Source organism: Canis lupus, chromosome 32, assembly GCF_003254725.2.
Source record: "Canis lupus dingo isolate Sandy chromosome 32, ASM325472v2, whole genome shotgun sequence".
Lineage (NCBI taxonomy): Eukaryota > Metazoa > Chordata > Mammalia > Carnivora > Canidae > Canis > Canis lupus.
In genome coordinates this window covers 4,421,734-4,493,822 of record NC_064274.1, presented here as the reverse complement: position 1 = coordinate 4,493,822, position 72,089 = coordinate 4,421,734, and the positions used below count along the sequence as shown (strand labels likewise).

Sequence of the window (72,089 nt, the reverse complement as noted above, 5' to 3'; positions counted from 1 at the left end):
CTGAACTTTCATTGCAGTGAAAGGAGGCAAATGATAAGTAAATAAACCACTAAAAATATTACATATGGTAAACAGGATGGAGATATTAGGTTGGAAGATAGAATGTTGCTATTTTATACAGAGTGGTCAAGAGCAGCAGCATTTTTTGACAAATTGCCTTTGGACAAGACAGAAAAACGAAGAAGCAAGCTGTACAGATACGGAGAGGAAAAAATATTCTGGAAAAGACAGGCTTGGTGTAATTCAGGAAGAACAAAGAGGTCAATGTGATGGAAGCAGTGGGAATGAGAGTGGTAGGAGGAAAGGTCCAAGGGGGATGCTTATCCTGTGTGGCCTTGTAGCTGATGGTAAGGATTGTGAATTTTATTCTGAGAGAAGGGAAACTGTCAAAGGATTCTAAGCAAAATAGTGTGATCTAAATTAATTTTCCAAAGGATCACTCTGGTTGTTGAGTACAGGATAGGTTGTAAGGGACACAAAGGTTGGAGCTAGAAGTTCCAGTAGGAGGCTACTGAAATAATCCAGTGCTGGAATATGTGTCTGATGATGTGTCTTTGACTGACGTATTTTCAGTGGAGGGAATCGAAGTGGTTGGATGCTGGATACATTTTGAAGATTAGACAACAAGAGAAACTGACGGATAGAATGTGTGGATTATATGGAAAACAGAGGGAGCCAGAAAGCATGCCAGGATATTTGAACTAAGCAACTTAACAAAATGGATTTGCTATTAACAGAGATAGGGAAGGCTGCTGGAAGAGTAGATTTGGAAGAGAAAATCAGGGGATCCATTTTGGTTACCTATTGGGTAACAATGTGTTGATAATAAAAACCTGGAATTAGGGAGAAATCAGCTCTAGCGATATAAATTCAAAAGCCATGTGTATATAGATGAAATTTAAAGCCTTGGAACCAAATGAGATCACTCAGGAAACTAATGTGGAGAGAAAAGAGGTGTAAATACTTCAAAATGAAACTGTGAATAAAAAGAAAAAAAAAAAAAAGAGATGCCAACCTCTGGCCAGTGAGCTGAAAGAAACACTGAGATAGGGCCGAGAAACCCAGGAAAGAAATGATTTCAAGAAGGTGAAAGTGATCAGTCGTTTTAAATGTCAATAGTTAAGTCAGATGAGAAGTGAGAATTGACCGTTAAATTTGATGACACGATACTCATCAGCGAAGGAAAAGAAAGCAAGCTTGATTGCAATGGGATCAGGAAAGAATGAGAAAAGGATTGAGGGAACTTGTACTCATTTATGAATTTTGTTTCTTAGGTGACCAGAGATATGGGGAGGTAGCTGGAGGGGAATGCAAGAATGAGAGAATTTTTTTTTAAGATGGAAGATATTGGAGCACCTGGGTGGCTCACTTGGTTAAGCATCTGCCTTCAGCTCAGGTCATGATCTCAGGTCCTAGGATCAAGCCCCACGTCAGGCTCCCTGCTCGGCTGGGACCCTGCTTCTCCCTCTCCCTCTGCCTGCTGCTCCCCCTGCTTGTGTGCTCTCTCTCTGTCAAATAAGTAAAATCTTTTTTTTCTTTTCATTTGTTTTTATTGAACTTCGATTTGCCAACATATAGTATAACACCCAGTGCTCATCCCATCGATGCCCCCCTCAGTGCCCGTCACCCACTCACCCCATCCTGCTGCCCACCTCCCCCTCCACTACCCCTTGTTTGTTTCCCAGAGTTAGGAGTCTTTCATGGTTTGTCTCCCTCTCTAATTTTTCCCACTCAGCTCCCTTCCTTTCCCCTATAATCCCTTTCACTATTTCTTATATTCCCTGTTATAAGTGAAACCAAAAATCTTAGGGTGGGAGATACTAATGGTATATGTGTATGAAGGTGGGAATGGTCAGATAAGAGGGGAAAACTCGTTGATATGAAAGAGGGAGGGGAGACATTAGTATTCATAGTAGGAAGATATGTGTTGGGGAGGCAGAAACAGTAGTGGGGAAGCAATAGCAGGAAAGAAGCCCAAAGTTATAGGATACGAACGTGCTCACTCTTTCTCCTTTTTGGGAACTGGCAACTCCCAGCCAAGCTATACCCACTGAAGGGAGTGACGAGGGGAAGGTATAGAAAGACCTTCGAGTAGGGAAATTGAACACCTAAGAAAGAAAAGGAAGGAAAGTGAACTACTGAGAGAGGAAGTGTGAATGTGGAAAGGTATTCCAAGCATTGGTGCATCTCCACTGAAGGAATGGAAAGTGAGCAGAAGGAAAAGAAAGATTTAAAATAGAAAATGGTCATCAGAATAAAATTTAAAGAAGGAAGCAAGCAGTGAGACCTTTGTTAAAACTTACCCAAGATAGCTAGCTTAGAGGCTCTATCAAAATCTTACAACTATAGAGATATATTTATATATTAGATATTAGATATCATATAACCATAAACATTACAGTACATATATAATCTCCCAGAGAGTTGAACAGGTAACATGGTCAAAACTGGAGTATGTTGAGCATTCTACTAACTGTGCTGCTATGTGAACAGGGAATGTTGATTCGTTTGGCCAGCAGTTAAACTTAAACGGTTTTCCAGATTCTTATATGTTGCCATGGCAAGAAAGAATATTTGGCAGCCATTCTGATTTCAAGAATGAATATGTATAATTTAAATTTTGAGGAAGAAAATTTATTCAGTATTTTCAAGGAAATTGGGGGCTTGGGTTTGGTTTGATGATATGTTTGTACCCATGTTTTGTAACAACAAAATGCTGAGTTTTGCTTGACAACAGAGGCCACTACAAAAGGGCCAGGCCTGATTACTTATCCTCCTTTTTTACTACACTCTACATTTGACCAAGAAAGCAAGCACCTGGCAAATTTAAAATGAATAGGAATAAAGAATCATTTATTTTAAAGTCATTTTTTTTTAAAAAAAGATTCTATTTATTTATTCATGAGAGACACAGTGAGAGAGGAGAGACACAGGCAGCGGGAGAAGCAGGCTCCCTGTGGGGAGCCTGACATGGGACTCCATCTGGGACTTTAGGATCACGCCCTGGGCCAAAGACAGGTGCCAAACCGCTGAGCCACCCAGGGATCCCTAAAGTCACTCTAACTGTGATTCAGACTAACCATAATAGACTACAAATGCAACTGACTATAATGACCCCCCAAATGGCTATTTTATTTGTTTGCAATGAAGGCCTGATATTCCCTCAATTAGAGACTTGGCAGTGGCAGGGAAGGGAGGGGCTAATGTATAATTTCCAAAGAAATTCTTTTAAAAGAGTCACTTGGGTGGCTCAGCAGTTCAGCATCTGCCTTCGGCTCAGGTCCTGATCCCAGGGTCCAGGATCAAGTCTCGCATCAGGCTCCCCACAGGGAGCCTGCTTCTCCCTCTACCTATGTTTCTGCCCTTCTCTGTGTGTCTCTCATGAATAAATAAATTAAACTAAAAAAAAAAAAAGAAATTCTTATAAAAGTTTAAACCTAACAATAGGGGAATAGTATGCTAATATGCTATCTAATGTATTATATTGTTAACTTTTAAGAATAAAAATACATTTGTAGATCATTCTCAGGGTTGCCATGAGGATCAAATGAAAAGATATTTGTATGAAAAGTATGCAAAATGCTTTGGTAAATATAAACACTACAGAGGTTTTAACACTTATTATTCATAGTGCTCCTGAAATAAGTCATTATAAATGTGCCTGACTGATGGCTCAACTAAATGAAAACACTAAACGATAAAATACATCTGAAGAAAGATAATTCAGTTCCTACACATGTAGAGAGAAATGAAATTTAGAAGACATTGCAAATATTTAAAAGAAAAAAAAAAGAACAAGGAATGTTGACCAATGATACTCTTCTAAGGAGATAATGACCAACCCAACATGGAAATTTATTATATTTACTCATGGGGAAAAATTTGCATAGAAATGCCTTGTATTTGTAGGACATATTTCAGTACAATTAAGAAAACTTGGGCAGTCCGGGTGGCTCAGTGGTTTAGTGCCACCTTCAGCCCATGGCGTGATCCTGGAGACCCAGGACCAAGTCCCACATCGGGTTCCATGCGTGGAGCCTGCTTATCCCTCTGCCTGTCTGTGCCTTTCTCTCTCTCTCTCCCTCTCTGTGTGTGTCTCTCATGAATAAATAAATAAAATCTTAAAAAAAGAGTAAGAAAAATTGACACAGTATTGTTGTTATAATGAGCAATGTTAATAATGAATGGTTTTGTAAAGATGGGATAGGATGGTAAGCAGACATAGTGCCTCAAATAATTTATATGACTGGCCTGCAATGATGCTAAATAAAAATTAAATTAAAACAAAGAATATAAAATAAAGTAGAAGGTCAATTGGCAATGGAAACTCTGTAGAAGATGACTGTAAGCAGTAAAAGAAGAGTTTCTGAGAAAAAACTCCTTGAAAGAATGAGGGAAAGGGGAAAGAACAGAACCTATTGGTCCCACTGCATACATAAGCTGTTGTAAATAAGGTCAGTTTCATGGGTATGACCTGTATGGTTGCACAGGGCTCGAGACTCAGAAATGACCTACATGGTTTAAAGCTATGCTATTGCCATCATGAAATTATTTTTTGTTTAAGATTTTATGTATTTACATGAGAGACAGAGAGAGTGAGAGGCAGAGACACAGGCAGAGGGAGAAGCAGGTCAATGTGGGACTCAATCCCAGGACTCCAGGACCATGACCTGAGCCAAAGGCAGATACTCAACCACTGAGCCACCCAGGTGCCCCATTTTTGGATATTCTTTAGTAATCATTTTATGTATATATTCATATTACTTTAGAAATGGTCTTAAAATTTAGAGGTAATTAGAGTGATGAACATGGTCATTTTGAACTCATTAAACAGTATTAAAATAACATGATTTTGTTAATACTCTTTTCTAATATAAAAGAAATTCTGTAATCCTACAATTCTTTCATTAATATCTCTAAAATAGGGATCCCTGGGTGGCGCAGCGGTTTGGCGCCTGCCTTTGGCCCAGGGCGTGATCCTGGAGACCCGGGATCGAATCCCACGTCGGGCTCCCGGTGCATGGAGCCTGCTTCTTCCTCTGCCTGTGTCTCTGCCTCTCTCTCTCTCTCTCTCTCTGTGACTATCATAAATAAATAAAAATTAAAAAAAAATCTCTAAAATATATTCTTTGTAAACCAGCTTGAATTAATTCTGCTTATTTCCTAAGTTAATTTCTTTAGAACATTAGTTGATGGATTTTTTTTCTAGCCTATCAATCCTATAACCAATGCAAATATAACTGGAAAAGTTAAACTTCCATTTTATTTATTTTATTTTATTTTTTTAAGATTTTATTTATTTATTCATGAAGGACACACAGAGAGAGGCAGAGACACAGGCAGAGGGAGAAGCAGGCTCCCTAAAGGGAGTCCGATGTGGGACTCAATTCCCAGACCCCGGGATCACGCCCTGAGCCAAAGGCAGCCTCTCAACCCCTGAGCCACCACGGTGTCCCTAAACTTCCATTTTAAAAACACCCATCATTTCTTCATTTGGTCAAGTGGGGAACTGAAGACAGACAGCTCTGCATGCCTAATTTCTCAAAGCAAGTCAGGAACACACTTCCAAGTTTTATACTTACTGCATTTATTACACTCTAATACTTAATTCTGCTTGCTCATTTCCACCCCAACTAGTTATATAACCTGTGACCCAATCCTGGCAAGTTGATACTCAAAATATCCAGGTAAGCCGAATTAGCCAAGATTATGTGATGTTGCACATACATATCCTTTGACTCATTCATTCCTTGACCACTGCAACACAACCATGAACACTGGCAATGCAATAGTTATTTAAGTCTAAGTCAAACAGCTCTACTTATGAGCAATAATTTTTTAAGACTGTGAAAGAAAAATATTTTTGGTTCCCTCATTTGTAAGATAAAGTGATGCTACTTAACTAGACTAACTCATTGTGTTGTTCTGACGTTTGAATGAGATAATATGTGAGAAAGAGCTTTGCAATCTCCAAAGGAAGCATTTACAAGCAAAATAATATTATGGAAAATAAAATCACAAAATTTATAGTTACATATGAGAATGCTGAAAATGATAAAAATTTTGTATTTCATTGGTTTATAGGAGTAAAATAAGATTTGGTATTGTCAGATATTTTCAGAAAAATAAACTTGAATAAACATGTCATTGTATTATTTCCTGTGGTCACTGAATGATCTCTATTACTCTTCAATGTGCTTTCTCTCTGTCTTACAGCTAGAAACCTCTTAGTCAAGAGATAAATTATTTTATTTTTTTAAGATTTTATTTATTTATTCATGAGACACAGAGAGAGCGAGAGGCAGAGACACAGGCAGAGGAAGAAGCAGGCTTCTTGTGGGGACCCCTATGTGAGAGACACTCAACCACTGAGCCACCCAGGCATCCCAATTATTTTATTTTTAAATCTTCAGTTAACTTTTTTATCTCTTCAAGCTAGCCTCTCTGCTACCTTTCTTTCATCTTCTGAATCCACTATCTCCAGGATAAGACAGAAAAATTTCAGCTAAGAGTTGAGGAAGGAGTGTTAGGATTAGAAGTTTCATTAAATTTTCAACATTTAATGAAATAATGGATCAAGACAATGATCATCAATAGTCATTATCATTTCTAAACAAAACAACCTGACAAGTGACTCCTGAAGCAAGTCCATAATGCCACCTATAAAGAATTCTGGTCAAGTCTCTAGATCTAATTGCCAGCTTACAGGAAGTAAAAATGACAGAGAAATATAATTTTATGACACCACAATAAGCAATCAGAAAAATATGCAGTCCATGAAATTTTATGACAAATGGCCCAGTTTTTTTTTCCACAAAAAAAAATTGCTAGGAAAAAAATAAATAAAGGTTTTGTATATTTTAAAGGTTTAAGAGACATATAAATCGGGTGCAGTTTAGATATTAATTCAAACAGATTGGTGGCTCAGTTGGTTAGGCATCTGCCTTTTGCTCAGGTCATGATTCCAGGAGCCCTGTGTAGGACTCTGCTCAGGAGGGAGCCTGCTTTTCCCTCTCCCGTCTGCTCCAGCTTTCTCTCTCTCCCCCTCTCTCTCTCAAATAAATAAAAAAAAAATCTAAAAAAATCTTCAAACAGATTGTAAAATCAGTTTGACAATTAGAGAGACTTGAACACCAATTTTGGTACTTGATGATGTTAAGAAATTATTCCTAATTTTTAAAAATGTAATTATTATTTTTGTTTGTTTTTAAAAGATCCCTTATCTCTTAGGAGTACATACTGAAATATTTATGGATGAAATGGTTTTCCATCTGGAACTTGCTTCAAAATAATCTATTAAAGGAGAGAGTGGAAAGTTGTAGATGAAAAAGAATTGGTCATCATTGGTAATCATTGTTGAAGTTAGGAGATAGTTACATATGAGTTCATTATTTTGTTCTTCCTACAAATGTGTATGTCTGAAATCTCCCATATGAAAAATGCCCAGAATTTAATCATCTTCTACCACCACTAGCCCAGGTGGAGCTGCAATCACCTCTCATCTGAATGATTGCAATGTCTCCTAATTGATCGCACTGATCCCATTTTTGCCTCCCTTTACAGTCTATACTCAACCCAGCTGCTAGAGTGATTATTTTGAAATTTAAATCAGATCAAGTCACTGAAGATGGCAAAGGGTTTCCGCAAGGAGAAGCCTTGGAAGGTTATTATAAATAACCCAGGTTTAAAATCATCGTGGCTTGGACCAGGCAAGTTGGTCGCAGCAAAGATGATGAGGTGTGCATTGTATTCTGATACACGTTGATGTAGAGCCAATGGGATTTGTTGATAGATTGCATGTGGAATCAAAATTAACTCCACGGGTTTTAGCATGAGAAATAGTTGTAATTTAATAGCAAATATTTTATGAAGAATAACTACACTTTCCACCACCAAAAATAATTTAGTTGGAAGAAAAGCATTGTTTCACATTTTTAAGGATCTCCTTACTCTCTGGGTTAAAAGAGAGCTGGATTCTCATATCCATATTCAGTCTGTTGAGATAGAGCCTGTCTTGTAGCCTCGGGAACACTCCACTCCAGTGTGAGAGACTGACATTATCAGGGATAGTATTGACATTGCAGACTCCTGAATAGCATCTCAGGGATCTCTGAACATCTAGAACTGCCATTGTATACCACTGTTAAATATTTAGTTCACATGTCCATTTCTACTTCTAGAACATGAGAATGACAATTGAATCAATTCCTCAGGTTTTCAGACGCATGATTTTCCTCCAAATTTCAATATTCATTTTCTATGCCTGGTACAAAATAAGCATCCTTTAAATGTTCATTGATTAAATTTCAGAATCCTTGTATTCTCATTAGCCATAAGCATTCATTATAACAATGTCAAGAACCAATATTGGAGTCCCTATTGGTAAATCTTAAGCACCAGTGTTCCTAGGAAAGAACTGGATGAAGTAATTATTATATAATTTAATATTGTTTTGTACTTGATATTTTAATCAACACCAGTGATATATTCTTTATATCTTTGGCAACAGATTTCACCAACAAGCAACCTTAGGAAAAAAGGGTTTCAATTAAAAGAAATTCTGAAGGTTAACTGTTTTGACTGCCTCTGAATATTTTTCTGGGATTAGCCCCAGCCTCACTCACATTGGGTGTTTAATGGACTAATTCATACTGTACGTAATTTATTTGGAGTACTGGGCAACAAAATAACCCATTATAGCTCAACACTTTGAAAACAGTAATTATTCCATATAACAAGAATAATATTTTACTATGTTATATTCAAATTTAAAATTAATGCTGTGTTCCCTAACTTAATAAAGGGTGACTATTTAAGCTTTAGCAAAATCATAATGACATATTAAAATTTTTCCTGTTAAAGCCAGTAAAAGACATAGATGCCCAATATTCCTTCTAATTTTGAACATTTTCAAAATCCTAATTAATGCAATAAACCAGAAAAATAAATAAGAGGTATATATCTCAAGAAGAAAAAAAAAGTCATTATTTGATGATGATATGATCATTGCAGTAAAAACCACTCAAGATGATCACCTGACAAACTCTTAGAACTAATAATTAGAATTAATCCACTGAGGTAGACAGACACAAAATCAAGCTTTAAAGTAGCTTTCAGGATACTTAAACAATAATTTTAACAATAAAACCATAAAAGAATGAGAAGAAAATACAAGATATTAGATAAATCCTTAAGGTATACATTTGAGGGTAAGAGCAATCTTCTTGAGCAAGATACCAAATTTTAGTCATATGAGAAAGAATTGATAAATTGACAGCATAAAAATAAAAAGTCTGGAGTGCCTGGGTGGCTCAGATGGTTAAGCATCTGCCTTTGGCTCAGGTCATGATCCCTGGGTCCTGGGATAGAGCCCTCCATTGAGCTCCCTGCTCTGTGAGGAACCCGTTTCTCTGCTCCCTCTGCCTGCCACTCCCCCTGTTTGTGCTCTCTCTCTCTCTCTCTGTCAAATCAATAAAATCTTTTTTAAAAAAAAATCCTTCATGACAGATAAATCATAAAGTTAAAAACCAAGAGATGGACTTGAAAAATATTTGCATGAATGTAACCAACAAGCACTTGATATTCAATATATAGAAAACCTCCTAGAGATTGGTAAGACGAAGCAAATGATGCAATTGTAAGGGGAGGGGGTGGAGTATAAATAAGAAATTCACAGAATACGAAACCTCAACAAATGTACAGAAAGATGATGAACCTAAATTGTGCTCATACCTAGGCAAATACAACTGCAAACACAAGAGGTCATAGAAATGACAGAAATGTAAAGTTTGATCCTGAATGCTAACCAGGGTACAGGGAGCCTACTACTCTCTAATTGTTGCTGGACGAGAGGACATTTTTGAAGACACTGGGAGAACTGGTTGATGGTGTCTATTAAAATGTTCAATTCCTCCTTTTCATGATTTCTCAATGCTCTTCACAATACCCAGTCTAGTGAAACGCTTGATCGTGTGCATGACAAACACAGACAAATTGCTTCTAAGAGGGTAAAGACAGAAAGAAACTAATAGTACTTCCCAAGGAAAATGGGTAAATTATGGGTATGTCCATTCTCAAAGACACTGTGCCCTAGATCAGAAGAATGAGACAGATTCATAGAAAGTGACATATAAATAACTTCAACATCTATTATTGAATAAAAATCCAACAGAAGGGAGAAGAAATGTGTGGGAAATATCAGAAAGGGAGACAGAACGTAAAGACTCCTAACTCTGGGAAACGAACTAGCGGTGGTAGAAGGGGAGGAGGGCGGGGGGTGGGAGTGAATGGGTGACGGGCACTGGGGGTTATTCTGTATGTTAGTAAATTGAGCACCAATAAAAAATAAAAAAATAAAAAAAATAAAAAAAAGAAGTGACAGAACAAATTGTCCAATATCACATATATCTATTTTAAAAACACACATGTGCTTCAAACTGAATAGTATGGTAGATATTCTAGAAGTACACACATTTGAATGTAAATGCTTACCACAAGGTATGGGAAAATACACAAAAGGAGTTACCTTTGGAAGCTTGGAGGTTAGGGCTGGTAAGCAGAAACCTGCAGCTGATCTGCAGTATTTCAGTATTTTCCATGGGGAAATGATTCACATATTACATCTGTGCATGAAAATAACTTTAATAAGTAATACTATTAAAATTAGGTATCATGCTTATAATTTAAAGCACACCTGGTGTTTAAATTTTTATTTTGTTTTCAGATATTAAATATTTTCTATGAGAAAATCTTTTCATAAGTGGTAGAAATTATACTAAAGCATCCCTGTTATAGTGTATTTAGACAAGTTAGTGGTACATGAATGGTATAAAGAGATAGACATTCTTTTGGAAAGCAAGAATAAATTCCTACGTGACTTCTTTTTAAAGATCTCCATTTCATAGAGAAATGAGGTATTGCACTATCTCTGAGTTTTAAAACTGCCTATTTGGGGTAAATTTTAAGAATAGCTAAAAAATATTTTAAGATCAATACAGTCACAGATACAGGAGAGATGTAGCGGGCATTTTTTTCAATGGGAAGCCAGAAATCATGGTCTTATTCCAGGTGGTTTAATAGGAAATACACAGGACTATGAATACACACACACACACACACACACACACACATATAAAATGCCTATGTTTGTCATTTTACTTCTTGTCTAGGAGTAGTGATACTAACAATATAAGAGCAGCATGTGAACATTTTTATGCTACTCAAACCCTCAAGCATAAGGAGAAAAAGATAAGCCAAAGTATATTAGGCATCCAGTTAGATGAAGTATATCAGGCATCACATTTCAGAGCCATTGCTTTTCAGAAAGTAGTTCAAAACATAGCTAAAATGGATTACAAGAGAAATTAAATCAAGAAAGATAAAACTCAGAGATTTATCAACAAATATTGATGTTGGATATTTTTCATCAGTACTAGTGTTTATGGCAAGGAGAAGAAATTGAACGGTTGCTTAGTCCTGAGAAGGTGTACATCTCTGGTTCTTTCACATTAATACATCTTATAAAGTCCATTAAAACTTTAGGAAATAGGTGTGCCTGGGTGGCTCAGTGGGTTAAGTGTCTGCCTTCGGCTGGAGTGATGATCCTGGAGTCCTGGAATGAGCCCCATGTCAGGCTCCCTGCTCAGTGGGGAGTCTGCTTCTCCCTCTGCCTCTGCTCCTGTCCCTCTGTTTCTTCCCACCACACACACATGTTCACGCTGGCTCTCTTTGTCTCTCTCTCTCAAATAAATAAATAAAATATTTTTAAAAACCTAGGAAATAGACATATGTTGCTAGTGTTCAAATAGTGACATTAAAACAGAAGAAAAATATAGACCTAATTAGGTATCCAAGAAAGTCATTAAAAATATCACAATAGAAACTATATTTGATATATAAGAATGTATGAGCCCAGAATCAGAAAGATTTCAGAAAAAAAAAAAAAACTTGAGGAATAACAGAAATTTTCCTGGGAGAAAGCAAAATTTCCAACAGTGGAAACAAAGACATGACAAAAGATTCAATGACAGGAATCAAAGTGAATTTTTCCATTTTTAAGGGAAATAAGTTGAAAAGTGACCTCTAGTGGACTCTTAGCTTCATGTATAAAGCTGGCTTTTTCATTGTGAAAAAGAATACAGGTTTCTATAATGAATGTAAGTTGCTGAGGACATGGAATATGGACAGTGTATTTAAAAACACAGTAACATTATGTATTTATTTTGATAGCATTCAAAATTTTTAAACATGATTTCAAAAGAAGTTCACAAATTCCCCTGATATAACATTATATATCTAAAAATAACATAAACTTTAGAAAGTACTTTTCACATATGGAACAGAATTTACTGGCCAAAAAAGCATTTCTAGTCAGCTAGGATGGACAGTTTAGATTCAGGAGATGTGAATGGTGAGAGCTCATCAGCACATGTATTTGTGGGCCTTTTAGTTCATTTCTTTTACCTCCCACATTGCTGGTCAATGGCATCCCCTGCAAGACCAACCGGACAGCACATTGCTGGTTTCTCACATTCTAGAATCAGGCTAGGGGATGTGTCGGTGGCTCAAGTGGTTGAGCGTCTTCCTTCGGCCCAGGGCGTGATTCCGGGGTCCTGGGATTGAGTCTCACATCGGGCTCCCTGCAGGGAGCCTGCTTGTCCCTCTATCTATGTCTCTGCCTCTCTCTGTGTGTCTCTCAGTAATAAATAAATAAAATATTTTTTAATGTAAAAATTAAAAAAAAAATAAAGGAAAATCAGGCTAATCCTTTGTAGGAGCCCAGATCCTCAGCTGAACAAAGTGCCTAAGCCAGTACCAGTTGTTTTCCAAGGTCAAGATCTGGAAGGAAATTTGTTAAAAAGTATATTTTGGAAACAAAACACTATTTATAGTAGTGTAATGTAGTAAGTGTAGAAGTCCTCACCAAGTTAAAGATGAGATTTTGTTTGAAAAGCACCATAAAATATAATTTTCTTAAAAAGATATAACCATTTTTTAGAGAGTGAAAAAAATGAAAATGCAATTCATTAATAAAAAGAAAATGTATTCAGAAACCATATATCCAAGTAAACAGAAATTCTGTGCAAGTTCCAAAGAGCATAGAAAATTCCATGAATAATCCTTTTACTCTTTCTAACCCAAGAAAATTGTCAAATCAGTAATTATCTTGAAATTAGAAGCAGAACTTTATAGGTCTTTCTTAATAATATAAATTATAATAACTATTATAATTATAATTTTTAAACAAAATTATATTATTTTACAGGACTAATGAGATTTCAGTAACTGTTGAAAATCTGCTTATTCAACCCCACACCCATTCAGAGAAATATTAAATGGAATGAGGTGTCTAAGCTTAGTATTACTTTCACTTACTTTTCATATCCTCTTCGAACTTAATTTGGGCTGAAACTGAATTACACAAGGATTGGATTTTACCCTCTGATATGTGTTCTGTTTTTGTTTGTTTGTTTGTTTGTTTTGTTTTGTTTTTTCTTTTTACTCAGCTGTCTTAAAAGGGAAACCACAGAACCTTGAGTTTTCCATCCATACTGGCTAGAATTCTTCTAGCACCTAGGTAATTTAGAAACAAAGAGAGCTGAGAGGCTCTTTAAAGAGATAGGGTAATTCTTTTCCAAATTCAAACTTAGATATATTTTTTAAAGACTTTATTTATTTACTCATGAGAGACACACACAGAGAGAGGGGGAGACACAGGCAGAGGGAGAAGCAGGCTCCATTCAGGGAGCCTGATGTGGGACTTGATTCCGGGTCTCCAGGATCACACCCTGGGCTGAAGGCGGCGCTAAACCGCTGGGCCACTGGGGCTGCCCCAAACTCAAACTTAGATATTTGAAAATGTTGTATATAGAATCATTTTTAGGGCTCTGATAGGATAATGTTAATAAAAATCCATGCTTTTGTTCCTTTTTTGAATACAGACTTTGTAGTGACCACTCAGCAATTTGTCTCACCAGTGTGTAGGAGTGCTCAGAAAGCATCTTGGGTCCTTAAGTAGCCAGCTTATCAGGACCTCCCACGCTGCTCACGCCAAGCAAGAGTGAGCACACAGGTCTGGTGCTATGCCCTACAGGTCAGCATTCCTGGGCTCCATCAGACCACCAGGGAAGGGAGCTCTCTCAAGTGGTAGTTTCTGAAAGAGTCTGGAGGAGTGGATTTTCCCCTGAGATGTTTAGGGGAGATAGGCCATCTATGCCGATGAGGGAGGAGTCTATGGTTGAGATTCCCCTTCATTTGTCTTATCTTCTCACCTGCAATTCTCAGGAAGAGAAACAGTCTGTATCCTAGGATATCTCCTTTCCTAGTTTTCCAGCAACATCCTCTTCTTATAGAAAGAGGGGAGGAGATGTCTCCCTTTATTCACGGAAGGGAGAAAAGAGTTGGTAGCCCTAAAGTTGAGAAAGCACAAGATTATGGAAAATTCAGAAAAGCCTATAAATGGGAATTATGAAAATGATCATTTGTATGTGTCTAGTGCCTACTATGTGACTTGGGCCCCCAGACTTTCATCTGCAATCTTTATAACAACTCCATATGGCCTTCAATATTCCACTTTACAGGTTCAGAAAAGCAAGGGGACTTGCCAACAGTACACATCACAACAGTATACTACTGAGTGGTAATGTCAAGGCTTTTCTGAGCCCAATACTCCTTTTTCATGCCCCACCTCCCAATACAGCCTAGAAAAGCAAGGAAATGCAGTGGTCATTCCTTAAGTCCTCAGTAATCTCAATATCTGAACGATCATTCTTATTAAATGCCTAGCCAATAATTCTGAATCCTGACTTCAGTTTTATTCCACCAATGAACTAAAAACAAAACAAAACAAAACAACAACAACAACAACAACAAAACCCAACCAATAACAGAACAAACTAAAACAGACTTTTCTCAGGCCACTTCAAAACCAAATACATCCACTTGAGTACACAGAGGTATTAAAATATCAGATATAAACCCCAAATGAAGGCTCTGTCTCTAAGCTACATATGGAAAGCATTCAGGTACCTGGTTTAGCCTGTCACTGAATACACTGTTTAGAGTACAGCAATATACAGGACAAAAAAATTGTCATGATTTGAGATATTGAAAAAGAAACGAAGACTTTGAAACTCTGAGGCATTTGTTTGACTCTTAGAACACTAGAATATTCTAGGCTGCTTGCCAAATGAATGTTTGGTTAAATATAAATAAGTTTATTATCATGCATATGTATAAATGTATACACTAGAATTGAGGGTTAATATGACATTTTAAACCTATACAGACCAATGTTTTATCTGAAAGAATCATTGCTGCTTTTCCTTACATTTCTGAGATAGTTTTCCATCTTAACATTCTCTGAATTCTAAGTACCAGCCATACTTCCAAATTATTTCATTATATTTCAGCTTCTTTCATTACGAGCCATAGAAAAGTATGGAATTTAACATGTATGACGTTAGAAATCCCTTCTTGTTTATTGTACAAAAACCTTTAACTTTCTTAACTCAGCTTCCCTGGAATGTGTATCCGATGAACATGGATTTGGATAATAAAAAGAAAAAAATCAATGCAGTCAAAACCAAGTTACCCTATAAAGTTTCCTTTCATAGGCCTGTACTCAGGATTCCTCCTTTCACTGAAATGGAATGTTTTAATTTTATTACTAGAGAGAGAGAGAGCTTATCTAACCATTACATATGCTATTTAGTACTGTTCCACTACAATACCGGGAAAATGCTATCTTAAAGAGAATAATAGTAGTCATCAGTTGACAGATGCATGTGATCAAAAAGCAGATATATTAAATTATGCTGAAATGTAAGTGGTACATCAATCTTAAGAGTTTTTTTTCAAACCTACAGAAATTGCTTCCCTAGTGACAGGTGTCATGACCCTTAATTTGTCCTTGTCACATCCAACTATTGTTTCAGCACGCAGTACCCTCTTTCATATTTTATTGCTCAAGCTACCTACCTACCTGAAGAATAAGAAGATACATAATAGGTTGGCAACACTGATAATGAAAGTGATGTGAGGCAGCCATATAATCTGATAGAGTAAAGAACGTCTCACATTATTAACTGAATTTTTTTTATCTATGCAACTAGGTAGATCTGGTTATTAGGCTATTTGTATAAAAAAAGCAGTAGGGGAGAAATAGTTGTTCATTCTAAGAAAGCAGGTAGTTTCCAGCTTTGTATTCGATACCTAGGACATTGTTTTTCTGCTGTTTTGCTTATTTAAAAAAGAAAGTAAGTAGTAAAATGGGCAACAAACACCATAAAATGTATCTGAGAATAAATATTACTAAACAGAACATACAAAGAATTTCTAGGAAGAAAAAAAAATGGGACTCTAGAAGTCTCTGTTCCTCTCAACTGTCAAAAGCAATTCTCCCAGACTTTATTCAGAATAAATATACTCTGGAGACTAACCATTTCTCTGTCTTTTGTTCCCTTTTCTTCCTTCTTTCCTTCCTTCCTTCCTTCCTTCCTTCCTTCCTTCCTTCCTTCCTTCCCTCCTTCCCTCCTTCCCTCCTTCCCTCTTTCTTTCTTTTTCTCCTCCTCCTCCTTCTCATTTTCTTCCTCCTCTTCCTTCTCCTTTCTCTTCCTCTTCTTCTTCTGTGGGGATGGGACAGAAGAAGAGAAAAGAAAAGGAATTTACTAGAAATAATAAAATAAGCCTTCCTGAGTACCTTAGCCCTGGACAAAGTCTCAAACAGAAGTTTGATATCAATCTTTTCTATGTCCTCTAACCCTTTTATTAGTGCTTAGATGAACGCCATGCCTTACAACTAATTATTTAAAAGTTGAGTGAGTATAGTGGACTACCTACCTGTAGTATTTCATGACACCTACCAATGTAGCACACTTGTATCCTATGTCCCATAGACACAATGACATTCTCACATGAAACACATCCTATTTGAAAGGGAAAGACTTCTGTCTTAATGCTGTAGAGAAAGAAATTGTATCCAAGAATGTGATATTCAGTGTGTATCTAAGTCAAACAATGTGATAACTTAAGCTCCTCCAAACTACATCCTTGGAAATAGTATCTTTCCAGGGGGCAGACACATAGTAGTGTTAGCTCCTAAGGCTCATTGCGTTCTTGGGACTTACCAAGGGCTACAGAAAGGGAAGTGTCCTTAAACTCTCCTTTCCTTTTCCTGGCCTATGGTAAGAAAGACTTAAAGAATTACCAAGTGGTTAATACTGTCCTTCATGCTTACTTACTAAAGGTCAGCAACAGCCACTCAGTTAATAGCAACCTTCTAAAAAGTTTAGGACAGGAAACAATAAAGGATGCTATCACCACATAGAAGTGGCCAGGATAACTTAACTGGATAGAATGTAATTGCTGAAGTTAAAATTAGCCATGTCACCTTCCTCTTGGGGGGAATAAAACCCTGGGAGCCTGGCAACCAAGTAAATAGATAGGAACTTCCTTTCCATTAATAAGCTTCTTTTAGTTCTATGCTGAAATGCTACTCCAAAGACATACGCCTGTTAACTCACCAATGCAATGCTACTCTCTAAACTAAGTTGGGCACTCACCTAATTATTAAAAAGACCCTGGGCTTGATAGAACTATAAGTGTGTGTTATAGATATATAATCTGATCACATTAGAATTGAAAATAGCGGGACGCCTCAGTGGTTCAGTGGTTGAGCATCTGCCTTCGGATCAGGTCATGATCCTAGAGTCTTGGGGTTGGGGTCCTGGGATGGAGCCCCACATCAGGCTCCCTGCAGGGAGCCTGTTTCTCCCTCTGCCTGTATCTCTGCCTCTCTCTTGAATAAATAAATAAAATATTTTAAAAAATAATCGAAAATATCTAATCAGTTATGTAGTTCAACACCACTTTTTCAGATGAGGACACAGGTCCAGAGCTGTAATTTGCCCAAGCTCCATTGGCTATAGTTATATCAGTTGTTTGCTATACTTCTGGTTTTCTGTGGATAGTAAGCAGTCTTTATATTTGCCTGTAAATACTTTTGTCATTTTAGCTAGATGTCCTTGAGAACAATTATGTTCAACTTTATCACTCAGCATATAGCAGTAGCATATGCATATGAGTATATACTAAGAAAGAATAAAGAACACATAACTTAAAAGTAAAAAATGACATGTCAGCTAAACGTGGAAGACATCATTTGATTAAAGCATGGTTATTCATGACTGAAGAACATTTTTAAGCATTTCTTGTACTAACCATTTTGTGATTTAAAAACTGAATGACAACCAAATGATTCTGCCTATTTTCCACTAGGTGGCAATATATCTTTTTCTTTATAGTCCATGTTTTTCCAGGGTATGATGAAAATCCTTGGATAGTTTCTCTGAGTAGTTCCAACTGAAAATTAAGATTAAAGAAATCTTAAGAAAGAGGCATGAGAAATTAGGCATGTATTGGATAGGTAACAGGGTTGTCTTATAAAACCCAGAATTAAAATTAAAATAATAAATTCCATTTCATGTATGCTTTTAATTAAAATTGACATTAAATTTACATGACCACATCAAAAATTTGGTAGTAATTTATTGCTTAATTAAAATCAAGCTTGCTACTTCTGATTGGTAGCAAAAAAACCCTGGAAACTTTCTTAGTCCTATCAACTTAAAACATTGTCCTCAAAATTAGATTATAGTATTTTAAACTGCATTATTTCCGTAGTTTATCTTTAGTCAGGACTTTGAAAAAAATACTCATTAAATCATTTTCTTCTGGGGGGCACCGAGTGGCTCAGTGGTTGAATGTCTGCTTTGGCTCAGGTGGTGATCCCAGGGTCCTGGGATCAAGTCCTGCATCATTTCTCCCTCTGCCTGTGTCTCTGCCTCTCTCTCTGTGCCTCTCATGAATAAGTAAATAAAAATCTTTTTAAAAACTCATTTTCTTTTTTAAAGTTTGTGTCCATGCAAGATATAAATTGATTCTGAACAATAATAATAGATACCATTTTCTTTAAAGTCAGTCAGGTTTCAGAAAACTATTCAACCAATGTCTTAGTTTTCCTAGGGCTGTCATGACAAAATATTACAAACTGGAGACAGCAAAGATTAATTTTCTCACAATTTCAGAGGTGAAAAAGTCCAAGATCAAGATGCTGACAGGGTCAGTTTCTTTTGAAACTTCCATTTTGGGACTACAGATTGCCACCTTCTCCTTGTATCCTCACATTGTAGTCCCTCTGTGTTGTCTATGTCAAATGCAAATTCTTACACACAGGCCACTGCCCTTTCATCCCGAATCTCCAGAAATGGAGCCAAATCGATTTGTCAAGTGCCCTAGTAATTATTATAAACCCTAAAATCTGAGAAGCTCTGACCTAGTCTAACCATCTCATTTTACAGGTGAGAAGACTGGAGCTTGAAGAAATTAGTTCATCCAAGGTCACACAGCTGGGAAATGGCAGAGTCAGAAGGAGATTATGTGTTAGGTCTCCTGAAATCTGATCTCTCTCTCTCTCCCTCTCTCTATCTCTCTTTTTAAGTAAGATTCTCTGTGCTAATGAAGAACTGTTTGGACCTAAAATGATCTTATAGTTCTGGCCCTGGTATTAAGCTGCACCTACCTTTGGATTCAGGCATGACCTGACAAATCTAGAAGCCTACTAGGACAAGATTGTTATAGTTACCTTTACATTTTTAAAAGATTCCAGGAACCCCTATCCTGTTCAGGGATAATGGGCAACATCAGAACTGATGGGTTACAGTGAATGCTGCACTACATCTGGTGCTGCCAGGCTTTTCTGGCCCTACCCCTCAGACTTAGCTCTGAGTCCCTAATGGAGATGGCAGTACCAAGTTAGCAAATTCAGTGAGATGAAGCCAGTGGAGGAGTGGTTGTTTCCATGGCACCAGTAGCTTCTGCAATCTGAGTTGGTGGCTTAGACTCACTCACCATCAGAAAGTGGCAGTCTCTGTGCAGACACTGCCATCAGAGAAACAGCAGTGGTTGATTGGTGAACCCAAACAGGGAGCAAACTGATAGCTTAAGAGATTTTCAGTTCTGTTGCTATTCTCCTTTGAAAACCGGTGGGTAAAGCGAGCTCATGGGAGGTTGTTATGTCACAGCCTGATTGGTGAAGGCTGTGAACACAGAAAAGCAAATAAGTTGTGACACAATTTTAGAAAACCCAAAGTATCAAAACACACACACACAAAAAAATAAAAAGCAAATCTCTCATGGGGTGAGGATCCACAAACATTTAAAATTTTTCCATACAGATTTAACTTAAAGATTTCTTAAACAGAGGCTCTCTTATGCATTTATGTATTTTGTGGTTGTTGTTGTTTATACTAATGACCTGGGCCTGAATGGGAATGAAAGAGCAAAATGTTGACATGTTATGAATCACCAGAAATTGAAAATTGATCTGAAACAAAGATTGAGCACCAATAGAAGATTTTTTTTAAAAACTTTTACTGCATATTTGTAACACTATAATTTCAGAAATATAGCAATTTTCTAGACTGAGGTACTCATATATTTTAATTTGTTTCCATAGGGCTAATTTCTGCTCTAAGCAGAAATTAACATTTCACAATGTTTCTCAGAGTGTGGATCAAGAACTATTTGCTCTACAATCACCTAGGATGATTACTTAATTCACAAGATCCTGGGCCCATAATGAGATCCACCCAATTTCTGGAAATGCATCTCAGAATCTGCATTTTTAACAATTAGCTAGGTGATTTAGAGAGATCTCTTCCTCAAGGACCCCTATAGCATCCAATGGATATTAATGCTTTATTGGGAAATATTACTTTTCTATTATTACTATTAGCTCTTAATATCTATCATTTTTTAAGGTTTTATTTATTTATGTGAAAGAGAGACAGCACAAGCAGGCAGAGAGACGGAGGGAGCGGGAGAAGCAGGCTCCCCACTGAGCAGGGAGCCCAACATGGGGCTCGATCACAGGACCTTGGGATCATGACCTGATGAAGGCAGACGCTTAACCAACTGGGCCACCCAGGCACCCCAATATCTATCATTTCTAATGAATATTTCTGAGAATGAGATTTGGGGAAAATTATCTCCTTTTGGAGTTGTTTCCTTAGAATCAATGAAATGGTGACGTCATTATCAGAGGTCCTCACTTTTCATTATCTTTATCTGTTTTTTCAGCTGGCCATGTTCCTGGATCCCTGAGCAGGCTATTGTGAAGAGCTGATATGACAGAGACAGAGACTATACATATGAAGCTTCAAATTTCTCCTCCTGCAATGTATTCAAAGGAAAGCCACCAACCCAGAGAAGAGAGAAATGTGTGCTATCTGAAACCCCAAGTCCCTCTTTCTGAGCTATAATAAAAGTAACTTTTTAAAAAATATATTTTATTTATTTATTCATGAGAGACACAGAGAGAGGCAGAGACACAGGCAGAGGGAGAAGCAGGCTCAGGCTCTCTGCAGGGACTGGATCCCTGGACCCCGGGGGTCACGCCCTGAGCTGAAGGCAGAGACCCAACCGCTGAGCTGCCCAGGCATCCCTAAAATTAACTTAATACTGGGGTGCCTGGCTGGTTCAGTCAGTAGAGCATAGGACTTTTATCTTGCTTGGGGTTGTGAGTTTGAGCCCCATGTTGGGCATGGAGCTTACTTTTAAAAAAATTGGCTTAATACCAAAATAAGTGTATTTTGAATATTTAAAGGATTTAAGAAATTCAGATGTGAGCTGCTAGCAGTCATGTAACTTGATGAAACTTGTCTTACCATGCTATTATCTTTACTATGCATGGAATTCAATTTTTGAGAGGTAAGTTTTCTAAATATCTCCCTGGTTTTATGTTTAGGCATGTTTGGAAGCTTAATAAATACTTTCAAGTGCAGCCTCAAAATCAAAGACTTCAGATTTGGAAGTAGTTTTAAGCATTATCACCCCAGGAGTAGAAGAACATCTGCATACCAATGCCTCATCCTTCTTTAGACTATTCCAAAATTAGAAATGAAGCTCAAGAAAACAAATGGAGGGGGAAATGTCTCCAAGTAAATTCAAATGTTTTTTCCTTGCTATTTATTTATACCAGTGGGAATTTTGTATACCACCCCTTTGCTGGAGGGGAAAGGACTAAGGGAGACTTAGGAACTAAAGGCAGAGGCAAATGAAGATGGAAGTTCTGAGATGGTATTCAGAGAGCAGATTAAATGTCCATGAGAATGAGCTTCATGGTATTTACTGTTTACCTCTAGCAGCCCAGCTAAAGCAAGTAGTTTTACCTGGACTCTCTCCAAAAGCATTCTATCATTTGGCTCCTCCACTGAACTCCGGAGCCTAGAGACGTGTATGGATACTACTCCATCCCAGGACTCCAGGATCATGCCCTGGACGGAAGGCAGGCACTAAACCCCTGAGCCACCCCGGGATCCTCCTGGATACTAGTTTTTTAACTGCATGATTTGCATTGATTTTTGGGCTGGGTGTCGCTGTTTGGCTGTGTTTGTCTTTCTCAAAGACCCAGTGAAATCTTGCCAGAGGGGGAAACAGATCTTAATTCATTTGTTTGTCTGTGAGAAAAGAAGCCATCAAAAGCTTTTCTAAAAAAGTTTCACACTTCAAAGAAAAGTAACTAAACACAGAAAAAAACTACTTGGAGTTCAGTAAGCGATAGTGTCACACTGGCACACCCATGCAGAGATGAATCCTCATGAAGGACTATAATCGTGTTACATTTTTTCAGATTTCAACCTCCAAAGCAGGTGTGCTCTGGGATCCTGTTCAAGGGTGGAACTATTTTCTGGATTTCTCCCCTGGAAAAACCCTCATACTCACACTCCTGCTTTTCTTCAGAGAAGATTAAAAAAAAAAACAAAAAAAAAAAAAAAAACAAAAAAAACAACGAGAAGAATTGGAATTGGTAGCTAGCTGAACATCTGAAGAGAAGTAAAGAGATAAAGAACTGTTAATTAAGTTTGTCCCATGATTTTTCTTTCAAATCTCATTCCTTTCTTTGGTTTACAAAAAAATCTTAATATTTCTCTGAAGAATTTCCCTCAAGAATTTGGGGAAAAGAAGAAGATACTGTATATCTTCTTCAAATCTCCTTAAAAGTCAGGAAATGTATAATAAACTAATGTATTGTAGCTTGAGGTCCATTTAAAAGCACTAAAAATCTTGAGCTGGAGTCAGGGGTCCCTGGCAGATCAAAAATCAAAATCAAACCAGCTATTACTCCCACCTCTGCTTATAAATAAGTGAAAATCACTAATGGAAGTTAAGATCACATAAGATATCTTATAGAGGTAATAGAGCATCCCAACCACCTGAGAAAGGTAAGTTGAAGCTAAAAGCGTATCTCTTTCACCAGCAGGGAAGACAATCATGTATAGAAGTGAAAAGCTGGGATCCCTGGGTGGCTCAGCAGTTTAGTGCCTGCCTTTGGGCCAGGGGGTGATCCTGGAGTCCCGGGATCTAGTCCCAGGATCTAGTCCCAGGATCTAGTCCCAGGATCGAGTCCCACATCAGGCTCCCTGCATGGGGCCTGCTTCTCCCTGTGTCTCTGCCTCTCTCTCTGTGTGTCTCTCATGAATAAATAAATAAAATCTTTAAAAAAAAAAAAGTGAAAACCTCCTACGTGAATGGTTTGGTTTGCTTTTCAAGACACAGCTGTGTAGTAAGACCAGAGGTGGTATTATTCACAAGTTCCAGTAAAATAAGCTGAGACCCATGCTTGAAAAGGCCACAAATTTTGGAGCAGGCCTTCTGACTTAGAAGCCACTATTCTTTACATTACCCCGTATGATATCCATCTTTCTGTTCCAAGATGACAGCTGTGCTAACCACACAATCCTAAAACACAGAGGAGTGGGGCTCTCTGTAGGCTTCTTCTTGGGTAAGTTGTGAGAATTAAGCCAAATCAACAAATAAAAAGTACTGAGAATAGTGCCTGCCAGTTGTGTGCCTGTGTGTGTGTGTGTGTGTACTAAAATGGATATGTACACTTGTATATGTAAATATATATCTGTGTATATAATATACACTGTATATATCTGTATATATGCCATGTGTGCAAACATGCATACATATATATTTCAATACACACACACACATAACTTGAAAAGGGATAAGTAAATAATAATTAGTATAACCAGGTTAGCTATTTAAGTAGGATGCTTTACCAGACTTCTAACTCTATAGATTAAAAAAGAAAGAAAGAAAGAAAGAAAGAAAGAAAGAAAGAAAGAAAAGGATATTTTATTTTATTTTTTAAAGATTTTATTTATTCATGAGAATACACACAGAGAGAGAGAGAGAGAGAGAGGCAGAGACACAGGCCGAGGGAGAAGCAGGCTCCATGCAGGGAGCCGGATGAGGGACTCGATCCCCAGTCTCCAGGATCACGCCCTGGGCCAAAAGTGACGCCACCGGGGCTGCCTGAAAAGGATTTTTTATTTTTTTTTGTTTTTTGTTTTAATTTATAAATTTATTTTTTTATTGGTGTTCAATTTGCCAACATATAGAATAACACCCAGTGCTCATCCTGTCAAGTGCCCCCCTCAGTGCCCGTCACCCAGTCACCCCCACTCCCCGCCCCCCCCGCCCACCTCCCCTTCCACCACCCCTAGTTCGTTTCCCAGTTAGGAGTCTCTCATGTTCTGTCTCCACCAAAAGGATTTTTTAAATAGAACTTTTTCTTCATCTATTACTACGGAAGAAGAGATGCGTTTCTGAAAAGTTCTAAGTTCCAATTTAAAGTAAGAAAAGCAAAAGCTACCTTAGGAATGGGGTCTGTGAAGCAGAGAGGCAGAGCATCCTTTCTCCCTGCCCAGCCAGATTATAAAGCCAGGAGGCATTTGGGCCCACTAGTCTAAGACATACCTTTCAGGGCAACCTGGGTGGCTCAGCGGTTTAGCGCCACCTTCAGCCCGGGGCGTGATCCTGGAGACCCGGGATCAAGTCCCACGTGGGGCTCCCTGCATGGAGCCTGCTTCTCCCTCGGCCTGTGTCTTTTCTTTCTTTTCTTTCTTTCTTTCTTCTTTCTTTCTTTCTCCTTCCTTCCTTCCTTCCTTCCTTCCTTCCTTCCTTCCTTCCTTCCTTCCTTCCTTCCTTCCTTCCTTCCTTCCTTCTTTCTTTCTCTTTCTTTCTCTTTCTTTTTCTTCTCTCTCTCTCTCCTCTGTATGTGTGTCTCTCATGAATGAATAAATAAAATCTTAAAAAAAAAAAAAAGCCATACCTTTCCACCTCAACATTGTAGGCCTCATGGCCTGCCTGCCTGCCTGTCAACCAAAACGCATGTGGAAGAGAAAAAGAGGTGGCCCAGCGTCTCACTCCATTCCCAGTTCTGCTTCTGGCGCTAAATTTTTTTCACCCGGTCGAGGTGCTTTTGCACCTTCCGAAGACGACATTTCCAAGCAAGACCAAAAGCAACATCAGTTCAAACACCAGGCCAGCTGCTTCCTTTCCGAGGAGGAACTACCTTAGAGGCGACTGTGCGTAAGTCTGGAGGGAACTGGCGCTGCCTCATTTCCAAATCCCTGGGCCAGGTGGGGGAAGACCTCAGTGCTCGGTTCCGACGGTGCAGTCCTGCGCGCGGCTGCGGCCACCACCACCGGGAGTCGGTGGCCCGGGGGGCAGGCTTCCTCCTTAAACCCAGCAACATCTCAGATCTTCAGAAGCGCTTAAGAGGCGTGTTGGTGAGGAGGGACTGAGGGAGGGGAAACGGGAGAGAGCACGGAGTGAGCCAACAATGATTTCCAGGGGGATTGGACAAGGAGAGAAAAAGAAAGAAAATCTCAATCTGCCCCCCCCCCGCCTCGCCCCCCCCCCACGCGGGACACCTGCAAGCCCCCCCCCCCCCCCCCCGGCTCAGTCTGTCCCCGCGGTCTGCTCGGGGGACCCCTCGCCGGCTCTGCGCACCGTCCCGCTGGCTGAGGGGGCTCCGCGCCGAGAGCGGGTGGAGACAGAGCCCCTGGGAGCCCCTGGGAGCCCCTGGGAGCCCCGGACGCCCCCCCACACACACACCTAGCCCGGCTCGGCCGCTCTGGGGCTCGGGCCTTCCGGAATCCGGAGAGGCGGGGGCGCACCTCCAGGCGGGGGCTCGGGTTTGTCTGGTCCTGGGTGTCCAGGGTTTCCCCGCTCGCGGTCGCGCTCCTGGCGCTGGGCGCCTAAGGGAGAAGCTGCGGGGGGCGGGGGGGCTTCACGGAGGACGGGAGGCAGGCGCACCGCCGCTCGGAGGTCGATGCTGGAAGCTTCGGCCCAAAGCACCGGTCTCCCGTCCTCGCACCCCGCCCAGTGCGGCGCGGAACGGCTGCCGCAGATGCGCGCCTGCAACTGTCCGAGGGGGCTGCGACTGCAAATCGGGGGACCTTGGGCCTCCCAGGGCAGCAGAGCCTACGGGCGGGCACGCAACCTTGGGAACTTTGTCCGAGCAGGTCAGGCGTCGACCTGCTCTCGACAGCTCCCGCGAACAGGTGCGGGGGTGTGAGTGTCTTCTGGGGCCCTACAGTTGCGCAGCCTACGAGGGTAAACTATACCCTGAAAGCAGATCCTGGGAAATGCAGCATCCCTCCCCCGCCCCCACCCCGCTCCTACACACACACACACACACACACACACACACACACACACACACCCCGCCCTTAGCCTACCCCGCACTGACAAAAGCCAAAAGAGGAGAGGGATTCGGGATCTGCTAGGAGAGCCCGCTTGGAGAGCGGAGGCGCTAGGCACCCGGTAAGTCGAGGCATTCCGCCCCGACTGAGACACAGCAAATGCTAGAGCGGCAACCCGTTGCTTTTCCATTTCCCCAGTCTTTACCACCGGCGGCTACCGGGCTGTGAGCTCAGGCCACCAGTCTAGACTTCACCAGACCAAGACAGCTGCAAATCTGCATAACCCTGTGACCTTGCTACCTCCGCAGGTGTGTGCAGACATCTATGGCCGCGGCCTCAGCCAGCGACCTCGGTTAGCTGGGTAGGTGGGTGGGGTTACGGAATCTTAGAGAGTCTCATCTGAGAACAATCAGACATGGAGAGGGTTAAGATACATCCGAAAGCTTGAAAAGGCAGCATTACAACAAAACATTTCAGTTTGCCTTGGCTGAAGGCAAAACTAGCTCTGGGCACCCTTCCCCTACTAATTTCCACCAAAAAGGTCTTGTGGGCTGATTAATCAGCACAGGGGCCTAGCCCTAAAGTGTCTGCCACAACACACCTACCTATGGGGATTGTCTGGGCAGTAGCTGAGCCAAGATTAGTCTTTCTTCCTGATTGTGTGGTTAAGTTAATGACCACACAAAAGAAAACACAAGCGAAATCGCCTAGTATCCTTCAAATTATATGATTCCAAGCTTTACAAAAAGGAGCATCTGCTTACCTTTTTCTAGATCTAAGTTCATCTCTGAAACCCCAACAGGTAATGAAGCCACCTAGTGAAGAGGAGATTCTGGACAATTGGAACGGAAACATAGGGACATTTAAGTTTTGGCGATTTTGTTTGTTTGTTTGTTTGTTTTGGAAAGTTAGGCCCAAGTGACCTGTGTTGTTGGTTGGTTGACTGGTTTTAAAGACACTTTTGCTCCAGAGATTCACTAGTATCCCAGGTATGGACAATTTAGTTGGCCTCTCAAGCATTGTGATTTAAGGCTCTCTCAAGTCCATCTTTCATTTGCCCCCAAATATCTTTCTTACTTCTTGCCATCAAATTTACTTCATGACCAATCTCGGTATTTTCTCTATACATCTCCTTTTAGATTTAATTGGGGCCTGAGTAGCCCATTGCAAAAAACAATTCCCCAGTGCTGGGGAGTTTCAAGATAGCAGAATCTGTCTCACTTATTGTATAGATTGGGAAACCAAAATGCAGCTAAATCAAATGATGCCAGTAATGACACAGAGTGATGTCAGTCATGAAGATCAGTTAAAACTGAAATTTTGGACCATTCTCATTCCACTTTGCTGGGGATTAGTGTTTCAGATCATTGAACTAGGAAAACTGAGAGTAGGCCTCAGAGAAATGTAACAGAGAAAGCCCTTAGATGATTAAGTCAACCTACTTTTTCACCAAGCGGGGGTCACACCATGGAGACATCTCTTTGCCCTACCCTTGGTCTTTACTTGCTCCATGCCCTAATTATAACTTGTTTGGTAGTCGCCTTAAGATAATGAAGGTTTTACAATCCTTTTAGAAGGGAAACCATTGAATGCCATCATTGAGACAGTGTGCAACTTCCCCATTTCAGACTTTCTCACAAGTGTCCTCCTTCCAGTAGAGCACTGGCAAGATGTGGAGGGGAAAAAATGGGAAAGAATAACCTCCTGTGATAGATAAATCAGGGTAGTGTCTATTAGTAAAGCAATTATAGAATGACTCTGAAGAGAATGGACTAAGTGCATGCTACTGTAAGACCCAAAGGATCACATGTTTATGGTTTTGCACCTAATGGTTGCTGAACAACTTAACTAAGAATTGTTGTCAGTGTATGAAGAGTACAGAAAGACTTTCCATAAGAGGAGGAACAGGAAGAGGAGGAAAATTATCAGGTTCCTCTGTATCGTATCATAATGCTCTAGGACAGGGTTTTTTTCCAGAGCCCGTGCGGCTGCTCAAGCCTTTAGAAGGAAGGCTGGGCCCAACATTACATAGACTATCATGGTCATTTCACCTTGTTTCTAAAGAAACTCCCCATTGGATCTCTTAATGGATAACAACAGAATGCTGAAGTGTTCCAGAGCATAGAATACTCCTCCATGTAGGTATCACCGTAGAATTAAAGTGGGCTTCTCATTTAGCTTTTCTGATCAAGGCCCGAGAATGGTGTCTGGCTACTTGTGAAGCTGCTAACTATCCTGCTGCTGAAAAGAATGCTGACATCCCACGGACAGGTTGGCTTCACCGCAGGCATCTTTGTCTAAATGATCTGCCCTATGATGAAGAAGCCCAATACTTTCCCGCTAAAGATTTTATAAACAATAATCAAACTTTGTCGTCTCACTTTTAGGTTCCATATTGGCTTAGAGAAAATAAATGTATGTGGGACAAGGTTTATTACCCCTCTCTTCTTTCCAGAGATTCAGTGAAAATGGATGGTATCTACTCAAAGTGTAGCCCTTAGCTACAATATATATGTATCTACACTTAAAAACACTTTCCACATAATTGCTTTGAAGAAAATAGTCATTTATTGTCAAAGCATCCAACATACCTGGATAATCTATAAAGTTTAATAAATCTTTCCAGGGATAAAAGAAACACATAACTATTCAGACTCCATTTCACTGGCACAAAATTACACTTTGTATTAAAAGGAAATACATATTTACATAATGATGACATTCTTCATTGAAGTCCATAATCATTTCATGATACATGCACTTCCCCCTGGAAACTTAAATTGAATGGTGACCCCTTTTTCTTCTTTTTATTTGTTTTTGTAAGAACACAAACTGTCATCAAGAAATGCAGAGAGCATCTCACCCTCCTCCTTTACTTTATATCTAAAATAAATTTTGCCCTTACATAGAATTATTACATCTAAACCGTAAGTGCTTAATAATTTAAGTAGAAACGTATGACAAATGCATCAATATGTTGCAATATATGACATTTCAAAAAATGTACCTTTATTTTTGGAAAGTGAAAATGCGTGCATTCAAAGAAAACCCCTCGAACAACCCACCCAATCAAAAATCCACCATCCTGTCTTGTGTGTGTGTGTGTGTGTGTGTGTGTGTGTGTGTGTGCGTGATGCAGGTCTCCGGTAAACGTGTAGTGCCAAGGTCGGGGTGGCGCGTGTGTGTTCCTGTCCGTCTCCGGGTGCAGTGTTTCAGGTCCCAAGCAGGTGGTGGATGTCCTCGCGTGCTTTCCCCGTAGGTGGCTTGGTTGTGAGTGTACGCGCGTGGAAAACCAGGGTCCTTTCCGGTCAATTGTGCGAGGTCATGTGCCTGGAGAGGTGGTGGCGCTCCCTGAAGGACTCGTTGCAGATGGGGCACTTGAGCTTCTCCTCCCGCCGCCGCTTCACTAGGGGCTCCATGGCGTACTCCTTTTTGTGGTGCGACCGCATGTGGTACACCAGGTCGGAGGTCATGCGGAAGGAGGCATTGCACTTGGCGCACCAGTTCTGCGCGGGCAGACACAGCGAGGTGAAGGAGGGCGGCAGCAGCGTGAGCGCCGAGGGCAGCTGCAGTTGCAGGGGCCCCGCGGCCGCCGCCGCCGCCGCCGCCGCCGCCGAGCTCTTGGGCCAGAAGGCGGTGGCGTAGAGGAAGGGGTTCTGCTTGGGCAGCGCGCCGCACCCGCCGTTCAGGTCCGCGGCCCCCTGGAGCTTCACGGCCAGAGGGTCGGCGGCGGCGGGGTAGAGTCTGGCGGGGCCCACGCCGTCGCCGGGGTGGCACGGCTCGAGCGCGCTCAGCTTCTGGCCCAGCACCAGCGGGGGCAGCTGCGGGAAGGAGCGCGCCGGCTGCGAGAAGGCGCTCTTGCGCTCGTCCGACGGGGCGCCCTGGCCGCCGCCCGCGCCGCTGCCGCCCGACGCCCCCGCGCCGCCCGCGCCCGCGCCCGCGCCCGCCCCGCCCGCGCCGGTGACGCCCGCGCCCGCCGCGCCCAGCTGCGGCACCGAGGTGAAGGCGCTCCCGCGCGCCGGGCTGCCGCCCTCCAGCCGGCCGGGCAGCGGGGCCCCGGGCCGCGGCGCCAGCAGCGCGTCTGCGCCCCCCGGCGAAGCGGCCACCGGCGTGCAGGAGCCGCCGCCGCCCGCGTCCTGGTCGTCGCCGGCCGCGCCCCCGCCGTCGGCGGCCGCGTCCTCCTGCAGACCCGCCGCCCGGGCCGCCTTCTTCACCTCCACGAAGGCGCTGCGCTTCGCCTCGCCCGTCTCGGGGCTGGGCGGCGCGAAGAGGCGGCCGTTCTCTTCCAGGCTGAAGTAGCTGCCCGAGGCGCGGAACTGCTGCGGCGTGCACACCAGGTCCTCCTTGGAGGCGGGCACCGGCCGCTCGGCGAAGCGACCCCGGCCCCCCGCCAGCCCCCCGCCGCCGCCGCCCCCGCCGCCGCCGCCGCCGCCGCCGCCCTCCGCCGCCTCCTCCGCGAACTTCCTCTTCCCCTTGCCGCCGCCGCTGGCGTTGCCGTCGGGACTCAGCTCCGCCTCCTGGTGGCCGCCGCCGCTGCCGAGGCTCCGGACCGGGGAGCAGCTGTTGCCTCCCCCCGAGTTTTCGAGCTCCCGGGCCAGGTTGTGAAAGTCCGTGGAGGGCTTGGCGCCGCCGCCGCCGGCCGCAGGCGGGTTACTGCCCTCGGGGGAGGGGGCCGGGTAGTGGGGGATGGGGCCGGCTTTGCCGAACTTGGGGCCGGGGCCCAAGGCCGTCTCTTGCTGCTGCTGCTGCTGCTGCTGCTGCTGCTGCTGGTCCTTGCCCCCGCCCCCGCCCCCGTGATCCTTGGCGCCCACGCCGCCGCCTTGCTCTTCCTGGGGGCTGGCATCAGCGCTGTGAAGTCTCTTGGGGCAGCGGAAGCGCAGATGCGCCACATAGGGGAACTCAAACTGGAAACGTTGGCTGCATTCCAGGCATGTGTAAGGGGATGACCCTGCTTAGTGAGAAAACACCAAACACACGCGCACGCGCGCACACACACACGCACACACACACGCGTGCGCGCGCGCACACACACACGCACACCACATGATTATTAAGCATCGTCTCCATACCAGTTTGCCATCACCCTCTGTAAAAATCCACCTTCCATCTTTCAGGACCTGAGCGCCTACAAAAGAGTATCCTGTCCGACCTGAGCTAACTTTCCCCCCTCATTTGAGGGGAGTGCAGTAATCACACCAAGTGTCCCCCCCGATTTATTCTCATCTATCTGTCCTGGCTTCATCCCAGACTATACCTCCGAAGGTTCCCAGCAGATGCCCTAAGGGAGGACAGGCGCCAGTGCGCCAGAGTGAGCCCCCCCCCCCCATCCCTATGTCTCCCCCGCTAGTCAAGGGCCCGGTCGCAGGTCTCGAGCCAACCTACCATTCATTTTGCTGTGGGATCTAGAGGGGCAGAGCAAGAGTAACTCAGTCAGTTCTTTCCCATACCAAACTAGTAACTCCTCGTCTTTGGCAATCCTGCGGAGAGAGCGGTAAAACAGCTGTCCGTTTTTTATATAGGCTTCAAGGTTCTGCTCCTCTTTATCTCTGGCTGATTGGACGAGTCGCAGCCACATTAGACCTTCTGAAGAACCATTTGCCGCTGAGGTGTCTACCTACAGTTTAGGGGAAAAAAAGGATACAAGAGGGTAGGGGCGTGGGAGGAGGGAGACTCTCGTGAGGGTATGAAGCCAGGGGAACCAGGACTATTTCCTTTTTGATATTCTTCTCCAAAGAATTATCTGAGATCAAGCTTAACCATGACTTAACGTGGCATCCATCTTTGTGTTTGTAACCAGCAGACGAGATAGCTGTCCTTTGAAACACTGTATCAATCATATAGATTAAGCTTGGGTTTCATTTATTGGTTGAATATCAAATAAGGAAATTTCTCCTTACAATCTAATTCGTATTAACCTCTTGAGAATTCACTTCTAAGTTATCCCACATTACAAAAGTGTGAGGAATTTTGTTTGCCTCGGAAGTTAAAAAGCAAGCTTAGATCTTAGAAATTATTCTGTGGCATCCATTCATCTTCCTAATTTTGCATTAAACAATTAATAGTTTTTCTTTGTGAAAAAAGAAGAAGAGAGGGTGCCTGGGTGGGCTCAGCGGCTGAGCACCTGCCTTCGGCTCAAGGGGTGATCCCAGAGTCCCAGGATCCAGTCCCTCATCCAGCTCCGTGCATGAAACCTGCTTCTCCCTCTGCGGGTGTCTCTGCCTCTCTCTGTGTGTCTCTCGTGAATAAATAGACTTAAAAAAAATAAAAAGAATAGAAAGCGGGAAGGCTTATATCTTGAAACTCAAACATATGAATTTAATGATATTTTATTGTCAAATCATTAACATTTTCATTAAATACAAATTCTGGACACTAGCTAGCTTCCTAGAAAGAGTAACATTTAGGGGAAAGGAAAGCCTTTGGAACACAAATGCACTCAATTCTTATAATAAAAGTACTTACAGAAAGTATTTAGCATGCAAATGGCTTCTACCCTAGTTGAAATCTCTCAAAGAGTTAAGGAAGTTGTGTTCATCACCAGGAAAGCCCAGAACTGAGGCAGCAATTTAGATCTACCTGGCATTCAAAATCAAATTTTGTCATTTATTCCAGAAATCAGTTGACAATAATTTGAATTTAATTTTCCTTTTCTATTTTTTATGTGTGATATAGGATGTCTCTCATTTTTTCACTTTCTACATTCAGAACAGTTCTCAGCTTGTCAATAGAACGATCCTTGGTCAGTTTTCAACATGGGATTACCCTCATACCCTATGCAGCACTGGCCAAGACTTACCCGGAAGATATAGGGGACTGTTCTCTTGTCCGTGGACTTGAGAGCTATGAAAGCTATGCTGTCATACAGGGAAGTATGGCTCAGGATGCAGGGACCGAATATAGCATTCTCAGGGATGTCGCAGGTGGTGTAAACACTGGTAAAAATATCTGTCAGGCATTGCTGGACAGCCTTGGCATCTCCATCCCAGATGCCTCGCTGGATGCCTGAATCCTCCATCACTGGTGACAGATACACAGGACAAGGAAACAACTTATATTACTACTTGTTTATACTCCTTTTGCCTCTATGAATCCAAGCAGAACATTTCAACTATTAGACATTATTTTTCTTGAATTTGCCTACTTTTTGCAAAAATAAAGCCAGTGGCAGATTAAATCTGGCATATTTTGAAAATGCCAACTGAGGAATACTCCCCCCGCCGCCCCCCGCCGCCTTTTAAAAATAAATGGAATCGTGGGAGCTCAGAGCTGACCGCTTTTGAGAAGGAAAATGGGGCTAGGAAAGACAGACCACTTTTCTGCATTACCTTAAGGGAGGATGGGCCAGAATTTGGGGAATAAGGGTAGGGGAGAACAATAGGATTTTTTTTTTTTTTTCTTACTAGCCTATAGACTTTCCTGACTGAAAGAAACTTCCAACCCTTGGGAGAAAGCTCCTCTCCTCTCTTCTTCTGTATTGAACTGGGTGCCCAGGAGTTGATTTTTTCTTTCTTCCAAAGAGGGGAGCAGCCTTAATAAGCAGGCAGAGACAGCGGAGCATGGAGAATGGATTTCAAGTAGAGTGTCAGGGCCACTGATTCTGTGTCGGCTAACCTTTCTCTGCAGCCTACGGACCTACGTCTGTTCATTACCATAATCCAAGACTGTCCCTCCGAGGCTTTAATTAAAAGCAGCAAGCAGAGGTAATTATTTTTTTCTCGACATGCTTATTTATGGATGAGGGTGAATCCCAGTTACCTTGTTATACAAGGGGGTGGATTGAGTTGCATGTGCCTCATGAAGTGAGCAGGTACAGGGCAGGCCTGAAGTGTCCCCTGATTGAAATACTGCATGTGTAGTGACTGGTGTGTTCTCACTCCCCCACATATGACTCTGTGTGGGCAAGAGAGGGCAGCCCCACTTGGGTAGACCTCTGTGGGCTCCCTATTTAATCCACAGCAATTTAGAATGTTTAATACCTTGATGGAGGGCTCTATTAAGCTGTCACAGACATTTTTTTTTCCTATACCACTGGACACCATTACAAACTTGTTATTTATAAAAAACAAAGCAGGTATTTAAATTTTAAACTGGCTTTGAACAAACTGCATTGTTAACTCTGGCTGATTAAAAGACTCCCCCAAATTGGGTTTTCCCTAGTAATGGTGCGATAGGCAGTAATTTATGTATGCTTTGTATAAATTAAGTAGCAGGAAAGAGTAGACCTAATTCTTTCCTTGAGAAGCTGTTCATTATGGAATAATATTAGTAATGTCCATTTTTATCTTAATGTCTATTAACCAATTAATCTTGCAAATGTGATTACAAGGTAGAGCTTTTTCCCCCCCCTCTTTTCTAGCTAACAGAGCATAAAACTTTGGTCAGTCTCTTTTTCCATTCACTCTGCTACATCCTCCAAATGTCAAGTATTGAGCTGTTTCTTTCTGCCAGACAGAAATAAGAGAAAATATCCATAAAGTAGAAACTTACTTTATTATATTACAGCCTCTATCTCTGGGTATTTTTACCCCCACACAAAGTAGCCTTTCTGATCTCTAATTGCAAATTTAAATACGTCAAAAGAAAAAATAACACAACCCTTCAGAACCTCTCATCTCCTTTTCAATGGATTCCTATTCTCTCCTTTTCAGTTTCCTCAATTCAGCATTTTATGCCTCAATTTCTCTCTTCCCTTTAAAAGTCTCTTTCACACAAGCGTTTCATTGTGCCGGGAGGTCGCCCCGTCACTTCGGGCGACAGCAGGGACGCAATCATTAACATGCGGTTCTACCTAACAATACGGTGAAAAGATCCTCGCTGCGCCGCGCGGAGAGGGGTTCGCGTCGCCGCGGCGGCCGCCCCGAGCCTGGAGCTGGCCACGGTAACCGCGGGCCGGGCCGAGAGCCCGAGCTCGCCCACCGGCGCGGACGCCCCCGCCGCCCAGCCCTTCGGAGCTCCGCAGCCTGCCGCAGGCCCCGGCCCCCGCCGCGCGAGGGACCCTCCCCAGAGCCCCTGGGCTCGCCCACTGCCCGTCGCTGCCGCCGGCCGCTCGCCCTCCCCGTAGGCAGGCATTGTCTGGCGGCCGCGCGCTCCCCCGTCGCTTGCTCCTCTCGCAAAGTGATCCCCACCCGCTCCTCCCTTTGTATGATCCTATTGCCAGTAGCGAGAGATCCCCTCAACAATTATGCTCCCCTCTCTCCTGGTTGATGACGAGACGGACGACAAAATCGTCCACTCTCCCTACCAAGCCTGCCTTCCTCCCCATCCCCCTCCCACGGCAAAGCACAGACTTACCGGGAATAAGGTCAGGAACGAGTCGCGCAAATAAGGCCACTGGAACCGAGAGATGCGAGCGAGCGTTTCTTTTGCCTATTGTATCAGTGCATTTCCATGTCAAGAGGTGTTGGTGTAGCGGTCTCGTAGGCTGTGCCTAAAGAGAGGAGAGGGAGACGGAGAGGGAGAAGGAGAGAGAGAGAGAGAGAGAGAGAGAGAGAGAGAGAGAGAGAGAGAGATGGAGAGATGGGGTTGGAGAGATGAGGAGAGAGTAAGAGAGAGCGAGACAGCGAGAGCGCGCGGAGAGAGTTGTACAGATGGACCCGATGCAGTGACTGACTGGCACGCAGACACACACTTTTTGTTTGCTGCACATAATCTGCCCAATGACGCGTGACAGCCCACGTCCCCTCCCTTTAACTCTTTGCTGGGCTGGGCGCTCCCTCCGGCGCCGCCTGCCTCGCAGCGGTCTCTCTGGCCTGCCCGCGCCCCGCAGGTCCTGAGCACCTTCCCCAAGTGGCAAAGCCTCCCTGAGCGCGGCCCGGCCCGTCTCCTCCTAAAGCTTCCGCCCTCTGGGACTGCGAGGAGGGGGAAATCCGTTTCGGGGTCGGAAAGGGAAGTACCAAAAGAACTGGAGCGGGCCTTTCTCCGTGTCTCTTGGCACTTGGAGAACCTCTGGCAGAGAGCTGGCCATCCAGCGCGCCCTCGGAGCCGGTGCGCAGTTCTCGAGTCTGAGTTCAGTAAAGGGGTGGGGGGTGGGGGGTTGCAGATTAGCCTAGAGGGATTCCCTGGCCTGTGAGCCACCGCTGATTTGCGCAGCCAGTAGCCTGAGGGTGATAAGCCGGCGCCAGCTCTCTCTCTTAGAGCGTTCACCCTACCCAGCCCTTCCGAGCGAGATTCAGAAAGGATGCGCTTTGGTGAGAACTTGGCTCAGTCTTCCCTGGGACCCAGAGATGGGGTGAGGAGGATGGAGCAAGGATGCCGCCTGACCTCGGCAGGGGATTTACTGGGGTCATCTGGTCCCAGAACTCGAGTACCTGGGCGAGGGAAGGGTGGAGAGGAGGTGGGTGGTAAGAACCCAGGTTACTAGACTCGAGATGTTGCTGCCTTTCCGCTCTCTGCCAGGTGCGTTGCTCGTAGTCCCCGAGGAGGTCCCATGTTGGGGGCAGCCCGTATTCTAAGACCTCAGAGGGGGGCAAAGTAAAAATTATTACCAAGATGGGCTCCAGAGAGCAATTTACATCCAGGCGGTGGTGGGAGAGCGGAAGGGGTTGCGCGGGAGTCTCGGGAGCCTCGTTTGTGCGCTAAGCCACTTAGAGGCGCTGGCTTGCCCCTCTAGTGCAGCAGCTGATGCTAATGACTTGAAGACTTTTAACAGCCTGGAAGTTGACTCCTTCAACAGGGGCCGCAACACATTTTCGCTGGGGAATCTCTGGGTTCTTTTTCGCCTTTCAACTCCTAAGGAAAGAAAGACCTTTAAGTGTGTAGAAGGCTCCACTCTCTTAGCCCCACCCACACCACCACTTCTTTGAAGAGGACAATCTTAGCTTCAGGATAAATCGGATTGTGTAGCCCGCTGAAATGGACCGAGCAGAACCATGCCTTAAGGAGGAGACAGTCTCGTTTTTATCCAGTGTTGAAATAAGGTGAGTGGTTTGGGGGTTGGCAAGGAGCGGCTTAGAAGGAAAAGTTGTGCACAGTGTTGCTTTGATCCCCTCGCAACTGTGAGACGCCCCGCCCTCCGGAACCCAGTGGGGCAGCGAGGGGCGCTCTTCCTCGCCGCGCCCGCAGTCCAAGGAGGCCAAGGAAGGATTTTGCTGAGCAGAAATAAAAATGTGGGAATAATTTCCCGCTACGTGAGTTCTCCTCTTGATTTCTCTCTCTCTCTTCCTCTGTTTCTCTCCCTTTATTTTCAGCCAGTCTTGGTTAGCTCCCACGTCCCCACTAAGTTTCAAGTTTTTCTGATCAGACGGACCTGCTGCCTCGGTGTAAACCGGGATTCCGCAAAAGAAGGGTTGCAAAATCCCCATTTATTAGGGAAGAAGAGGGCAATTTTCTCTCCATTTCCAGGTTAGCTACTAACTTTTCAAAGCTTCTTAAACTGCAATTGTCTTTCATCTTAACCTATCATTTCTCTTTATGCACATATGAACACTTTTATTTGCCAAAGGGCGATTCCAACCAAAGGTCAATGCTGAGGACTCTCACATGTCTGTATATAAGAATCTTGGAGTGTTTTAGCCACTAATTGTTTGATGATTGGATGCTTCATTCATAAATCCGTGCGCTCTCTCTCTCACAAGAAAGTATTCCCACCCCCATCACTTGTTTCAAGAAAGGGTGGGAGAATTAGAAACGTCAAAAGAATTGCCTCAAACATCTGAAAAATAACCCGCAGGGATGAAGAATAGTGGTCACTTAAGTGAATTCAGAGAAGGAAAGGAAAAAGAAGGGGCAGAAGAGGCACAGGTGTAAACAACAGCAGGTGAAGATAAAGAATTAGCCACAAGAGCGTTGAGGTCCCCTAGAAACTACAGCCCGATAGAGCAACAGTGTGTGTGCAGTGCCTATAACCTTAGTTCCATTAAACTGTTGAACAGAGCGAATTGCTCTGTTCAACAATTTAATGGAATTAGAGATTGTGATTTAGAGAATAGAAAGTTTGCCTTTCCCAAGAAAAGTCATCTATTTAAGCCACTTAAAAAAAATACTTCTACATATTGTAAATATAAAAGCATCCACTCCAGAGTGTGGGCATTTAGATAACCTTAAACTTTAAATGGGACACATTTTTCTTTACCCTGGCCTTTCTTTTCTTAAATACACAGGACACTTACATTGTCTCCTTTGAGGTTCTGAAATGTAGACTCCAGATTGTATAAAATTAAAAATGCTTCTGATACCTAAATTGGGGGTGGAGGAGTTTGACCCTTCCAAATCCCAAGCAAGAAAATAGGTAAGATCCTATACATCAGTGAGGGGAGAGACATATTGAGAGTCTGGCCATCAGATATTTACTGTTTCTCTTTTCTGCCCCCTGATTAAGATTTCCCCTACTGATTTCAGGTAAAAACACTAAATAAAAGAATTTCTAACATTCTATGAATCCAAACCAACTCTTTGTCTAATGTATTGAATGACTGCTATAACAAAAAACAAATATGGGTAAGATTAAGCTTGACATTCCTACTTTGAGGGTTTTCCAGTATTTTAGGTGATGCACATTTCCCTGGTAATATAAATGATCTTAATGACTATTATTAATAGGATGTAAAGAAAATATACAAATTACTTTTATTTCTCTAGAAATTTATGGGCTAAAATGGTGCATAAACTACTTTGAAATCACTCTGCATTATTCCTTACTGGAATTCACTGATACTAAATGAAGAATTGAGGCATTTTTATTCAGTTTCAAACAGTACTATAAAAATGCATCTCAGTCAATAGTTTTATCTGGTTCACATGGAACAATGGGTTTATATTTGGAGCTCTTTTCCCTGGGATTTTATTTCCAATTAAATGATTAGGGAGATAACAATGAAGAGTGGAGGTATGTTCACCTTGCTCCACTTTAGCAAGGCTTCGCGCAGTTATGGTAAAAAAAAAAAAAAATCCACATGTAGACAACTGCGGTATTGTTTGGGAAGAGAAGGCTGGAGAGAGATTGATGAATGATTCCCAAGGTGGTGCCTTTTATGAACTAAGTGAGAGGGTGGAGAAAGGGTAAGAAAAGAAATCTGATTCTTAGTGAGTATTAGAATGGGAATGCCCTTTCTCCTCCCAGGGTAGGGAAGTGGGGCCTAAATACCTCAATTTCTGTGATAGGATGCTGGTGAAATCTTGAAGAATAACTTATTTAGAAGAATCATTACCCTTTAAGAATGAAAATACATTGTTTTTCTTTCTCTCTTCCTTTCCAGGTCATGGTTCATCCCCCTCTCATCCTACTTCAAAAGCTCTACACCAGCAAAGCCTCAGCTGTCCAACTGAAAAATAGAAAGAAAGAAAGAAAGAAAGAAAGAAAGAAAGAAAGAAAGAAAGAAAGAAAGAAGAAAAAGAAAGAGCAACTCATGGTGAAAGAGAGAATGCACTGGAAGACAAGAGGATGGCCAATGAAACAGTGTGTGGAGGCTTTTTCCTAAGCTTATTAATGTCACATAGGGAGTCTCTGGATGGTGCCCTGAAGGTTGGGGGAGGTAAAGAATGGAACTTCACAGAGGGTTGTTGCATTGCACCTTGGAGAAGTGAAACTTTCTTAGAGAATAAGAAACTTTCTAAAGGATAATTTGGAGACAACAAGGGACAGCCTTGCTGAGCTGGATAAAAGTTTACAGGGAGGGGAGCATGGCAATCTCAGTTTGGGTCTATTCCTTGCCTAAGTATTACAGTTGGTTCATCCAGTGATACATAAGTGAATGTTTCCTTGGGTTGGTCCTGGGATAGCCAGACTCTCAAAGGATGGATAATTTTGGAGTCTGGGAAAAGGGACCCCAGTCTCCCAAGTTCAGGGACCATTACTCCTGATTCATATTGTTCTTGCTTCAGCTTTTCCTGTTTCTCAATAAATGCTAGCAGTTTTTAATGCTGCTGCTGTACTACAATGATTGCCATTATGATTATAACCTACCTTTCTCAAGTTTATAACTTTCTCAATGAGGAATCTCAAGTTCCACTCACCCTTCTTTTGGGAGTTCAGCTGTGAGCTGGATCATCTTTGAAGACTGTGTAGTTCATTTCCTCTCCTGGATGGGAGCTGTAGTTAACTGACTTAATGGCTTTTGAGTATGACTTCCGGCAGGCCTAGCAAACTGAGGTGATATTGAAGACAACTACCACAAATCTGATCAATGTCTCATTGTCACCTGTGTAAGTGTGACCTGTGAACCACAGATCCAATATCCAGCATCCTGACCCCTTAGATTCTCCCAGCTTTTATGCTACTCTCTATACAATATCTAGAGAGCTGGCAGGGAATATCCTGGTTTTGTCAGATCTGTAGGTTAGAATGTTCTTCCCAGACTCAGACACCACAGCTCCTGAATAAGTCTCAGCCAGAGGAGTAGGGTGGACAGAAGGAAATGTAAGGGCCACAGTCAGCCACTCAGAGCTTCCTCACCCTCTGAGTCAGGCTTTCAGGGCAACTAGGGACCAAGGGCTATCCCCAGTTTCAAATAAGAGAGAGCATTAGATTTTAAGAAGACTGTCTCTAGGCCTTAGGAATGTCACCAAGTTGAGAGGTTCTACATCAAATTTCTTTACACAGCCAGGAGAAGGGACATTATCCAAACAGTACTTGAGTTCTACCTCTTTTTCTCTCCATTTTAGGCTGTGTATAATTCCTGTGTTAAAAAGACAGGTGCTGATTGACATACACTGGATTCATAATAGGAAGACTACCTAGCATCTGATCCCAGCTAGTTCATTCTGAGGTATGGACTTTGCTTTTAAATTGGGCTGCTGGGGGATGAGCAGCATAGAGCATTCCTCTCCTGGGGAGGGAGTCTAGGGACAGTGCACACATGCCCAGGACTTTCTAGCTTGGAATTTGTCCATGGCATACTTTCCTGAAGGCTGAAGAGAGAGACAGATATCTGATTTTCTCTGAGGAAAAGAGAGGCAGAAAAGAAAAAAAAAAATGAAAAGGATTTGAGGAAATAGATATCAATCAGTAACCAACCACAGCACCAGTGATTCATATTGCTTTGTTAGAGCCTTGAAAATATAGTTTGATTTCTTCACAAACTATGCTCTCATACCTAACCTACTCCCCTGATCATATCACATATTGGACTTTTTGATTGCAAACCATCTTTCATGATTTCAATTCAAGTGAACTGCAAGTGTTTCATGATTTAATCCAGGCATATTAATCTAGCATTCATGAGGGAATGTCTCCCCAAGCATCATATGGAAAGCCTATAACTTTTAGTGGATTTTCATAAGCACTTATAAGCTACCCATGTAAGTCTTTCTTCAATTCTAACTGAAAAAGCGGTCTCTCAGAGAATTCAAAGATCAACTTGTTACAAACAATAGTAACTGCATGACTACTATAAACAATACTACTGTATATACATTATAAAATGTCAGAAATGCCCTTTCACGAAGATGGTGCAGAAGGTGAAGAAGGAAACCCCTGCCCCTCCCAAAGCTGGAGCCAAAGCAAAGGTAAGAAAGCTAAGAAAGCGGTGCTGAAAGGCGTGCACAGTCACAAAAAAAAAGAAGATCCACACGTCACCTACATTCCAATGATCCAAGACTCTGCGTCTCCAGAAGGCAGCCCAAATATCCTTGAAAGAGATCCCAATCCCCCCCCCGCCACCCCCCCCCAGAAACAAGCTGGATCACTATGCCATCATCAAGTTCCCCTAACTACTGAGTCAGCCATGAAGAAAATACACACTTGTGACAACAACACACTTGTGTTCATTGTGGATGTCAAGGGCAATAAGCACCCGATCAAACAGGCTGTGAAGGTCAACACCTTGATCAGGCCTGATGGAGAGAAGAAAGCATATGTTCGACTGGCTCCTGACTATGATGCTTTGGATGTTGCCAACAAAATTGGGATCAACTGAGTCCAGCCGGCTATAAATCTAAATATAAATTTTTTCACCGTAAAAAAAAGTCAGAATAACAGGCAAGAGGATTGAAAGTTACATTTGTTCTCTTGAACTTGCTGACTGGAAAGCCAGTTCCCAGATTGATTCAATAGTCTTCTGGTAATTTAATATAAAGGTAACCAAGATATAATTTATAATCTCTTCTAAAGTTCTGAGGAAAATTCAAATTTTAAAAAATAAATAATATCCAGAAATATAAATAAATTATTCACAAAATTCCAAGAAAAATAAACATATTGAATATAAAGACCCGGATGTTGAGATTTCCTGAAGACCTAGAATTCAGTTTAGGTCTGAACAATTTTTAAACCTAACCAGGTATGGTCTTTTAATGTGTGTGTGTGTGTGTGTGTGCATGTGCATGTGCGTGTGCGTGTTTAAGCAGGTTGGGAGTGAATAATGTTCAGGTAGCACTTTAAAAAAAACTTTCAAGACTGTCATTTTTCTTGGCTCCATGTTTATAGAGTAGTCAGTGCTCCTTGTTGTATGTTTTCATGTAGGATGGTTTTGAGAAAATAGTTTGTGTGAAGTCCTATAGAAGAGTAATTGTTCCTAGAGGAGCAAAACTGAATAGCATTCTAAAGAATATATTTCCCACATGATTTGAGTATCTACTACCTTGTATGTGTGATCAGATGCCTCAGCTGTTATCTACATTTTAGACTCAGTTTACCTGAGGCCCTAGGAAGTTAATGTTTCTAGATAAGTGGGAATCATCTGAATATGTGAAAATATCTTGGGAAAAGTCAATGTACTGAGAGTATGGCTGGTTCCATTCTTATATATGCTACAGGCAGACAATTTCTAATGTCTGGAGTCCCTGGTGTTGATGTTTCAGTAAAGAGTTCAGTGACAAAGAGTGCAGACAAGGCCAAATAACAGTGATGGGCTTCAATGTGGGTATGTGGGCTAATGAGGTCTCCCTGGGAGAGACTAAGGAGGTTTCCTCTGGGTATCACAGTATCACCAGGGGCAGATACAGCTCCCACTACGTTTGGGATGAGTCACCAAAGTGTAGAGACCCAACACTAGACAGGACCTGGGCAGAACAAGACTAGCCAACTTCAGAGAGGGTGCCTCTCTTAGAAGCAGCCAAAGCAAACCTTAAACCTGGGGGGGGGGCGGCGAGAAGAGGCCACGAGGTGTGCTCCCCATACTCCTCGGACTAAGCAGAGAGGAAGTGCCACGTTTTCCGGGTTCTGCAGCCTCCTGCCCCCTCCCAGAATTATTACCAACTTCTGTCTCCTGCTGAGTGCTGAGCGGCACTTTCTGGACCGAAAGGCGTCCTGAGGGCTGGGCTTCAGGGAGCAGCGATGCTTTGACTGATTGCTTGATTGATTTTTTACCACCACCACCACCATCAGCACGACCACGACCACGCTCCTCCTCCCCAGCCCCTTCACAGGTCCTCTTGCAGTAGGTCCACACCGCCCCCTTCCCAGAGGTGTGGGCCTATGTTCTCATCTTTTACGTGCTGGACTGCCAGTCACCTCTCCCAGGCTTGTTTTTTCTCCTCAGCAAACTAAGGCTGGAAAGAGCTGCCTTCCGGGTCGCAGTGAGGACTGAAAACGAGGGTGAACGCGTTTAGGAAAGCCAGTTCCTGAGCAGATGGTAAGGGATTGCTTCCAAGAGCTGGGGTTAGTTTTATTTCAGCCTTGTGCATCCCAGAGAGGTCTTAATGCCTTTGTGAGGGAACCTTCTTCTGACTCAGATGTCTGGAGAACCGACCCTACAAGTCAGGTTCACACCCCGATTCAACCCCGGGGAACTAAACTCCCTGGGTTTGAATCCTGGCCCCTGACTGACGCCCGGGCAGGTAGTTTAACCGGCCTGTGCTTCAGGCCTTCATCCCAGAACCGAGGAGCAGGAGTGGTAAAGGAAATTCTCTTCATAAAGTCGTCGTGCGGCGTGAGGTGGTATCTAGCCTGTGCAGAGCACAGTGCCTGGCACCTAGTAAATACGGATCGGGTCGCTGTTGCCGTTGGCACTGCCTTCGCTTCTCCTTTTTAGAAAATCTGGGAATTGTAGCGAGTGCCCTCGCTTTCGAAGCCACTCAGTGAAGGCTAAAGGATTTCTCAAAGTTTCTAGGGAAACCAGAAGGTACTGGACGACGAAGGAAGCAGGAACAACGTGTTTAGATGTTCAGGGACCCCTTCTACTGCCAAAGGGAGTGGAATGTTCCAAGCACAGGCGGCAGTCCCTACTCCTTCCTCCCCTCTTCATTTCAGGAGAGGCAGCAGTTTCGTGCCGGGAGGCCGACTAGACTTCTATTCCTCATCTTCCAGAGTCCTTCCGTTGGAATTGACAGCGGCGCCACGTCAGAAACGCCCGGAAGTCAGGGCAGCGCCACCGCGCACGCAGGGCACGGAGGTGAAGGCGGTGGCCAGGGAAACCTGCGGAACCAGGCCGCCCGCCCTGACGGGGCTCAGGACCTCCGAGCGCCCCGCCCCTCCTCTGCCTCGCAGCGGGCGGGCCGGGGGCTGAGGCGGCAGCAGGCCTTCGCCTCCACACGCAGTCCCCGTCCCGGGAGCGAGGCGGGAAGCGGCGCCCAGGCTTCGAGCTGCGCACGTTCCCACGCCGCCTACCCTCGGCCCCGCCCCCGACGCCCGCACGCGGGCTGCGCGCGGAGCATTGTGGGCCGCACGGCCGACGGCGCCCCGCGGGAGGCCGGGGCTGACGGGCGGTGCTTCCTTCCGCGCCCCCACGCGGTTTCCGCAGCCCCGAGCAGGCTGTTACGTTTGCCCACGCCTAGGGCCTTCAGCTTGGCGAATCTCCCGCCCAGACCGATGCTCTGTAGCAGACGTCAGTTGGGGGGCGGGGGAGGCGGTCCTTATTGCTCTTCCTTGTGAAGGATTCGAGAGGCGGTGGTTGAGAGCCCCGAATTAGGGATCCTAATTCGAACGTAATGTTCGAACGCCCTGATGTAATGGATGAACGTAATGTTCGAACGCCCTGATGTAATGGATGAACGTAATGTTCGAACGCCCAGATGTAATGTGATGAACGTAATGTTCGAACGCCCAGATGTAATGTGATGAACGTAATGTTCGAACGCCCAGATGTAATGTGATGAACGTAATGTTCGAACGCCCAGATGTAATGCGATGAACGTAATGTTCGAACGCCCAGATGTGCAGTCGGCTAGCTGTGTGTCTTTGAGCAAATCACCCGACCTCTCTGAACTCCAGTTTCCTCGTTTGTAAGATGGCAGAGGAAACATTTATCTCAGTGACCCCGTGGCTACGGGTATTGTGAGAACCACCCTGGGTTCAGATGCCAGCTGGACTACTTGCTTGGCTTAGCTGGCCTCTCTGTGCTTCCGTTTCCTGTGAAGTAAGGGATCGGTGAACTAGGGAATAATGTTCGACTCAAAGGGTCATAATTATATGCAGTAAGCCTGGAAGAGCTTTCAGTCTAACACACTATAGGAGCCCAAACAGTTAATTATTTAAGGTATCTCAATGTCTGCCACTTTGAAACCTAGGTAAATGTCAGCTCTAAGTCTAGGTTTTCCTGCTCCACTTTTTCTCCTCTTGAAAGAGAAACAACGCACAAAGGTGTGTGTGGCTACGTGGGGGTGATAGTGCCTGCAGAATTGGGAAGAACTAGCTTGTGGCAGAAAGTTAGAGGACACTTCTGGATGCTGCATGCCTTTCCTTCTAGCCTTTCCGCTTCAGTTTCTAGGGACAAGGTAAAGGAAAAAGAATAGGAAAGGCAGGAAAAAGGAGCATACAGCATGAAAGATTCTGAACAAAAGTTTCTTGACTAGAAAATGTCATTCCAAATATTAAGGAGACAGGGAGTCTGAAGTGGAATGGGAGAACCAGGATTGGAACTGGCTTCCATGTCTCTGTGCCTGGCTGCCAGTAGGCATGTTGGGAGCATTTCTGTGTCTTTAGTTATGGCCCCTAGGAGGGGAAGCTGTAAAGGGGGAGATGGAAGAGGGGGTGGCACTGCTCTAGGGGACAGGTTTTGGGAATAGAAGGGGCAAGGGGGTGCAGACTTCTGCATATGCAGGAGGGATGCATTCCTGCAACAGATATAGGGCATATCTGACTCTTGAGAAGTAAAACTCTGGTGAAGGGAAGAAAAAAGATGTAAGGGTCAATTATCTTGGGGTGAATTAAACCTTCAGTGCAGTGTTGGGAGTCTGTATAATCTTATAAGCTTGAAAATTCTATTAGGAGTCCAAAAACTGACATTCACAGACATCCCCTAATCATCCTTGCAGCTCAGACTCTTTCAGAGTAGAGGAGCATACCTACATCACCATATGCCTCATCAGGGCCCCACTTCTTCAATACCAGTGACCTTCTCTGATTTTTCGGATGGGAGCACTTACATTCCTTTTTGTTCTCTATAGATAATAGGATAATGGAGGATGATGTTTTACCCAGGAACTAACAGGACATCCGGGAAAACTGGCCCCAGACAACGTTCAAGACTATACCCTTCTATTTTACTACCCCCCCCCCCACACACACTAACGGAGCAGAGAATGCTCATGCAGCAATGGTCACCCAAGTTATGCCATAAACTTCTAGCTCTTAGTCTGCTCTCCCCTCAGACTCTGACTAAAAAAGTGCTATTAGTAGAAAAGAGAATAAAATAAAACCAATTCTTCAGTAGTTCCACCTCCCCGCCACCCCCCCCCCCCCTCACCACCAGCAAAAGAGACAACTGGTGAGAAGGAGCCACAACTTGGAAAAGATTTATTTTTCCTGGCCATAAATCTCACCCCCTTGTTCCTCTGCCCAGCGAAGCATGATAAAGTCCTTTTCCATAAAGTATTCAGTATTAGAGCCACAAAGCTCCCCCAATCAGTAGCCATCTGCTTCTACCATAACTGCTGCTCCCGAAGCAGGGAAAGCAGCAGCAGAGAAAGGGCACCACTGTGAGGCTGCTGGACAAATGAGGAGACTGAATAGCTTTGGTTTTCCTTGTGTATCTGTATCTATAGAGACAGGAGAAGAAAGGCCGCATTATATTGATACAACAATTGTAAAACAAAACACGGAAGAGGCATCTAAAGGGCAGTATCGCATGCATCAGGGGTCCCCAGATAAAAGGGGAGCTAACAGATTTATAGAAACCTTTAATTGGTTTTCAATTGAAAGCTAAAGAGGCTGGGGCGAAGCTGTGAAGAGTGGCAAAGTGCCCTACTTCAGCTGTCTGGGAAGCGTGATCGATTTCATGGAGGGAGAAAAGAATACTAAACCGTCCTGCGCCTCTGCCAGAGCAGGGAGGGACTCCGTGGTACAAGCATTTCTCTTTGGCCAGGGAGTTATGATATGATCATAATAATAGAATCTCCAAATCTTTTTCTTTCTCTCTCCCCCTCCCTATCTTCTTCCCTTCCTCTCACTCTCCCTCAGACGAGTAGGCAAGTGGAGAGGGAAGGAAAGGATCCGAAAGTAAATCTAGAAAGTAAATCTAACGTATCAATCTCGGGAAGAAATAGACCCCAGCCTAAAAACACCCAGCTTTAAGTCTGTTCATCTGCCAGGAGGGAGGCCTCTTTGACAGAAATAGGAGTCCTACTCTCACCCCACCCAAATCCTTTCCTCTCTCTTGCTCTCTCTCTTGTTTTTTTTTTTTTTTTTTCCTGCACTCAAACAGAAAAGCTAAAAATCACAGGGGACTCTCCACTTAGTACGGTGAGAAGTCTTTGCTTGCACCCACTGGGGTTATTTCAGAGCAGACGCTCCACTCAGCCGACACCCAGCGCCTTTTCTCAACCCTTTCCTGCCCAGCTGGAGGCAGCCCCCACCAGGCTCCGTTGGCAGTACTCACCCATACAACCCCATCCGTCTGTCTGCATCTCCATCCCTGAGGCTAATTTATTGGCCCGACCCTTCACCATCTTTTTCGATTTCCTAATTAATCACAGATAAAAGGCAATGGTGCAAATTATGATTATGAAGGACTGGAAGATAGGTTTGAACAAAATGGGAGAAGGGAAATATGATTAATTGAATATGATGGTGAAATCTCAAGTGTGAGGAACAGGCCTGGGGAGGGGGGAGTGTCAAACCCTGACCTCTGCTAGCCCGTCCGCCAGCCCTAGCGCCTTCGTGAGGAGGCAGCCGCCAGATTAGGTCACTTGGGGAAGGAGGAGAACTGGGTTCTCCTGTGGAAGGAGGAGAACTGGGTTCCCTCTCCCAGCCTCCTTAGGTGCCTGCCACTCAGCTGACTCGCCCTCACCGGCCCTCACCCACCTCCTCGTCCTGGAGAATTTCAGGACCCCCGACCAGGGATTCCACTCCCCGGCCCGTGCGCCTTTTGGCTCAAGCGCACCACATCACTGCATCGATGCCCCTCAAGTTTCTCACAGCTTTCTGACCTTTGGGCATTCCTCTAGTGAGACCGACTCTTCGTGAAATTTCAGGAAGACAAGTCTAGTAGGTCAGAGATTGTATTTGTTCGTGGAGGGGATTAATAAAACCCCTTTCCGATGCCGCTTTCCAGAATTACAGTCGGGATTAAACAGCAGACCCGGCACGGGCACACATTTTGCATTCACTGCTGGTTGTGATTAATGTTTCCGAGGGGATTTGTGCGCGGGAGCTTACGGGGCGCGCTCTGGGGGGTCTGATGCCCGAGGCCCGCAGGGCAGGGCAGGGCAGGGCAGGGCAGGGGCGTGCAGAGGGTCTGCGGGCACGCGCCGGACGCGGGGGATTAGACAGAACCTCAGACGCGCCCCCCCCGCCCCCTCCCCCTCCCCCCGCAAAACTGCTTTGGAGGAGAAAGTGGGAACCTCCCGGGAGCGAGGCTTCTGGCGTCTGGGGATGTGTGTGAGGGGACGATGCCCTCGAGTGGCCTGGCTTTTGGGTGGATGAAAGGAGCCCAGGACCAAGCGTCCGAATTTCACAAAGGCGTCCTCCAAGAGGCGTTAACTCCCGACGGCTTGCGGGGGCAAGCGCTGCCCCGAACGCGTCACTCACCGGCACGTCAGGGGGCGCCCGCCCGGCCTGTACGGGAAAGGCCACAGCCCGCGGGTCTCAGGCCGTCTACGCGGGCACTCGGAGAAGCGTCCGTCTGTGGAGCGGAGCCGAGCTGAGGCGTGGGAGGCGCGCCCCCTCCCACCACGCCCCAGTGGGCGGACAACCCGTTCCCGAGCCAGGGAGGGGGCGGGGAAGGTGTGGAAAGTTCCAGAAGGTTAGGAGGGACACGGCGAGTAGGGAGGCCGGCGAGAAAAAAGAAGCAAATAGGAGAGGAGAGGAGAGGAGGGCGGGGGAGGGGAGCGCGGGAAGCGGGGCCCGGCCGGGCGCATTACCGCTCTGTGGCAGGAGGGGGCGCCCTTCCGGCCCGCACAGCCTCTGGGCAGAGCCCGCCTCCCAGCGCCTCCCAGCGCCTCCCAGCGCCTCCCGCTCCCGGCCCCGGCTCAGGGCAGCTGGGCGCCCCCTCCTGGCGGCTGCGCGGCCGCTCCCCGCCGGCCTCGCTCGGGTGCTCGGGTGCAGCCGGCGCTCGGCCTGCGGCGCGGGGAGGAAGGTCGGGGTCAGAGGGGGCGGGGCGCTGTGAGGGCGGTCAGGCTCGCCCCCCGTTCCGCACCCCCGACTCGGCTGCCTCACCTGGGCCTGCGGGGCTCGGCCCCCGCGCGCCCCGCGGCCGCCCCGCCCGGAGCCTGCCCTCGTGCACGGCGCTCGGTGCCCGTCGCGGCCGCAGCAGCTGGGGGGAGGGAGGGCGAGGCCGCCGGCTGCTCTGGGCGGCGTCTGGGGGCCCCGAGCCCCACGCGAGGAGCAGCCATCTGGAGCCTCGGCGGCGGGCGGGGTGAGGCTCGGCCTTTGCAAAGGGGCAAAGGACGGGGGTCTGCGGGCGGGAGTGTGTGTGGCGGAGGGTCGGGGGTGTGGCTCTCGCGAGCAGCGGCAGGGGCCTGCCCCAGGCGAGCCCGCAGTTCCGGGGGCAGCTCCGACCCGCAGGGGCCTACCGGGCAACCCCTTCGTCGCCCCTGGGGATGGGAGTGCGGCGAGCCGGGCAGGGGGGCGGGGCGGGGGCGGGGCGGGGGTGCTGGGGCGGGGGCGGGGCGGGGCGGGGGTGCTGGGGCGGGGGCGGGGCGGCGGCCCAACACCCGAGCGCTCGCCCGCTTTCGGTGAGAAGCGGTTTCCTCATTTCCCTTTCCTCCCACTTTGCACGTTTCACTTCAGGAGCCGGTCCTCTCCAGCGGCGTGGATTTGGGGACGCCCACACACTAACTACCCAGCCAGAACGTGGGACGGGCACTGACAGGATATCACTCTTGGGGATGAACACACTCTAGTTTCCAGTGGACAGTGGAAGAGGAAGAGGATGGAGTGAAGAAAGCTCTTGCACCTTTAGGGTAGGGAAGGAGAGAACGGGGTGGGGGTGCGGTGGGGGGGTAGGAAGTGTGGTTTCTTCCCACCCCTCCTTTCATTTCAGATCCTCCTGCCAGTGTTTTTATATCTTGAGCTTAAAAAAAAAAAAAAAAAAAAAGAGAGATCCCTTTCCCTGAGTTCGAATGGAAGAGTGGACCAAACTCAAGGAAGGAAAAAGGTGTGAATATGGAAGAGAGCCAAGGGATCTATCTGTTCAGGGAGCTCAAGCTCTCCAGAGAGGCCCTCGGCCCACTGTAAGGGAAGCTGATTGGGTGTATGGGCGGTGGCGGGAGATCTGAATTAAAAAAACAAAACAAAACCAAAAAAAAAAAACAGACCCACTTCCACCCCAAGGCATTAAAATATATTCCCCTCCCCCAGCTGCCTGGTGTCCGGCAGAATGGCATTATGTAAAAGATCTGGCATGTCACCCAGTGGCACATCTGGTAGGTGTAGATGGCATTCATTAGCACAGGGCTCCTACTCTGCAGCATGCCAAAGCCCTGACAGAGATACCCGCTGCCAATCATTCATTTGCTGCCAGCGGCCGGGCGGGATGGCTCCCTTCCACCCTGGCACCAGGACTGCGGGGAAACAATGTGTTGCGATATGAAGAGATGAAAGCAGAGCTGAGGATGCAAGGCACCCAACAGATGTATCCCGTGAGGAGATAACGGTGCAAAGAGTCATTTAGCAAGAAAGCATATGCAGGATATCAGGAGGGAGGCTTGGGCAGGGGTCTGCCTGCCTAGGTCTGAGCTGAGACAGGGGCAGGGAACCCCCTTGGAAACCCCAAAGTTCAAGTTTGTTCTCTACATACAAACACCAATCTCCCCAGCTCTAACTGTAAGACCCCCTCCACATCCTGTGTGTACCTCTGTTTATATAACCAGCTCCAAAAAGGTGAACTGTGGTCCTCCTCAAGTCTTTATTACCAATTTAAGAGAACTTTTAAAACTGCTGATTTTAATGTTGCACCATTCTCTTTGCCTTGTAATTTGAGAAGGAAAGGAAACTGTCAAGCTGTCTCCTGAATTCTAAAATGATAAAGTGTGTTGGGACTAAAGTGTTTCATACAATAGCAGCATGGTTGGAGACAAAAAAAAAGCTAAAGGTCTTGATTCCTAGCCTTTCAAAAGGGATAAAGATGAACAAAAGAAAGCAAAGAGGATTATTAAAACGGCAAAAGATGGATAAACATAAAATCTAGAATAAAGCTTGCCTCTGAGGTTGCCCTTTTCCTTAGGCTGGGTGGCGATTACCTAGCTGGTTAGTGCATTGTTTTTCATTATATAATGCATATATTTTATAAATATTCTTTTTATCCATCCAACATATTTAAGCAACAAGAAAATTCAGAGGTTTGAGGGTTTGCAGAATGAAATTTTTATGTTAAGTCTGCCAGTTATTTATTGAATATGTACTTGTACAAAATTATAATACTGTTTTTAGTATAAGTACATATTATAAAATATTTGGGGCATTCTTATACTGGTTCATGGTCACAGGATGACTGCCATAATTCCAGACATCACACCATTGTAATAAGCATGAAGAAGGGGACGGGGCAAAAAAAAAAAAAAAAAAAGTTATTTCCTTTTATCAGTAAAGGAAAAAGTCCATTTTTCATTAGCCACACCTGGGTCATGTGGCCACAGATACCCACGAAGGAGTCTGGGGGAACTAGCCTTGAAGGAGGAAAAAGATAGGGATAAGGGAACTGAGAATGGTTATTGAGTTGTAGCCCAGACTGTTAGCCAAAGAATTGAAGGCAAAGAAGACTTAATGTTAGCACCAGGCAAGAGCAGATTATCAAGTTTTATCATTGTTTTAAATAAGAGTCTCTTGTTCTCACTATAGTCATTAAAACTGATCAGTTAGGGATGCTGTACTTGAATTTAGCAATTTGTGAATTTCATCAAATTCTATTTCAGAATAAGGGCTCAAGCTTAATCAATATAGTCATAATAAAATAGCTGACATAAAATATGATTTATATTTAAATAAAGTCTTTGGAAAAAATAGAATGTGTATACAATTATTTATTTATTTATTTAAAGATGTATTTATGTATTTGAGAGAGAGTGTGTGAATGCACACAAGTTGAGGGGAAGTGCCAAGGGTGAGGGAGAGAGAAACTCAAGTCGACTTTGCACTGAGCATAGAACCCAATGCAGGGCTCCATCTCAGGATCCTTAGATCAGACCCCCGCTGAACCCAAGAGTAGGATGCTTCAACTGACTGTACTACCCAGGTGCCCCTGTTTACAAATTTAAATGAAATAAGGAAAATGGCTTTTGTTAGGACTAGAGTTTTATTTGTTTTTTATTTATTTATTGTTTTTAGGACTAGAGCTTTAATCCTAACTCTGTGGTTTACTAGATGTGTGACTTTGGGCATTTTACCCATCTAAATCATGTGTCCTTACCTGTAAGTGTGTAATAATGTTAATAAAGTCTTACAGGGTTATGGTGAGGTTTAGAAATAATGTCACACATAGATTTTAAAAGATAGTAATTATTAAGGACCCAGAAGGAAATTGAATGAAGTCCTAATGAAGAGACTATTTACAAAGATGTGGTCATGGTTATGGGAATAAATGAGATGATGAAGCACACAGAAACAGTTTATCGAGAAGGTCTCATGAGAGAAATTAGTGTTTCTAGAGCTAAGTAAGAACTAGAACCTTGGAGGGGCCAAGTGAGAATCATAGAGACACAGCTAATGCCAGAGAAGCAGTAGTATAGCAAGGAGGAGACAGGGAAGAATACCAATCTCTCTTTTCAAACCTTCCAGTTTCATGTTGACATCTAGCATTGGCCAAACCCAATTGGAAACTAGGTGGTAACATGTTGGAACATGGTGAATGGTCAATTCTGCATGGGTCAGCTTCTGAGGACACAAAGCTGGGCATAGAAGGATGGAGAATAGATCTCAAGGAGACAAATGGAGAATAGCACACAACTATTATTATTCATAAATAAAATGCTCTGAGAATCCTCTCTGCAAATATATTTTTAATTCACATTTCCAACTGAAAGCAAAAACTTAGCAGGCTTTGTAAACTTAAGCAACCAAGTTTTTAAGAATCATCTCTCAGAGTTCTTTGGCTGAAAGGGTCCAACTAGCACTCATGAGAGATTTCCAGAGGTCCTGGCAGGCTTTGCAAGCCAAGACCTGGGAGAATTTGAGAGTACGCTCTATTAACTTCCTTTGGGTATCCCCAGGTCTCTCATCATTTTGTGGCTTCCTGTGTCAAGATCAGTCTTGCTAGGTCTGGTTAGTCATTTGCTTACTGTTATTTTCAAGGAAGCCAGCAAAGCTTCTGCAAAAGGTGACTACCTCATAACAAATCAACCCCACAGCAACAGAAAGTCCTACTAACGTCTTCTCTTGAGTTGAGAGTCTATGTGGACTTCATATTGAAGTAACTTTTCCTCTTTCTAACTTTGCCATCCCTATCTTTTCCTCCTAAACCTGAACTAAACCATAGATAAAATGATGAAAGAGGACGGTAGTGGAGGAACACGTTTCTTTCCTCATTTTAGATAAATTTTATAACTAGAATCAGTTTTGAGTGTTCACTCTAGATATTAACATAAAAGCTTCATTTTGGAATTTCTAGAAACTAAGAGTTTAAGAAATTGAGTGTACTGGTATAGATTTAGAAGTCACCATTTTAATGGAGAGAAGCAAGTTAACTCTAGAAAAATTAGTGACAAGCAAGGATGAATACTTCTGGACATATTATGTACAACTAAACAATACAGCTAATGGAAATTGATCAACTTCTGTCATGATAGCATGGGGAGCTCTCCTGAATCGCCCCCCCCCCCAGGGAAATTAGTGAAAATTATATATTTGCAAAAGATGGTCATTTAAAGCCTCTGGAAATAGCCCTGAAGGCAAACAGCAAATTAAGAAAGGTCTAAGCAAGAAAATTTATGAAAATTTGGTAAAATGGATGAAAGTCTGTGGTATTTGAGCCAAGACCACTTTCTTCTACCTCTTCCTAACTCACTGGGCATTGACTCACTCAGACTGTTGCAACCAAGAACATAGGGCTCCCTTTATCCTCCAGGTCCTTACTGGAGGATTTTCTTTGCAATGGGAGCAAGAGTTCTGCTTTTCTAATCCTGCCCCTAGCTACTTGTTGCTGAGGCTAGGTCTCAGGTGAGTGTGGTTAGGAGATTCAGAGCTTCTTCCTTAAGACCTAACCCTTACTTGTGGAATAGAGGTTCTACTTTGGGTATGGCACATTGGGAATCCCTGGATCCTGAGAGCCCTTCCCTCAGTCCTTGAGGGAAAGATTCTGTACCAGGAGAAGAAGCTGAGAGGACTGCTGGCTGCTGCCCCTTCCACCCCCACAAGCACTCATCTCCTAGGGTAGAGGTTTCACTCAGAAGCTTGTCATTGTTCCTACCCCCAGAGCCCTGGCTCAGAAATTTTGACTGTGGGTAGAAGGGGAAAACCAGGTCTTAAAGCAGATAGCTACTAATCTCTTTCTGAAAAAAAAAAAAAAAAAGATTTCATTTGCAACAGAGTGGGGAAGTTTAAACCTAAGAATTACTTTCGAAGAACAAGAACAGTAGAGGTTGTAGGGTGCCTGGCTGGCTCAGTTGGTAGAGCATGTTACTCCTGATCTTAGGGTTGTGAGTTCGAGCCACAGGTTAGGCAGAGAGATTACTTAAAACAAACAAACATGTAGGTTGTGATAAAAGGCAATTGGAAAGGGGATTTAGTATAGCCTAGACTGTAAGTCAGCTAGTTTGTATGAATTAACTGCAGAATAAGAGTTCAAACACTGATCTCAGAAACAATTCTTTCCAAGGAGCCACAATATGATTGGATTAGTTTGTGGAGAAATTCTGCTCCTGGGAACTGTTCATTTTTCTTTTTTTTTTCAGCTTTATTGAATTAAAATTGACAAATGAAATTGTATATATTTATAGCACATATGGGAATGATTTGATATGCATATACATTGTGAAATGATTATCATAATCAAGTTATTAATGCATCTATTACCTCTTAAGCTTACCTTTTATTGGTGAGAATACTTAAGACCTACTCTTTGCAAATTTCAAGTATATGATACAGTATTATTAACTGTAGTCACCATAATGTGCATTAGATCTTCAAAAGTTATTCATTTTATAACTGTAAGTTGGTATCTTTGACGAACAATTCCCTATTTGCACTTCCTCTCTCCCCCCCCCCCCAGCCCCTTCTGTCTCTATGAGTTTGGCCTTTTTCATTTCTTTAATATTTATTTATTTATTTATTTATTTATTTATTTATTTATTTAGGAGAGAGAAAGAGAACATGTGTGAGCAGGGGGAGGGACAAAAGGAGAGGGGCAAGCAGACTCCCCACTGAGCAGGGAGCCCAATATGGGCTCAATCCCAGGACCTTGAGATCATAACCTGAGTCAAAGTCAGATGCTTAACTATCTAAGTCACCTAGGCACCCCTATTTCTTATTTTTTTAAAGATTTAATTTTTAAGTAATTTCTATACCCAATGTGGGGCTTCAACTCAAAATTCAGAGATCAAAAGTCATGTGCTCCACTGACTAAGCCAGCCAGGTGTCTTGGTGTATTTTTAAATGATCTAAGTGAAATTATACAGTATATGTCTTCCTATTTTGGTTTATTTCACTTAGTGTAATATCCTCCAGGTATATTGTACCAAAGTGGTAGGATTTCCTTCTGTTTATGGCTGAATAATATTCTGGTTTTGTGTGTGTGTCTGGTACCAAATGTTTTTATCAGTTCATCCACTGACAGACTCTAGCTATTTCCATATCGTGGCTATTGTGAGCAGTACTGCAGTGAACATGGGAGTGCATATTATCTTTCAAGATACTGATTTTGTTTCCTTTGGATATACACCTAGAAGTGAGATTGCTGGATGTTATGATAGTTCTATTTTTAATTTTTTGAGGTACCTCTATACTATCTGCCATAATGGCTATACCAATTTATATTCCTACCAACAACATGCAAGTGTTGCCTTTTCTTCACATCCTTGTCAGCACTTGTTATCTCTTCTTTTTGCATAATGGCCATCCTAACAGGTGTGAGGTGATATCTCATTGTGATTTTGATTTGCATTCTTCTGATGATTAATGATATTGAGCATCTTTTCATGTGTTTGTTTTTTAGCATCTTTTGTGTACCTGTCTACTTAGGTGTTTTCTTCATTTTAAAATCAGATTATTTATTTTGTTGCTATTCAGTTGTAGGAGTTACTTTTTTTTTGATTATTGATCACATATCAGATAAATGGTTTGCAAATATTTTCTCCCATTCCATAAGATACCTTTTTAATTTTTTGTTTGTTTTCTTTGTTGTGCAGAAGATTTTTCGTTTCATATAGTTCCCCTTGTTCATTTTTGCTTTTCTTGCCATTAGACTTCAATACCTGAGTGTGGTCAGGAAAGGGTGGTAGAGAATCTTACTAACTAGCACCATTGTCATCCCAGAGTGATTTCAGGATGTGCTTCCTGATCACAGAGCATTAGAGACCTAATATTGTGTGTGTGTGTATGTGGGAGGGATAACAATAACAAACTTGAGTCAGGGAACTAATCCCAGAATTGCCACAACGTAGTGTGTAAGCTGTTTAGTTCCCAATAAAAAAAATTCCAAGGCATGAAAAGGAACAGGAAAGTATGACCTATATACTTGATAAAAAGCGGGCACTGAAAATGCCTATAAAAATGACCAGATATCTTATAAAGGGCTAGTATCCAAGATCTATAAAGAACTTACCAAACTCAACATCCAAGAAGCAAACAATCCAGTCCTCAAATGGGCAGAAGACATGAACAGACATTTCTCCAAAGAAGACATACACATGGCCAACAAACACATGAAAAAAGTGCTCCACATCACTTGTCATCAGGGAAATACAAATCAAAACCACAATGAGATACCACTTTACATGGATGAGAATGGCTAAAATTAACAAGGCAGGAAATGGCGAGGTTGTGGAGAAGGTGGAACCCTCTTATACTGTTGGTTGGAATGCAAACTGGTGCAGCTACTCTGAAAAACAGTGTGGGAGTTCCTCAAGAAGTTAAAAATAGAGCTTCCCTTTGACCCAGCAATTGCACTACTGGGTATTTACCCCAAAGATACAGATGCAGTGAAACAATAGGACACCTGCACCCCAGTATTCATAGCAGCAATATCCACAATAGCCAAACTGTGGAAGGAACCACAATGTCATTCAATAGATGAATGGATAAAGAAGATGTGGTCTATATATACAATAGAATATTACTCAGGCATCAGAAAGGACCAATACGCACCATTTACTTCAACGTGGATGGAACTAGGAGGGCATTATGCTGAGTAAAATAACTCAATTGGAGAAAGACAATTATCTTACGGTTTCACTCATATTTGGAATATAAAAAATAGTGAAAAGGACCATAAGGGAAGGGAGAAAACTGAGTGGGAGAAAAATTAGAGAAGATAAACTATAAGAGACTCCTAACTCTGGGAAACAAGCGAAGGGTTGCAGAAGGGGAAGTGGGTGGGGGGAAACCACAACTCAACACACTGTAAGTGTGGAACGTTTCCTGATGGGGTTTTCACTGTAGGAGAGAGTAAAGAGACACTTGTGGTAATATATCTACATTCTGCTTGAACTGATGAAATATGCATCCTAAGTAGGCTGTGAAAAAATGACTATCTTATAATCCTTAGAGCAGTTGCTAAAAAGTTAAGTAGAAATATAGTGAAAAACATAATGGATAAATTGAATAGTCAAAATGTTTACATAACTGAAAATAAGTCAGGAAAGGGAAAATAGAGGAACAAAAGTCAGATAAATGAACAAAAAAGGAATAATAAAATTTAAATTTTAGACCTAAATTTAAATATATTTAAATATAAAATTTAGACCTAAATTTAAATATATTTAAATATAAAATTTAGACCTAAATTTAAATATATCACTAACTACATTAACTGCAAATGGTCTAAACACATCAGTAGAGGGATGCCTGGGTGGCTCAGTGGTTGAGTGTCTGCTTTCGGCTCAGGACGTGATCCTGGGTCCGGGGATCCAGTCCCACATCGGGCTCCCTGTGAAGAGCCTGTTTTTCTCTCTGCCTATGTGTCTGCCTCTCTCTCTCTCATAAATAAATAAATAAATCTTAAAAAAAAACACATCAGTAGAAAATACAGAGATGGTTAGAATGGATTAAGAAAAAACAAACCATAAACCAAATTTATGCTCTTACAAAAACAGTCATTTTAAATATAATGATATATATATATATAGATTAAAAGTAAAAAGATAAATAATGCCTGAAAACAATCAATAGAAAGCTATAGTGGCTATATGAATAGCTTACATAGATTTCTTAGCTAAAAAAGTACCAGGGATAAAAATTATCACTTATCATAGTGAAAAAAGGGACACGTTATCGATAATTCATAATAATCTTAAATCTGTGCACCTGATAACAATGCTTTATGTTACAGAAAACAAAACTGATAGAAGTGAAAGGACAAATAGGCAGTTACACAATTATATTGGAGACCTAAAAATTCCTCTCATAGTAATAGTAGAATGAGTAGAAAGAAAATCAACAAAGTTGTAGAATAATGGAACATCACCATCAAACAGCTGGATTTAATTTTTAACTTATGGAACACTTGACCAAACAACAGTAGAAATATTTCTTTCCACATGCACATATACACTTGCCCAAATACATCATATCCTGGAACATAAAACAAAGTTAGCAAATATAAAGTAATCAGAAAAATCTTAAGTATGTTCTCTGACCATACCAAGCAAAAATCAGATATATCAGAAAGATAGTAAGCAAGAAACAGACATCAGAAAGTTAATAGGAAAATTTCCAGACGCTTAGAATTCAAATACATATCTAGACACTCTATGCATCAAATAAGAAATTTTAAGAGAAATTATAAAATATTTTGAAATGAAGGAAAAAAATATCAGAATTTGTGGAATATAGCTTAGGCAGTACTTAGATGGAAATATATAACATTAGATGTTTATATTAAAAAAGAAGAATGATCTCAAATCAATAGCCTAAGCTTCCATTTTAAACTAGAAAAGGGAAAATAAAGTCAAAAGAAGTAGAAGAAAATAAGATAAGAATAGAAATAAAAGAAACTTTAAAAAGAAACAAAATATAATCAATGAAAACACAAGATGGTTCTTTCAAAAGATTGATAAAATAAGACACCTCTAGGAAGACTGACAAAGAAAAGACACAAATTGCTAATATCAGGCATGGAAAAGGAGATATAACTACAGACTCTGGATAATAAAAGGATACTAAGCTAATACTATAAAAAACTTGACAAATTCATGAGGTTAGATGAAATGCCAGTGCTGTGACAACCATAAACTACCAAAACTCACCCAAGATGGAATAGATACCCTGAATGGTCCTATAACTACTAAAGAAGCTGAATTCATAATAACAAACAAAAAAAAATCATTTTGAAAAAGAACTCTCCATGCTTATATGGCTTAAGTGGTGAATATATCAAATGTTTAAAGAAGACATAACAGAAATTCTACACAATTTCTTCCAGAAAATAGAAGAGAGGGAAATATATCACAGTTCATTTTGTGAGACTAAGATATGAAACCGAGACGAAGGCAATACAGGAAAAAATTTCACAGATCAATATCCCTCATGAACATAGACACAAAGTCCCTAGTAAAATATTAATAAATTGAATCCAGCAATATATAAAATGAAAGTGACACTAAAGAAAAATGGATTCCTGGGACACCTCGGTGGCTCAGTGATTGAGCATCTGTCTTTAGGTCAGTCATGATCCCAGGGTCCTGGGATTGAGTCCTGCAACAGGCTCCCTGCAGGGAGCCTGCTTCTCCCTTCTGCCTATGTCTCTGCCTCTCTCTCTCTGTGTTTCTCATGAATAAATAAATAAATCTTAAAAAAAAAAGAAAAATGGAATTAACTGGACTCAATTCGCAGGTTGGACACCAAAACGATGTAATTTGATGTGGTATCACGTCCAGGAGTGAACAGTCAAGAAAGAATTCTTGAGATGTTTTCAGTGCAAAAAAGGTAGTTTTATTAAAGCACAAGGACAGGATCCAGGAGCAGAAAGAGCTTCACTTGAATATTTCCTATGATTGGAAAAAGGAAGAAATGTCCACTTTTATTGATACTATTGAACATCATTCTGGCAGCCTTAGCCATTTCAATAAGGCAAGAAAAAGAAATTAAAGATGTATGGTGTGGAAAGAAAGAAATAAACTGTCCCTGTTTATAGATGACGTTATTTCCCCACATAAGTAATTTCTAGAAATTTGTTTTCAAAATTTTAGGACAAATATATATGTTAAGCAAGGTCACTGGATGCAACTTCAAAAGATAAGTACACAAAACAATTGTTCTGCAATGAACAATTAGATACCCAAAGTTTTTAAAATTAAAGAAGTTTTGGACAGAAAGGAAAATACCTACAAATAAATCTAACTGAACTGTGCAGTATCTTTATGCTGAAAATAAAATGCTGACAAAAGAAATCAAAATTTAAATAATAGATATTCCTTAATTATTAATTGGAATACTCAATATAGGAAAGTTGTTAATTTTTCCTAAATTAATACATAGATCTAACATGATGATTAAAGTTACATAAGGATATTTTGTAGACATTTTGTAAAATATTTATAGAAAGACAAAGGAAATAGAGCAGCCAAACCAATTTTGAAAAAGAAGAATAAATTTAGAGAATTTACAGTACCTGAATTCAAGACTTACTATGAAACTACAGTAATCAAGGGAGTGTCATCTTGGCAAAAGAACAGACAAGCAGGGACGCCTGGGTGGCTCAGCAGTTGCGTGGCTGCCTTTGGTTCAGGTCATGATCCCGGGGATCTGGGATAGAGTCTCGCATTGGGCTCTCTGCAAAGAGCCTGCTTCTCCCTCTGCTTATGTCTCTGCCTCTGTTTCTCTCTCTCTCTCTCTCTCATTCTCTCTCTCTCGAATAAATAAATAAGTCTTAAAAAAAAAACAGACAAGTAGATCAATGGAACAGGATAGAAAATACAGAAATAGATCCATACAAACACAATCATTTGATTTTTGGCAAAAGTACAAAAATTAGAGAAAGAACAGATTTTTTGACAAGTAATGTTGGATGATTGGATAATTCATATCCAAAAAAGACCTCCAAAAGAAAACAACTAAATTTCACACTTTATACCAATATTAATACAAAATAGATCAGCTCTAAATATAAAGCCAAAAACTATAAAACTTTTAGAAGCACATCCTAATGAACTGGTATTAAGCAAAGAGCTCTCAATCATAATGTCAAAAGCATGAGTGATAAAAGAGAAAAATAACTTGGACTTAATAAACAAACGGCCTTTATTTGGGCAACACTTTGGTGGGTTTGAGTGTGAGATGGTCCAGAGGCCACACTTTGAGGGCTACCACTCAAAAGGGAGAAGGGTAAGGGAACTTCTAAGGGCCAGGAGATAGGAGAGGTAATGTTGCTCAGCATCCCAACAGGATTCTTTAGGTCAGAGAATTCTGTAAAGCAGCAACAGTTTAGTATGTTTGTCTTATCTATGGCTAATACATGTTGTGAGCAATTTTATGGGATACCAAAGCAGGCAGGCTTGATATGGCTAAAAAACCTGCTTATTTGGGGTAAGTTTAAAACAATTGGTTGTATAAAAATTTGAGTTTGACTCTAGTGGGGTTTGGAACTAATGAGTTTCAGCCCGTTAAGAAGTAAGTAACATAGAAGACAATATACGGAGGCCATCTCTGGTTCATGTATATAACAATTGGGTAAAGGGCAGTGGCTGGAAAACATCTGAGCACATACTAGAAAAAGTCTAGATTGCTTTGAGGAGACTGTTGGTAGAAATATGGATGCTAAAGGCAATTCTGGTAAGGACTCAGAAGGAAAAGGGGAACAGATTATTGGAAACTGAAGGAATTTTATATATAACTGAAGGAATTGTTATATAGTGGCATAAAACTTGGCTGCATTGTGTTCTGCTGTGGTGGAGAAAACAGAAATTGTAAACGATAAAATTGAATATGTTGCTGAAGAGATTTCCAAGCAAAGTACTGATTCAGCCTGGTATTTTCTTTCTCCTTAGTAAAATGCAAGAGGAAAGAGATAAATTAAGGAAGAAACTGCTAAGCAAAAAGGAGCTAGCACTTGATGATATCTGAAGTTCTTGGCCTGTCGAGATTTCAAAGGATGCTAACATTAGGAAATTTGCTACTACGGAAGCATGTTCTGAAGATGGCTGGATAAACCCTTGCTTAAACAGTTAGGGTATTACAACCCATGGATCCACTCGATCATCTCAGTAGAAGACAGGAGAGATGGGGTTATCCAGAAAATATCTAATGCTGTAGACACCTGTGACATACATGAGAGACCCACATGGTTTTTGAGAATGTTATATCAGCAGGAACACTGCTAACTTGGATGGAAAGGGACAGAGACAGGACATAATGAGAGAAAGCTGTTGGGCTTCCAAAATTACTCAAGCAGGAAATTACAACTGCAAACATATGCTACCCTTCAGAAAAAGTAATAATGATTCCAAGGGTAGAGCCACTGCAGGTTTACAGAAGCCTATGGAGTCTCAGTGGGCAGAGCATTAAGTCACAGTGTATTATTCACAAGTATTAAAATTTAACAGAATTTTTCATTATGTATTTCAAACTTACCCGGGACTGGTGACCTCTTTATTCCTTCCAGTGACTCCTTGACTCCCTTTGGAAATGGGAATGTCTACCCTGTCTATGTCTAATATCTATACCTATCTCATCATTATATTTTAAAATTCAATAACTTGTTTTCTTGTTTTACATGTCCACAGAAGAAAAACTTTTGTCCCAGGTTGGATCATCTTCAGAGTCTAACCCATACTTGATGTAGATAATGAGATTTGGGACTTTTGAGCTGATGATAATTATATGAGGTTTGGGCCTTAGAGTTGATGCTGTAAGGAATTGAGACTTTGGAAGAGGTTGTTGGGATAGAGTGAATGTATTTTACATGTGAGACAGATGTGAATTTTAGGGGGCAGAGGGTATACTGCAGTATGTCTAACAGTGCCACTTTCCAAAATACATGTCCACATTCTAGTCCCTAGAATCTGAGAATGTGTTCTTATTTGGAAAAAGGGTTTTGTAGAAGTAATTAAGTTAAAGATTTTAAGGTGAGATCATTCTACATTACCTGAACAGACTCTAAATCCAATGACAAGTGTTCTTATAAGAGACACACAGAAGAGAGACATGATACAAGACTGTGAGAAGGGCATGGGAAGACAGAGGGAGAGACTGGAGTTATGCAGCCACAAGTTAAAGAATGCCTGGAGCTGTCAGAAGTTGGAAGAGACCAGGAAGTTTCCTCTCTTAGAGACTTTAGAGAGAGCAACACCTTGAATTTGGACTTCTAGCCTCCAGAACAGTGAAAGAACTCGTATCTGTTGTTTTGGTACAGGTTTATAGTAATTTGTTATGGAAGTCCTAGGAAACAAATATACCTACCTTGCTATGGCTTTAGGATTAGGAGGTCTGTTAAGGGAGGATCATGCTAGCATTACAGAAGAGTCTTGATGTACATTTGGTTTCTTTGTGTAGGTGTGGGAGCCTGAGCTTCTTGGTTCTGGAATGACTAGGACATGAAAAATATAGCCCTAAGTTTACATAGATCTCTTCATAGACCTCATACAGAGCAAACTCTTAGGAAAAAACTTGAGGTTCTATGTTTCATATAATTTTGCATCTTACTGGGCAATATACAGTTCTTCTGGAAAGGGTATTTGGTTACCAATCTTCCAATTTGGGGAAGGATTACTTCTAGAATAAAGTGTAATTCCAATGTATAGTTAAGACATAAGAGCAAGAAGACAATCTGAGCTTGTTTCCTCATCTGTTACATGAGAAAGCAGTGATGCCCAACTTGCAGAATTTTGTTTGTTTTGTTTTTTACAATTGTTTATTTTTAGGAGAATTAATAAAAATGTGCTTTTAAACTTGTAAAGTATACTTGTGATGGTTAATTTTATGCGTCAATTTGGGTAATGGGGTACTCAGATTAAACACAATTTCGAGGTGTGTTTGTGAGGATGTTTCTGGATGAGATGAGGTAGATTCAGTAAAGTAGACGCCTCCTGCCATACAGATGGGCAGCCTTCAATTGGTTGAACAGAACAAAAAACAGGAAGGAAGAATTTCTTCTTTTCTGCTTGCTCAGCTGGGATATCCATCTTCTCCTGCCCTTGGATTAGAATTTATATCATTGGCTTCTCTGATTCTTTTGCCTTCAGACTACGGCTGAAATCACACCACTGGCTCTCCTGGGTCTCCAGCTTGCAAACGGCAGATTGTGAGACTTCTCAGCTTCTGTAATCACATGAGCCAATTTCTTATAACAAATATATCTATCTATTTTGGTTTTAGTTCTGTATTCATCCTGTTTATCCAGAAAACTCTAATATACTACACAACTCTGCTTTTAAATTATTAGAAATTATTAAAATTATTAGATAATTTTTAAGTCAAAATATTACAACTTTTATGCTTTACATTGTTGTTTTGTTTTTCTCCCCTCTCATACCTTACTCTAGTAGGCTTACTCATTCAGTCACTGAGTCAGGTAGCCTAACCCCTAGAGGTTTCCACAATTTTGAATGATGTGTCTATTCCACACCAAATTCAGGCTAAGAATTTTGTGGAGGTTTTTTGGTAATACTAAAAAGAATAAGCTGTCTTTGAAAAATTGTGAATAAGCAGTTTTCTCCTGGGATTAATATATTCACCAAATCATTCCCAGTGGTCTATCACTTACCTATTACATATTAGAGCTAGTCAGTTATTTTGATGTTTTTCTTATTGGTAAAATATTGGTCTTTCAGGTTCCTGGACCCAATTCCTCTGTGTGTGTGTGTGTATGTGTGTGTGTGTAGGCTTCCCATAACAAGTAATTGTTATGGGAAGCCTACACCAGCAGGATGTCTGAGAATTCAGCTTAATTCTTACACTACCTACTTCGAGATAGATACTATCAGATTCCATTGGTAAAGGGCTTTGTCCCACAAAATGCCTTCTACTTCAGATGCGAAGTGCAAGCCAAGGTTGTTACCTTTACTTCTGAACTGACTCTAAGTCAGAGGTTCCCACAGCCCCTTCCTCAATTTTCATTAATTTCTAAAACAGTTAATAGAAGTCAGAGAAATATTTTACATACTAGATTACTAATTTATTACAAAAGATATTAAAGCATATGAATCAACACTCAGATAAAGAGATACATAGATGAGTCTTCTTGAGCAAAGGAGCTTCTGTCCTTGTGGAGCTTGGGGACTGTCAATGGTGGCATGTGGAAGCATTCTGGTTCCCCAACCTGGAAGCTCTCTGAATTCCTTTCTTGGGTTTTTATGAAGCTTTGTTATGTGGGAATGATTGATTAACTCATTAGCTGTTGGTGATTGATTCAGCCTCTACCTCCCCAGAAATTAGGGGATGGAATTGAAAGTTTCAACCCTCTAGTCATGGTTGGTTCCCCTAGAAACAGTCCCCATCCTGAGGTGATTTCTGCAAGTCACTTTCATTACCATATATTGTGGTGGAAAAGGGGTTTGTATGAATAACAAGACACCAGTTTCAGCTTTGTGGCTCTGAAGCAAATTCAGGAACTGAGGCTAAAAGAACAAATATAATAAAAGATGTTCCCATTGCTCTTACAGCTGAGAAATTCTAGGGGTTTTGGGAACTGTGAGCCAGGAACTATGGATGAAGACCAAATATATATGAGAAATATATTTTGGTCATCTGAATGATCAAATGTGTATATTTTTTATAAATCCCAATATCACAGTTGACCATGAGGTTTTGTTTGTTTCTCTGTTTTGAGGGAGCTAAGTATTCAATTATGTTAACTTTAACTTTAGAGTCTTTCCGTGTCTAAGAACAAAAACAAAAAAACCTAGATGCTAGCTAAAAATCTCAGTCAAAAATCTAAATAAATATTGCAAAATAATGCCCGATATTTGAATTTTCTGTTTTAACCTAGCTTTTAGATGTCACTGACTATAGCCTTCATGTTAATTAACTTCAATCAAATGGAGACTATGATTTTAGCAAGAAATGTCAGAAAGAATAAGATAAGAAAAATATGTCAGCTCTCAGTATTCATGTTGCAGCCTTTAGCTCCAAAATAATAGAATGAAAAGCTATCTAAATTTATTCATGCAAAACAATTACTTCCCATATCTGATTCATTACCATATAGTCATGTTAACTCATGGTAGATTCATTTCCTTTATTTGCTTTCTCTGAAGGCATTTTTTTCACTTTACTGTTTACTGCTTGTCCAATATTTTGTTTTTTCTACTATTCTTTGTTCAAACTGCAAAAATCTGAAATAGAAATATAATATAGAAGTATAGGCATCAGCTAACATTTTCTATGGCATATGGTACTTCAGATGCCATATGTACCAGTGTTTAGTGATTCTGGCAAAGAGGCATAGAATGGTGAAATCCAACTGCCGGGATTGCTGAAAACAAATATGTAAATGCTCCAGGGCTTTTGTTATTCATAACATACCTCTAACACAGCACATACAATATGCTGTTCATTCTGTAACTAGTATAACTAATAAACCACATTTTCCTCTCTAATTTTTTAAGGCGTCTCCAAGTTTGTGTGGTCCTCTGCCTCTAACCTTGAATCCCATGATTGAACTCTGCATTTCATGAAGCTCATATTAATGAAAGAGGCCTACGGGAATACATCCATCCTTTTTCAAGGGCATTTATTTATTTTTCAAATTAAAATCCAAAGTCTTCTTTAGGCTTCTTCTGTGAAACAAAGAAAATGCACTGGGCATGTTCTCTAGACAGTCAGCAGCTAACACCAGGAAAGGCAAATTTGGGCAGAAGAACAGAACAGGAAAAGTGTTTTTTTTTTTTTACTGTAAGGCTGTTTCATGGTCTTCTCAACAGCAAAGCTCTATAGGATATAATGTGAGAGGAGGCCTGAAGATATAATTATTTTTTAAAAAGGGCTACAGTGATAATTTTAATAACTTTTAAGCTGCCTCATGCATTCAAGCCCATGTAAAATGATCACAATTTAGAGAGTAAAAGCTGACCTTGTTTTGTTTTGTTGGCTTATTTCTGATGATTTAGACATAGCTGATGAGAGGCACACCTAATCTCCTCCTTTCTGTTTCATAGATAGGCAATCCACACAAAGTGGAAAGAACGGCAGACTAGCAGCCAGAATCCTTAGAGGTCATTACTTTCCATTTGTCATCAGACAAGCTGTTTAACCTCTTTGAGCCTGTTTCCATATGTACAATGAGGATAATATCTTCCCTGGGGATATTAGTGTGAGGATAATATGATATAATCTTCATGGAAGTGCACTTATCTATTATTATTATTATTAAAAAGAAAACATCTGTAGATTTACTAGTAGTTTAAAGGCCTAAGGAGGCTTGTACTACTTACCACTGAGTATTTTTCTGTGTACATAAAACCTAGAAGAAATTGGAAATAGAAAGTTGTGAACATGCCAATAAAATGGTCAGCAATGAAAATGACTTTTTCTAGGTTTAACTTTTTTAGGTTGAATCAAATGAAATTGCCATTTTTATGGGTCAAAAACAGTCTTAACATAAGAATTTTCCCTTGGTTCTCCTTAGCTGTTTTGATGGCTTCCCATGATAACACACACACACACACACACACACACACACACACACAAACACACCCACCTGACACCCTTTCCTTTCAAGCAGTAACTAATAACTAGAAGAAGTATTTGATTTCTATTTCTGCTTAATAGCTTTTCCCCTTTCTATTACCCCCCAGTTAGGCACCAAATTATTTTGATCATAACTCTGAAATGCCTCACCAATGTGAACCTCTCATTTCCACTGCCATGACTCAGTCCAGGTCTTCATTTCTTGTTTAGATTGTTGAAATATTCTTCCATCTAACATTCAGCCTAGCAATTCTCTGTGGCAGCAGCAATAATGATTTTAGGGCATAGGGAATGCAGGATCAGGAAACTCTCTCCAGATTTAGTCTGAGATCCAAGATATAATTATGAAGAGATGTAAAGGACATTAACAGAAGGTGGGAGGAGAAACAATACTGAGGAAGCGGATGCTATGAGCTCTACAAGAAAAAGATAAGATCAGGAATGAGGGAGCTCTAGGACAAAATAACAGAACCTGCATTAGAACAGTTATTAATGGGTTAAGCATCTGCTTCGGCTCAGGGCATGATCCTGGAGTCCCCAGATCGATTCCCACATCGGGCTCCCTACATGGATCCTGCTTCTCCCTCTGCCTGTGTCTCTGCCTCACTCTCTCTTTCTGTTTCTAATGAATAAATAAATAAATAAAATCTTTTAAAAACCCAGTTATTAATGGGATGCCTGGGTGGCTTAGCAGTTGAGCATCTGCCTTCCGCTCGGGGTGAGATCCCGGGATGGAGGATTGAGTCCCACATCAGGCTCCTCCTCGAGAGCCTGCTTCTCCCTCTTTCTGTGTCTCTGCCTTTCTTGCAGTGTCTCTCATGAATAGATTTTTTTTTTAAAGAAAAAGAACAGTTATTAAAATTGCCTGTCCTAGGGTCTCACTGTCAGCCATTGGGATTAGGGGATAAACCTCTTCTTATTTACAAGTGAAAACTGATAGGAAAGTTTTCTCAGGAAAGCTTGAGAACATGGTCTTTCAATCAGAAAAGTAGATAGAGTTATGTTAGAGGACGCTCCATGGAAATATTCCTAAATGGGGCTCCCTGAGGTCCCTGAAATGCTAATATGTAATAATAACTTTCTTTCCCATGGAACTACAGGTAAGACTGGTAAATTCTATATTGTTTCCTCTTATTATTTATTTATTTATTTAAAAATTTTTTTTATTGGAGTTCAATTTGCCAACATATCGTATAATACCCAGTGCTCATCCCGTCAAATGCCCCCCTCAGTACCCGTCACACAGTCACCCCATCCCCCCACCCACCTCCCCTTCCACTACCCCTTGTTCATTTCCCAGAATTAGGTGTTTCTCATGTTTTGTCACCCTCACTGATATTTTCACTCATGTTCTCTCCTTTCCCTTTATTCCCTTTCACTGATTTTTATATTCCCCAAATGTATGAAAACATATAATGTTTGTCCTTTTCCAATTGACTTATTTCACTCAGCATAATACCCTCCAGGTCCATCCACGTTGAAGTAAATGGTGGGTATTTGTCTTTTCTAATGGCTGAGTAATATTCCATTGTATACACAGACCACATCTTTATCCATTCAACTGTCGATGGACACCAAAGCTCCTTCCACAGTTTGGCTATTGTGGACATTGCTGCTAGAAACATCGGGTGCAGGTGTCCCGGGGTTTCATTGCATCTGTATCTTTGGAGTAAATCCCCAGCAGTGCAATTGCTGGGTCTATTTTGAACTCTTTGAGGAACCTCCACACAGTTTTCAGAGTGGCTGCACCAGGTCACATTCCCACCAACAGCGCAAGAGTTTCCCCTTTCTCCACACCCTCTCCAATATTTGTTGTTTCCTGTCTTGTTAATTTTCCCCATTCTCACTGGGGTGAGGTGGGATCTCATTGTGGTTTAGATTTGTATTTCCCTGATGACCAGTGATGTGGAGCATTTTCTCATGTGCGTGTTGGCCATGTCTATGTCTTCCTCTGTGAAATTTCTGTTCATATCTTTTGCCCATTTCATGATTGGATTGTTTGTTTCTTTGTTGTTGAGTTTCATAAGTTCTTTATAGATCTTGGATACTAGCCCTTTATCTGATACGTCATTTGCAAATATCTTCCATTTTGTAGGTTGTCTTTTAGTTTTGCTGACTGCTTTGTTTGCTGTGCAGAAGCTTTTTACCTTGATTAAGTTCCAATAGTTCGTTTTTGCTTTTGTTTCCCTTTGCCTTCATAGGAGAACATGCAAGAAGTTGCTGTGGCCAAGTTCAAAAAGGGTGTTGGCTGTGTTCTCCTCTAGGATTTTGATGGATTCTTGTCTCACATTTAGATCTTTCATACATTTTGAGTTTTTCTTTGTGTAATGGTCCAGTATCATTCTTCTGCACATGGCTCTCCATTTTCCCAGCACCATTTATTGAAGAGACTGTCCTTTTTCCAGTGGATATTCTTCACTGCTTTGTCGAATATTAGTTGACCATAGAGTTGAGGGCCCATTTCTGGATTCTCTATTCTATTCCATTGATCTATGTGTCTGTTTTTGTGCCAGTACCACACTGTCTTGATAATAACAGCTTTGTAGTACAACCTGAAATCTGGCATTGTGATGCCCCCGGCTCTGGTTTTCTTTTTTAACATTCCCCTGGCTATTAGGGGTCTTTTCTGATTCCACAAAAATCTTAAGATGATTTGTTCCAACTCTCTGAAGAAAGTTCATGGTATTTTGATAGGGATTGCATTAAATGTGTAAATTGCCCTGGGTAGCATTGAAATTTTCACAATATTAATTCTTCCAATCCATGAGCACAGAATATTTTTCCATCTCTTTGCATCTTCTTCAATTTCTTTCAGAAATGTTCTGTAGGTTTTAGGGTATAGATCCTTTACCTCTTTGGTTAGGTTTATTCCTAGGTATCTTATGCTTTTGGGTGCAATTGTAAATGGGATTGACTCCTTAGTTTCTCTTTCTTCAGTCTCATTGTTAGTGTATAGAAATGTCACTGATTTCTGGGCATTGATTTTGTATCCTGCCACACTGCTGAATTGCTGAATGAGTTCTAGTAATCTTGGGGTGGAGTCTTCTGGGTTTTCTATGTACAGTACCATGTCATCTGCAAAGAAGGAGAGTTTGACTTCTTCTTTGTCAATTTGAATGCCTTTTATTTCTTTTTGTTTTCTGATTGCTGAAGCTAGGACTTCTAGTACTATGTTGAATAGCAGTGGTGAGAGTGGACTTCCCTGTCGTGTTCCTGATCTTAGGGGAAAGGCTCCCAGTGTTTCCCCACTGAGAATGATATTTTCTGTGGGCTTTTCATAGCTGGCTTTTAAGATGCTGAGGAATGTTCCCTCTATCCCTACACTCGGAAGAGTTTTGATCAGGAATGGATGCTGTCTTTTGTCAAATGCTTTCTCTGCATCTATTAAGAGGATCATATGGTTCTTGTTTTTTCTCTTGTTGATACGATCTATCACATTGATTGCTTTATGAGTGTTGAACCAGCCTTGCATCCCAGGGATAAATCCCACTTGGTCATGGTGAATA

General features: G+C 42.2%; 1 protein-coding gene and 1 long non-coding RNA gene across 3 annotated transcripts; one reads left to right on the top strand and one right to left on the bottom strand.

The window, feature by feature from the left end:
- Window positions 1–29,106: 29,106 nt before the first annotated feature.
- On the bottom strand, window positions 29,107–37,186 carry PRDM8 (PR/SET domain 8). 2 transcript variants are annotated; one of them, XM_049105016.1, is made up of 6 exons: window positions 37,046–37,186; window positions 36,455–36,562; window positions 35,853–35,988; window positions 33,358–33,578; window positions 31,944–32,175; window positions 29,107–31,509 (listed from the first exon to the last, which is right to left on the bottom strand). In XM_049105016.1, the coding sequence occupies exons 4-6, from the start codon at window positions 33,574–33,576 to the stop codon at window positions 29,870–29,872; spliced, it is 2,091 nt and encodes a 696-aa protein (XP_048960973.1). In that variant the 5' UTR covers window positions 33,577–33,578; window positions 35,853–35,988; window positions 36,455–36,562; window positions 37,046–37,186; the 3' UTR covers window positions 29,107–29,869. The 2 variants fall into 2 exon arrangements, with proteins under 2 accessions (XP_048960973.1, XP_025282520.3); XM_025426735.3 differs by lacking the exon at window positions 36,455–36,562 and having other exon boundaries at window positions 37,046–37,185.
- Window positions 37,187–37,258: 72 nt separating this feature from the next.
- On the top strand, window positions 37,259–64,855 carry LOC112646623 (uncharacterized). The gene is made up of 5 exons (XR_004811378.2): window positions 37,259–37,477; window positions 37,748–37,901; window positions 39,755–41,263; window positions 50,602–50,774; window positions 62,946–64,855. It is a non-coding gene; the product is annotated as an uncharacterized LOC112646623 (long non-coding RNA).
- Window positions 64,856–72,089: the final 7,234 nt, after the last annotated feature.

Bases quoted from the DNA above. Each gene is read 5' to 3' on its own strand.
- PRDM8 (XM_049105016.1), bottom strand. From the start codon at position 33,576: ATGGAGGATTCAGGCATCCAGCGAGGCATCTGGGATGGAGATGCCAAG. The intron at 32,176-33,357 runs GTAAGTCTTGGC...CCTAAACTGTAG, and splicing joins CAGTCCCCTATATCTTCCGG to GTAGACACCTCAGCGGCAAA. The intron at 31,510-31,943 runs GTAGGTTGGCTC...CTCACTAAGCAG, and splicing joins ATCCCACAGCAAAATGAATG to GGTCATCCCCTTACACATGC.